At 40.1% G+C, this 72,089-nt stretch overlaps 1 protein-coding gene across 13 annotated transcripts; it reads left to right on the forward strand.

Moving 5' to 3' along the window:
- Window positions 1–7,701: 7,701 nt before the first annotated feature.
- Window positions 7,702–60,588, forward strand: LOC132086990 (uncharacterized). Of its 13 annotated transcripts, XM_059493004.1 has the most exons (8): window positions 7,702–7,792; window positions 11,142–11,226; window positions 11,820–11,863; window positions 47,082–47,163; window positions 50,209–50,302; window positions 56,930–57,010; window positions 58,061–58,148; window positions 58,544–60,588. In XM_059493004.1, exon 8 carries the CDS (start codon window positions 58,612–58,614, stop codon window positions 59,443–59,445), a length of 834 nt encoding a protein of 277 aa, XP_059348987.1. In that variant the 5' UTR covers window positions 7,702–7,792; window positions 11,142–11,226; window positions 11,820–11,863; window positions 47,082–47,163; window positions 50,209–50,302; window positions 56,930–57,010; window positions 58,061–58,148; window positions 58,544–58,611; the 3' UTR covers window positions 59,446–60,588. The 13 variants fall into 13 exon arrangements, with proteins under 13 accessions (XP_059348987.1, XP_059348984.1, XP_059348980.1 ...); XM_059493001.1 differs by lacking the exon at window positions 50,209–50,302 and having other exon boundaries at window positions 56,891–57,010; XM_059492997.1 differs by lacking the exon at window positions 50,209–50,302 and having other exon boundaries at window positions 56,910–57,010.
- The last annotated feature ends 11,501 nt before the right edge of the window (window positions 60,589–72,089 follow it).

Consider the following 72,089-nt stretch of genomic DNA (forward strand, 5'->3'; position numbering starts at 1 on the left):
ACTGACAACAGTGACAACAGCTTTCTGGCCCATGTTTGCTTCTGGATCTGCACCCAGATACCGTGGCAACTGATTTGGTGGTCTTTGCTTGTTCTCAACACCCTCTCCAGAATTTCCATCATTTCAGTTACAGAAACCTTTGCTTCCATGCCTGGCAGAAGCTGTGATCTTCTCTGCATCAAAGACAATAAGGATAAAAAAAAGTGGAATGTTAATATATGTAATTGGTCAGAATGACTCACATTTCCATACATTTTCTAGGTCCATTAAATCTTGTTCTTTGGGTAATATTTCAGAAGTGCATATTTCTACCCATCAGCTTTCCATCAGTACCTGGTGTGAAATGAATGTGATCTATTGCATTAGCTTTTCATTAAAATGCACTGCAAGAGATCAATTAATGGAGTATCAATATTTGCCCAAGGTAGTACATTTGGGCATGGGAAAATACCCAGACTTGGTGGAAGAACTGAAGCTGTAATCGACAAGGTAAATTTTCAATATTTGTGCATCCTACAACATTAATTGCTGTTTATTAGTGCAGGCTGTTCAGCACAGGGACTATTTTCTAAAGTTTGAGTTTCACTGAACTGCAGCTCCTGGTGGACTGCATTTCCATGCTTCCATCAACCCAAGATTCAGTGTCTCAACAGGATTCTTGGAGTATTTGATGAAAAGTCTATGCAGCATGAGTCAGCCCTACCTTTTCTGATAACTATACCTCTTCTCATTCTGATTGTCTGGTGTGTGTCTCGATCTTCTCCCTAAAGTCAGAGAGTGGCTTAATGGAAGCAATAACTTCCAAGGAGAGACAGAAAATTTGTTTTCCTTTTGATAGCCTTGACACTTATTGTCAGCATGCTGTACAAAAAAAGAAAAGGGGATTTTGTACCCTGATTTCTGCTCTTCTCTACCCAGACCCAAATTAATCTTGAGACTACCCTCTCTGTTGTAAGAAGTTTGAGATAAATTAAAACAGGCCTTATGGATGATTGATTCAGGCTAGCTTAACAGAATTTATATTGCCCAGTAGAGATAGGTATCAATTGCTGCATGTTTCTCCACAAACTTATGGGTAACAAGGAGAGGAGAGAAAGACTGTCTCCCATGATACTATTGTTCAAAGATACATAGAACTTGAAAAATGTTGCTGAAAGATAAAACTGATGCAGCAGATCACTGATATATTCACCCTTTTTAAATCAGGAATGTCCACTTCAAAAAAAATCCCTCCTGCTCAGTAGAGAACAAGGTGAAGTCAGGGTAGGGGTAGAGAAAAAGAGAAATGTTTCTAAACTTGTTGCCATTGGAAATTCACTTTATAAGCTATTTGTTTCTTTACCACAGAATCTTCAAAGTCATTGAAGGAGAGTGGAGTGAGCCAGTGAAGGCCCTCTCTGTGTTCCCATGTTGCCCTCTGCAAAGGAGCAGTACCTGCAAAATCTGTGGCAGAACACTTTGAGATAGATCTACAGCTTGTGTTGTTTCCAGAAGGAATCTGAATCTTGCAGCTGATAGGAAGAAATTATTGTGACACAAGCAAGGGGCTCTGCTGTTTGTAGTGTAAGGCACGATGGGGCCATGCCATGTAAGAATTTAGGAGAGAGACAGCCACATGCTTTCCAGATTATGCACAGGTTAGTGGGCCCAGGGCCGACTAGACCTTGCCTTTTTAGTCTCAATGTTGTCTGTTTTCCTAGTCCTTGCAGGACCCTTGTGATGCAGAGTCACAGATAATCTTAGAGAGTAGCCAATTTGACACAATAAACCTTTTTTCAAGATGAACTTTCACAACCACAGGTTCACAGTGTGCTTTAGACTAAATCTGAGAACACTGATGATCACAGGCTCGCAAGTAGTGCTGTTTATTGATTGCTATAACAGGACAGGATTCAGAAATTACTATTCATGAGCACACTGGTTACCACTGGAGTAAAGTTTACCTGTAGGCATCCTTGTGAGAAGAGACGGGTGCAGTCTGTCAGCTGTCTGAGTACAGAAGGGTGGCACACCTCCTCTCTGAAGTTACACTTAGTTCCTTTGAGGGTGAGGGAAAGGTAAAGTTGATGCCATTTCATGATCAGGGTTTGAGTGACTTCAGTCATATGTGCAAAGTACTTACAGATTTTACTTCATTAAAGTATGCAGAGCATGAAAAGCAATATGTATTTTTGAGTTAATGAAGCAAAGTTAAGCTTTTTTTCTTGGTTGGACCCTTCCTTGTCTTAGCTCCCTTTGGCTGCATTGCTTTAAACAGAGCATGGCCACAACACCTCCATGCCACTCCATCCTTTGTTTCCTGCCTCTCTCAGGGCAGCACACCAGGCTCCCTCAGTGTCCCTGCTCCTGGGGCTGCAGACTTCTTGTTTCTGGTGAATTATTGCCCCCACAGACACTTCTCCTTGCAGTGCTTTGTCTTTCAGTGTTTCTCCACAGACTGAAGTGGCACATATAATTTTTCTGCCCCAAATTGCCAGCACTTAACAACAGCTACCCTTGAAATGGAGGTTTTTGACAGTTCTGGTTAGAAGTATCCTTCTGCCAGCTGAAGATCACAGCTTCTTTACTGTATGTGGGGCACAATTATATTGGTCAAAATGGGATTTTTGTTCTTGACATATTTAAAAAACGAAAGGCTGAAGAAGAAAAAAGTGACAAGAACAATTGCCACTTCTATCTCTCCCAGTTATGGGGAAATACTGCACTTACAGCTATTACTGAATATGTCTCTTGCTATCTTAACTTTTACTGTTATTTATTGACTCTGGTACACTCACTATCTTCTAGTCATTCCTGAGATTCAATTCCTCTAAGACATTCTCATCCTGAGACAAAAACTTACAGTTTTAACTAAAGTATTTTGTAGCTGCTTTCTCATACTTGGACCTCCCGTGTTTTATTTTCCCAACCAGATCAGTTAAGAACTAAGAGGCTCTAAAATTTTCAGTTTGCACATACAGAAGTCTTTATGGCTCTGATATTACAGGTAGTGATGGGTCTTATATATCTTTACGACATAGCAGTCATAAAACTAAAAGTCATCACAGTATTCAAGATGAGCTTTTAATTGTGCTCATAACTCACTGAAAATTCCTCACTAGCTAGCCAGCATGTTGTTCAGGTCAAACATAAAATTTGTGTTTGCTAGCTGGGAGAACAGAGATAGCTTAGGACTAAAGTTGTGTTTTATTTTGTTTCTCCCAGCTAGATTTAAAAAAAAATAAATCTGAAAGGTTTTATTTACAAGTTTATGAATTTACCTGTACAGTTAACATGCCAGGGGATAATACTGAAGTCCTATAGATATCAGTAACTTCTCTGCTTCTCTGTTACTGCTAAGTAGCCCTTTTCATATTTCCTCTAGAACACAGCAGGGAGACCACACCATATTCTTGGCAGGTTAGGACAAGCTTATGTCTTCAACCTGAGAATATTGTTTTTCAAAGATTTTCAATTTTCAAATATTTTTTTTTAAACTCTAGCACTTACACCCTTCAGTGTGTTGCCCATCCTGGTTTAAATAGTCTCCTTCCAAGACCATTAATTTTTAAGCAGACCTAAGTTCCTACACCTCCCTAGAATACTTAGGTATTCATACAAATGTACACAAACCTATCCTTAACATAGTCAGGAGAGTTTCTAATTATCTAGGACCAAATTATCTTCCTTTTCTCTTAATAGCTCCTTAAAGAATGATTTTCTGAATAGTGAGAGACCTTCGTCTTTCTGAGAGGCCATTAAAGACAAACTACAGAAAAAGACAGATGTTTGCAAAGCCTAAATATTCCTTCTGCTGGACTGCAGAGGTCCTGCATTGTTTTGGGTTTTAAACTTTCCAGCACTATGGCTTAGCTTTTATAGCTCCTCATTTAGTGTGAAACTGAAGGACATTTCCAGGGTAACTGAGTCAAACGTTATGAATTTCTCAGAGGCATTCGTGTGGATGCCGTTAACAGATGGTGATTCAAGACTGAAGCACTTGAGTAACCCAGCTGATCTTCAGAAAATAGGAGGAGGAGGGAGGGTGGAATGGTTTCTGGCCATCCCCATCCCAGGTGTCATCCTGTCACCTGCATCAGCTGTACTTGTGGCCATGGCTAATAGGAATCACCTTGTGTTCAGTCTCCAAGCATCTTCACCATGAGAAAAGTCATTTGCCAGAAAGGTGGATGTGGGAAGTGGTCCCTGTGATCTGGGAGGTCCGTTTAGAAAGTGCCACTTTCCCAAAAGCACACACAAACTTCACAGAAACATGCACAAAAGCTATGGGGAACACTCATTAAGCAAGAATGCAACTGTTTTACTTCCAGGAAGTTATTGGGTTAAAATTTTTGCCAGCTCAGACTGAACATTTTTTGTCAATTTAAAAGAATTCTTTTCCTGTGGTAATTATTTAAATTCTTGTTGCACACAAGCCGAGCTGAAAACCAACAAACAAAAAGGTTATCACATCTTAGTATGCACAAACATACCTGAAACAGGACAGTGGGAAGGAACTTTGGCCACAATTATATACATTTACCACTACGAGAACTCACTATTTGTTCAAACACTTTATTTCCTTCTTCTATCCTTTTAGTCTTTTCCTGTACTCTTGACTTTCCTTCACATAGCCTACCCAGTGTAAAGCAGGTCTGCTCATCTCATGTCTCAGACTATTGGAGTCTTTACAGGGAATTGCAATCAGAACAGGCAGCACACATAAAAACTTCAGACAGTACCAGATGGTTTCAAAATACACTGTGTTTCACCACTGTTCTTCTCTCCTTCTGAAACAAGGGGATTTGTTCGTGAGCAGCTGCATCTATTTCAGAATCTCCTTCCCTTTCTGGTACATTCTTTCCTTTTCCTGTATCATAGAGTAATGGAGGTGGGAAGGCAGCACTGCAGATCATCTGCTCAACCCTACAAATCTGAGAGAGGAGAAGCAGATTCCCCAGAGTCATGTCTGGCTGGGTTTTGATCATCTCCAAGGATGGAAACTCTACAAACTCTGTTTGACTGTGTGTCCACTCTCCTTGTGATAAAAGTGTAGGGTTTTTTCCCCTTAAAATTTAAAAATTGAATTTTCTGTATTTCAGTTCACATCTATGGTGGAATAACACTGATGAAAGCAGAAATGGGTATATTCTAAATACAAGAATTAGAATCCCTTTTGTTAAATTATTTAAAAGAAAGACACAAAACCTTTTTTCACATAAGTTTGATTGTCTTGCAGTTATTTATGCACAACACTAGTTAGGAGACAGGCATTCCTCACTTATCAGGTAGTTAGAAGCATCTGGTAGAAAAAGCAAATACCCAGGTGGACTCTCAGGAATTTGAATTAAAACTATGATTTGTTCAGGGTGTAAGGACAAGCTTTTAGATAGAAAGATTTTTATTTTGTAATTTTTAAATTTTTTTATTGAACTTCTGTTATTCCCAAGTTTTTGGTTGTCCCCTTTTTTCCCAGTATAAGGAATAGTCTTTTTAAATTTTTATTTTATTTTATCATTATGGCTTTTTTTTTTCCTTTTCCATTTTCCTTCTTTTCCTCTTCTTCTCTCTTATGATTCTCTGGAAAAATTTGAACAGCATATATTTGAAAGGCAGCTTTCATCAGGTAACAAAATTCAAGAGTTTGAGCTGTTCCATGGGAAAAGTATGTTTTATTTTTCCCTTTCCACAGGATTAGGAAAGGAGTACCATGCTATTCTGCTTTGTCTAGAAAACAAGACCTGTCCTGCTGCATCTTCATGGGGAGCTGGAAACATCTGAGAGCAGATAGGGATTGTTTTCTGCAGCTGGTGTGCCTGCAGATAATCCATCCTTGACTTCCTCAGTCCTCCCTGTTTGTAGGAAAAGACGAGGATATGAGCTGCTTTAGGAGCAAACAGTGATGTTTTCTTCCTGAGGAGCAAGGCCACAGACGTGCACCTCTGTGAGGGCTCTGCAGTGTCCCACGGGGCTGTCTCCTCTGGTCCCCCCCTGCTCTCCTCATTAGAGGAGTCAGTCAGGTTCTCACTGCCCCTTGCACAACACTTGCAAATTGCAGCATTTTTGGGACCTATGTCTCTCTTTTTGGATGGGTTACAAGGGAGGCTGCAGAAAGGCAGTTGCACTTTCACACAGGAATCTTTCCTAGGACTAAGAATTACATTTGCATGCAGCTCACCTGCTTGAAAAGGATATAGGCTCTTGTTGTCATAACTATGTCTCTGCGTAGCCACAAGTCTTTCCTGCATAAGTATCTATTTTTTTCTGACTCCTCCTGTGCTGAGCTCACACAGGCACTGGGTGGGGTGCCAGTCTCCTCACAGGGCTCTGCAGAATGTCAAATGGATGTCAGGCCTCCCTGACACCACACAGGTACCAATTTCAGTTCCTAAAATCTCTTTTTGTGCCACATTTCATCCAGGAGCGTTTTTTTTTTTTTTCTTCTAACTGGGTATTCTTTTCTCACAGGAATTTAGTGATGAGAGTGGTGCAAAAGGTGCTTTCCTTCTTAAGTCTCAGCTGGGGATACTCTGCACCTCCTTCATTCATGTCCTGCATATTTCTAATCAAAGTCACATGTTTGAAAACCCTTTGCAAAAGAAAATTGGAAATGTGACTCTCTTTCCAGTCCGAGTATTTTGGATGTCTTGTGTTTTGACAATCTACCAAGACACTCTAGTTTGCATAGCTAGAAGGATGATAATCCTGTTTTTTATTGAATCCTAGAAAACACTGACTGCTACATATCAACACATTATCTCCCATTGATCTAAGCTGTCTGCCTTTTCTGAGGCATGAACAAAAATAAGTGTGCTTTAAAATCTGTTAGTTAAACATGTTCCTAAATTATTTTAGTAATATAAGTTTCATAACTTTCCTGTAGAACTGTTAATTTTTATTGCATTTTCAAGTCACTGCTTTCTTTTAATGCATGGAGACTCCTTTGATATCTTTAGTCTAAAACCATAAAATTTTTTATACTGTGCAAATTATACTTCCTTGGGGCAAATGTTGTATAAGTTTACCCCCACTTTGAGAAAGATTTTTTTGAAGGGTAAATATTTTTACGTAGGCTTGAATATAATCAAGTAATTAAGTAAAAAATTTACTTAATCAAGTAATCTGGAATGTCTGTGCTTCATAATAGCTGGCAGATTGTGGTAAATTTTCGGATTTGCCCCAGAGTTGCCTTAAGTTGGTGAAGAATTGATGAAGAATAACATGAGCTGGGCCCTGTGCTTATCTTGCACCTGGCTTAGGCCTGAAGACTGAAACATATCTGGAGTGAAGCGAGTCCTCTCAGCTGATGTTGTTTCAGTGAGGAGCAGGACAACATTTGCATCTCTGCACCAGCCACTGGCCTCACTCCCCCTTCCCTGTGGGAAACAAGCCTTGTTATAAATCTGGTTTGTTAAGGAGATAACGAAAAAAATCTCTGTTGAAGGTCAGAGAGCCTCTGCTGCTGCCTCAGAGGGTGGAGGAGGACCCAAGTGTTTATTTTACCTTTGGTATCAACTATAAATTCTGACCAAAACCAATCTAGGCTCTGATTTACATAATAGTTTTCACCCCCCTAAGAACGCAAATGAAGAAAAAAAGAAAACATGTCTTACACGTATGACAATGGTCACCAACATCCCAACCTATAACAGGCGACTGTTCCACCCCTTTGGGAAGGGCAAAAACTATAGTATAAAAGAAGGGCAGTGTTGGTGGCACAGTGGGGGGGGGGGGGGGGAGAAAGATCTCTGCTTGCTTTGGATGGGTCCGTAGGTTCTGCCTCTTCTCCTTTTTTCCTGACGGGCCACTTTGGGTAAGTTCTGCGCTTCGAGATGTGTTGGGGCAGATGTGGGAATATTTATATATCTGTGTCTCTAGATAGATTATATTTTATATACATGTATTTTTTAATATATGTATCTATCTATCTATCTATATATGTATATATATATATATTACATATATATACACAGACCGATAAATATATGCATGTATAAAATATGATACATATTTATCATATCATCTGTACACCTCTAACAGATCTCCATTACTGCACCCTGATACTCTGTAGCTAGTGAATCATCCCTCTGTTGTTCCAATGAACTGATCCATGAATTTTTTACGAAACTCAGGTGAATTCACATGCAAGTTTGTGATTCTGGGTTGTGCAGGTTGTTCATGAACTCGGCCATGGCCTCAGGAGAGGGTGAACTGCACCCTCCGTGAGTCTGCGATCACAAAGTTCCCACTGAACGTGACCAGGCTGATGGTGCCAAATTGGCTGAAAAGAGAAAGGGAGCCCAGCTGCTCCCAGCCCCTCTGATCTCTGAGAACCAGCTGGAACAGAGGGCTGTTGCATTCTTTCCCTGCCAAAGTTCCATTCCCTTATCGCAGCGCTGGTTTCAAAGAACAGGAGAAGCAAACATACCTTTTGGGTGATGCGGAGCGCAGAAGAAACCTTTCGTCCGCTTTACTCCCCTACCTCTAACAATAACTTTAGTTAGTCTCCTGCTTGGAGAATTTTCTTCTGTTACAGAACATTTCATATGCAGAGATTTTGCCTAATACAGGGAAATATTAGTTATTAAAATTACAGTTTTTGTTGCAAAAACTTTGACCGGACATCTTTTAGGCTCTGCTTAAATTTCCTTTGAAGCTGTGCAAGCCTGACCTACTTTGCATCATTTGAGCTTTACTGGAATCATGAAATTTGTCTGCGTACAGCCAGGAATTCTGTCTCTTGAAGACAGCTGGCTCTTTGACAGAATTCCACATCCATTTTGATGTGAAGTTTTCAATGTCCTTAAGTTGCACATAGTACTGAATTTTCAAGGGAGTAGAATACACAGTTCACACTAAAATTTGATGTCCCTCTGCTCACAGGCAAAACCTCTTGGATAAATCCTTGCCTAGTATGTAACATTTGCTGTCCAGTGACAACTAAGTTGCAGTTTCCTTAAAGAAACTGATTATTATCACATACACAAAAAATGAGAAGCTAATGAAAATAACTTTGTTCAGAGATTTGCAGAAAAGAGGACAAAAATGGGAGGAAAAAACCCCAAAATCTTCTTTCCCGTAAGAGGGGAGTGGTAATACTTTATTCCATGTTTGGGAGCTGCAGAATATTGGCAGTAGGGCTTAAAGTGTTCTTTGTCAGCTGGGAGGGCTCACAGACAAGAAATATTGCTCAAAATTTATGCGGAAGATTGGTAGAGAGGTGCACGAAATTCTCCCTGGCCCCTAAATATATGCTGTCTGAAGTGAAGAGCTATTATTCAAAGGAACCCTTGAAAAGAGAGGGTGTCAGTTAAAATTTGACTTTGAGGGCTTTTTATGATAGTGGGAAAATGGTTACACTTTGCCTAATTATGTAGAATTTTGTGATACCATGCTGTAAATTTCAGATGAGGGAATACCTACAATATCCAAAGATTACAAATACCTACATGTTATTAAAGAGAATATTTTTACATTCCAAGTACTCCTCTTACCTATTACAGAAGGATAAAATAATGCTGCTTAGAAGAATCTGATTTCTATTAAGCTATTTCCCAATACACTGTGAGTTGGCACCATGACATGAGACAAAATGTCAGATTTTACTGCAATGCTGTTTATAGTTTAATTACATTCCAATAAATAGGGTAACTAGCAGTCACTCTCAGAAGTTAATTTTATCTGTAAGACAGCTTATTCTGATTGAAGAAAACAATAATATTAATTTACGTATTTTAGCCAAGACTGTAGCCCCTGCATGCTATACCATGATGAAAATAACCAGGGCTAGATTTACTTACTGCACGGCAGGGATGGGGGGAAGTAAAAAAATCACAATAAATCACATTGCACTACAAAACTGTCAGAGTTTTCTGTACTGTCTGGTTCAGATGAGAGTATCAGTCTCCAGTCACAGAGAATACTGGTGTCAAACCAGCAAAGGGTCCTTACTGGAGCACACAAGTTAAATGATAAAAGTGTAGCAGTTCCCTTGTTCTCCTGTGACTCACAGGGGGTTTAAGATGAGGAAGGATTTCTCCCTAGGCATTAGCACAGGCACCCTTAGATGTCACTGTGCTGAAAGAACAGGCAGTGATGCCTAACGCAGGTATTTTCTGAGCACCTGGCTGGTCTCAAAGGAAAATGTTCTTTGCTTCTCACACTCATCTGCCTTTGTCCTTCTTCCTTGATTACTTCAGGGATCAGTTGTGTGGCTTTTTTTTCCTTGAGCTTAATTCCTAGGTTCTGCATGATGTTATAGACATGATCTGGTTTTGCTTTGCACTTTCTTTTTATTGCAAACAGGTGCTGTTTCTAAACTCCAGGCAGGCAGCTTCTTAAACTTCTGTCATGCCCATTCAAACAAGCACTCTTTTTTCCCCCCTGTAGATTTGCCGAGAAAAGAGGAGTGTCCAAAATTATCTTGTGAAGTGCCTTCAACTCCAGTAAACTGGCTGAATGAGAAGTGAAAATTGTCTGTGTGGAGCTGGCAGCACTCAGCAGATCAGCTGCGCAAAAGCAGGGCTGGCCTGTTTCAGTTCTGTGCGTGTGCATGCAAGAGAGCTGTGTTCTGAAAAACCCCCCAAACCAAAACAACAACAACAAAAACCAGACAACAAACAAACAAATAAAACTAAACTACCTCCCCCCCCAAAAAAAACAACCAAAAAACCCCCCAAACAAACAAAATTAAAAACAAAACAAAACAACCCTCCCCCCCAAAAAAACCCACAAAAAAACCCAACAAAAAAACCAAAAAAAAAAACCAAAAAACCCCCCCAAAAAACCCCCCACAAAAATGCTGGAACGTAGTGCAAGGAGAATCATTCTCATAAGGAGAATCTTATGAATTGTTATTTTCTTCCAGTAGCACTTAATTCAGAGGTTAGGGTGCCCAGCTGCAACTCAAAAGACACAGAACTGAAGTAACTGCTAATTTCTATTAATTTCTCCCTTTTATGGTTCTTTTCCCCCCATATAATTGTTTATTGCTTGATTCAGTGTAAACAATTTTCTTACCTTATGAAGGATTCCCAATCTTTTTATGCTTCTAGTATATTGCTGCAGAAATGGAAATGTTTTCTGCTGGTATTTACATCAGAAATTAACTGTGGAATTTTCATGTCACTGGAAATTAAAAAAAATATTTTCATTTCAAACAGGAATGAATTTGTTAGCCAGAAAAGAGAAAGCTCCTGTTGAAAGACATTTCTGAGATTTAGGAGTCCTCTCTCTTACAGAATTCAGGTGAGACAAAAGGTAAATGGAAAATATGTTAAATGATGATAAATTAAATCCTACTTTGGCTTAATGTTTTTTGGATGTGCAGAATATTAAAAACATATTTTATAGCAAATGCATTGCTATAGTATGCCACGGGCAGATAAGAAGATGATGATGTAATGACAACTTCTGGAAATGATATTAGAATTTTAATAATAACAAGAACTCTGTACCCTTTCCCTCCAGATGATTCTGTGCAGTACTTTAAAAACTTCTGATTAACTCATCCTCTGAATACTTTGGGACACTTGGTGTTTTGGACCATTAAAACATTTGGAAAAGACATGTGAAAAACAAAAGAAAAAACAAACCCCCCCCCTCCCCAAACCAAACCACCACCAAGAAACAATGACAATAATCTGTGACATTAAATACATAAAGTTCAGCTACAGCTTTGATGATTGTGCAACTTTAATATTATGGTGTCCTGAGTCACAAGAATACATTAACTTCATCATTTTCCCTAGGATTGTAATGGAGGGTCGCTCCAGAGAGAGCAAAGTAATCCATGACTGATGCTTTCTTTCTGTTTTTCTCTCCCATGGCAAAACATTCAGTAGGATAAGGTCTAAGAAGAAGAAGAAGAATCCTGTTACATAAGGTGTGTGCAAATAATCTCCCTCACAGAAAAATTGTGGCTCATTGCTGACAGTCTGTGCTTTCAGGTTTCAAAGTTTCTTCAGAAAGACACTGTATGTTTAGATGGAATGTGATATATATATATAGAATTTGGGTTGAGATGTTGTGTTCTCCCCCCCTTATTTTCACTTTTGCTAGGTAAACCTTCTTCTTCTGCAAGACAACTTGAAAAGTATAATTTATTTAATCACTTGTTGCTTGGATACTGTTAGTCTTCTTTGACCTAGAGCAGCACTCCTAAATCAAGCTTACACAAGTAGAATGAAACTCTAAAGTAGCTTTAGATTAAAAACAACCATAGCATTGCAAAGGCATATTTTTTTTTCTGAAGAATTACATAAATCTGTTTTTGTGATGGGATTTTGTTCTCTGTTCTTCTTGTGGTACAGTTAACAGTCCTACCAGCTAGAATACAATACAGATTATTTTGTTAGAAATAGTTTTCACTTTCTTTATAAATAACCATTCTAATAACTATTTATTTTCTTTTGTGCTCTTGGAGAACACCACAGAGACACAATACCTTAGGAGTACTGTACACACTTCCCCAAGATTAAAATTTGGAGAGCAAAGAAAAATTTCTATTTCATAACCAAGTAATCTGCAAACAGTTGAGAATCACTTGTTTTGCTAGAAATAATATTGAGCAGTTAAACCATATTTTGTTATATAAGAGTCTTTAAAAGACAGATTTCTCTTTGAGAGAAAAATACTAATTGTTGGGAAGCCTAATATATGCTTGTCTATATCATGTAGGTAATTTTAACATTGAGTATTAGATGTGCCTAATAGCAGGTCAAGTGGCATCAATGCTTTACATTCACCACTAACTGTGTCCTGTTGGACAGCTAGAAAATGAAAAGAAAATTAAAATCTAGAAATTAAAGAAGAGGGACTATACATGCATCATCTAATTAAACAACCTCATTATTTCCTGGGTTATTTATTCAGTTCAGGGTTAAAACCTCACAGACTTACCAGGTGGTTGATGATTGATCCAAAGAAATGGAAGAGGCTCCCTTACAGAAAAGGAAAAAAAATCCATCAAAACCTGCAGAATTTTTCCATGTCTTTCTTCCACTTTTGCCCCATTCAACAAGATTTTGAAAAACAACAGGAGAGGAAAAAGGCAATTATTTTCTTGGAAAACTGGGAGCTTTACTAACTAGGGCACATGAATGTATGTGATAATGTTACACCAGTAATTAAAAACCTCTCTCACATATAAAGGATGTATTTTACAGAAGAAGGGGAAGGTGTATGAAACAAACCATAAACTGGGATACAGGGTAGTTTTGCTGAAAATTACTCACAGACTTTCAGTGCAGAGGAGTTTGGTGAGTTGGGGCTTTGCCAAACTCCCCAGGTTGTTGTGTGGCCAGGTCACCTCTGCCCAGTGTCTGGGATAACCCTCTTACCCTCCCAGCCTCAGCAAGGCCTGGATTTAGGGCGTTCCTTGAAGGGACCTACACCAGCCCACTGAAAAATTACTGGGTGAATGAGCATGAAATTTGGGTTCCCTGAAGCATTAACAGCAAGCTACATTCAGGATAACATGCCTGGCAGAATTGCCACCTAAGCAACTGTGAAATAATTGCACAAAGATTGAATTTGAAGCCCAGGTACTAATTCTTTCCTTTCAGGGACCATTGCTGACTGGCATGCCATCAATACATTGTTGTAAGCAGTTTTAACACCTTTCAGATGCCCTTGCCTCTGTCTGCAATCCTTCACAGCATGACCTGGAAGAAAAAACCTTTTTAAAATAGGTTCTTCCCTGGATCACTGAATCAGCCATTTAGCTCTAGTTAAAACCAAATTCTGGCTTTGATAAGCATGACTCTAATCATCACAATAAAACAACTGGTGAGTGGTGAATCAAGATCACAGGAGATAAATGTGGAAGGAGATGAAGTAAATCGTTGCAGTCAACCACAGAAGGGTTTTTTACCCCACTTCTCTCTCTTTTTTTTTTTTTTTTTTAAATCTAACTGTATGCCTCCTCCCTTGAGAGCCCATGGCAAGAATTAGTGACTCAGATTTAAAGTCTTTTCACCTGTACTATGCAAAATGAAAATGATGAAAAAGGTATTACTTTCATCTCTCAAAAAATGTGACTACAGGAAGAATGCAGATCATCTTAACTTTGCATTTTAGAAATGTTCTTTCCAGTATCACAAGCAAAAGTATTCTTAGCTAAAAAGCTGGTGGAATAATTTTGAGTTTTTCAGTAATTCTAACTATAGATTTTTTCCCTCTCATTCAGAATCTATAATTTTTTTTTTCTGGAGAGGCCTTATGTTGTCTTCTCTTTTAAAGATTGACAGAAAAGCTGTCATGCCTTTGGCAGACTATCATTCATGAGATCAATATTAATCCAGTTTTTAGTAGAGCAATTAGAAAGTCAAATATCAGAGATAGTGTAGTTTATCTTAGCTTGAACTGAGCTGAATATAGAAGCCATGAAAATGAGGATCATTTTATTTTTAAATTTATTAGAATGACATAGCTGAACAAGTTCCTGCATTTGTGGCCCTCTGCATAAAGTATGTTCATAAATTACATGTTAACTCAAAAACCAGATAGTTTACAGAAAAAAAAGCAAATTGCTCTTGTTTGAATCTCTCATTGTGTCCTGACAATTTCAGACTAATGAATTTGCACCGTAAGTGACTTAAAGCAAATAAATAACATGGTATTTCTCACCTTTAGGGCATATTCTAAGGGAAGGTTTTAATTTTTCTGTCTGTTTTTTCTTGGCTATTTACAGCTTCTTTGGAGAAAATAAGGCAGCTTTTATCATGTTAGTGATAACAGGGACTTCTTGAAGGTGTCATTGCTCTTCTTCTTCCTCATCAGGAGCTGTTTCCCAGAGTAAGGAAGGTACAAGAGTTTTATGTGCCTCCTGCCATCCAGGAATTGCTTTATTATGACTTAGGTCAGCTTTATGCTGGCATCTGGGATGCCTCTTCCTACCCAGCTCCTCAGCACAAGCCTCTGCTCTAGTGATGGTTTCAGAACAGCCTTGAAAAGGAGAGATTTTTATGTGCAAGAGCCTGTAAAGTCTTCCCAGGACTACACCAGGCTGCAAAAATTTTGATCAATTGTGATCACGTGACAGGAAAGTTTTATAGATCTCTTATTAATGTTTTTACTGTGCTTTATTCAAAGCATTAAATCACTGTTGCCCATGCTTGGGAATACACATTATTGTTGTTTCAGGTCCCACTGACTACAATATGCACCGCTCAAACATGCTGGCTGTATCTCAGCTTTACCAAGCCAAGGGAAAAGGAACTGTTTGCTTAGAAACAGCACTGTGGTAGGATTTAGCTGAGGTGCAATTTTGGTTTTATAAGCTTTACAAATTAATTTGGATTAGGAGAAATTGAGAAAGCCTTAAAAATTTTCATTTGATGCCACAACTACTTAGCTCATTTTTATCTATCATGATGTATAGGGCATGACATCTTTTTATGCTGTTCTTTAACAATAAACAGTTCTGACATAGTCATTTGTTAAATATATGTACAGCTGAGACAGGATAAAGTCTGATGGGCTTGAAACAAAACAGGTAATGAAAATTGATATCCACTATTTTCTCTCCTTATCCACTGTTTGCTTTGATAGGTGTTTGAAATTACAGGTTCTGTATTTCTGATGCTGAACACAAGCACAAGATGAAGCTCGGTCTCACCAGGGGATTCTTCAGTTTGCATTACCAGAACAGGGACAATGGGGAGGGTCAGCAACTCAACAGCAGTACTGTTAAAATAAACAGTCACCACTTCCACAAAGGCTTGCAAAACTGGACACAAAATCCCTGGGAATAAATATGACACACAGTCAACAGTAATTGCCACTTTCCTGTATCTTTTGTTTACCTCAGTGTTGCCTCAGAGGTGAAAGTAGGAGGCCCTTGGGTGAAAAACTAGTAATTTGGGTGCTGAGGCTTTTTTTGTTTGTTTTTTGGGTTTTGTTTGTTTGTTTGGGTTGCGGGGTTTTTTTTGTTTTGTTTTGGTTTGTTTTTGTGTGTGTGTGTGTGTGTGTGTGTGTGTGTGTGTGTGTGTTTTTTTGACCATAGTGCTTGAAGGCAGAACAGAAGATTTTGTTGCTTTTCAATTCTGCAGAGTTCAGAAATTTTCTCAGAGTGCTTTGATGCTCAGTGTCCAAGTGGGAAGGGGAAAACTCCATGACTGGGAGTTTCCTTTCACCAGGAGAGGAGCCCTGCTTCCCATCCTATCTGAGTTAATGGTTTAGTTACCCACTTATCTGACTTCCTGATTTTAAATCTGCCTAAAGGCAGATTGTGTGAAGGCACTTTCTGCACCAGAGTTTTGCTCTGTTCAGACAAATTAGTGATTAGTTTCCCTGTGTACTGTTAAATGAGCTGCACAGTGTGCAGCAGCTGAATTTGACTTTTGGGTATAACTTTATGACAGCACTTATGGAAACAGCATTTGTGGAAATCAGCTTTTAGAGACTACAGTCCAGAAGGATCTTTATCACTATCACTTGCTATAAAAGATGTCCACATTTTGCTTTTTAAGTGAATTAGTTGGCTGAGAATACCTTTTGTCATTCCATTTTCCTCATAACTTTTATCTTGCTCTTGACATCCAGTACGATATTATTAGGATGCCTTGTCACTAGCAGGTTATTTGTTTAGTATTTTAAAATACAGGAAGAAAAAAAAGTGGCCAAGGATGAGACTGAGAGCAAGAAAAGGAAAATAGATTCAACAGATAAATGTTGAGAATTGGTTTTAATAGGACTACTGACAAAAACTTAGATATAAGACATTTTCTGGAGAAAACAGTATGCTCAATAGTGGAAAAAAAATATTTATGGCTTTAAGACAGCTTTTCAGAGCATGCATCCAAACAGAGACATGGCTCTGCACAGATGCTGGGAGCAGCAATGAGGGTTCGCTCTGCACTGAGATAAGCTGAGCTTTAAGTTTTAATACCAGGCTTACAAAACAGAGCACCCTGACAAATGGAGGAGCAAAGTAGCTCTTGTTTTGCAAAGTGTAATTGTTTATTTTCATTGCTGCTGGAGCACTGCAGCAAGGGGATGATTTACAGGCTATGACCAGCCTGGGCTTATTTTCCTCACTCATGCAAATGACTTCTGTGTCAATTGGTCTCTGAGTACATCGTCAGCTTCTACTTTCCCAACTTCTAATTAGGTAAACATCATTAACAAGGAGGGCAAGGCCATGAGACAAGATGCTTCTCATGTTCCAGGACAAAAGCTAATTATCTGAGTTCAAGAGAAAAAAAAATCAACATCATGATGCAGTTTAAGGTAATTGCTCACTCTATACAACTCTGGAGCAATTTCCTCATGTTTTAAGACTGTTATTCTGTTCTCTAGTCTAAGTGACCGTGATTTTTTTCAGTTTTTATCTAGTGAGTACCAGGGGTTTTATTTTTTCCTGAACTCCTTCAAGGAGTTCAAGATATAGTTTTCTCTGCTTTGGTGTGGCCAGTTTGATTTGTGTCATCCACTGTTTTACTTGCTTGTTTTGGAGCAGCAGAGCTTTGCTGATACATTCTCAGACAAATTAAGTCCCTTTTTAAAGAGCTATTGACTGGTCAATAATTCCTTAAATTAATTTATGGAGTTGATTATCTCTGCTCACGCAAAGAGGTTAATTGTATCACATTGGTGATTTACTTGCTCTTCCTTTCTGCTGCTCATTTATTATTTTCTTTGTGGAAAAGCTTGTGGATGTGTGGATTTAGAGTGTGTGTGTGTGTGTGTGTGTGTGTGTGTGTGTGTGTGTGTACTTTTGGGGAGAAGTCAGAGCAAGGGTTCTGTCTTGGGGTCAGGAAATCAAGTAATGAGAAATATTTTGGAACAACTCATCATCATGTGAGGTCTTTCTCCTTATTAGTTTTTTTAAAATTACATCTTAAAACTGCCAGAATGGAGGGGAGTTAGCGTGCATCCCATATCTAAATAATTTTAAGTGAAGCTTAACTGACCCAGTGTTTTAAATTGTAAAGAGCAAAAACACAAACCAGATTTTTCAAGAGGCCTAGTTCCTTAAAGGACACCTGGAGATGAGATCAGGGTCAAGGATAGGGTTGCCCTGAGAGGCTGTGGAGTCTCCCTCAGTGGGGATATTCCTGAAGCACCAGGACACAATCCTGTGCCCCGTGCTCTGGGAAGGCCCTGCTGGGGCAGGGAGGTGGGACCAGCTGACCACTGTGGTCCCTTCTGAAATAAACAAGGGCCAGGAGACTTCTTCTCCTGTTTAATGCCTTTATTAAAAGTGATCAGCTCAGGATTGGGTAGCTCGGCGGGGCTGCAGTCTCCCGTCGTCTCTCCCAGGGCGACTCAGAGGAGGAGGATATGCACAGCTCTGTCCACCAGGGGCACAGCTGGGGATCAGATCCTCTTGGGAGCCTTTAGGGCCTGCTGATCCCCTCAGATGGTGCCGCGGCCTGGCTCTCCAGAGGCCCCCAGTCCTGGCTCGGGGGATCTCGAGGACAGGGTGAGGAACGATGAAGGTTTCTCGCATCTCTGCAGGCTCAGCACTTGGTTCCTCACGTCTAGACATCACTCCAGTCTCTCAACTCTTAGGTGGCTCGTTGTTTTTGGGGTTTCTCCATGAGTTTGGAGATGGGGGTCCCACAAAGCATTCTGGTCTTGCGAGTCACTTTGCATAACCCCACCCACCTTCTCAGGTATCTTCTCTATTCTGAGAAAGGTAAAACTTAGCTTCGGGCAAGGTCCCCACCCAGGAGAAGGGCCATTACCTCGCCCCAGCCAGGGCTTTTACTAATACAAAAACAACCATTAACGACAACGACCCGTGATTACAATAACAAAACACACAGAACTTGGGCAGGGCCAGTGGTCTGGCTGCCTTTTTGAAACTTTTTCTCATAAAAAATATTAACCGAGTTCTTGTTCATAACACCTTCCAGCCTGGCCCACCCTGTGGCTCTGTCATACCTGATGCTAGGAAAATCTTATTTGGTTTGGTTTGTGCCAAGCAGCAATGGTTGTAATCTGAAAAGGGGAAGAATCTGATTCAAAAAAAGCTAGAAGGAACTACAGTGTAGTGGATCTGGCAGAGGGGCAGGGGCCCAAGGCAGCTGTGAGAAACAACTGGCAAAATTTTCCCTCCTGTCTCAGGAGGTTTTCAAGACACATCTGGATGTTGTGTGATCCTGAGCTGTCACTCTGAATTTATCTACCTGAGTAAAATGTGGATGAATTCAGTCAGCTGGTATTTTCCACCATGGCTGGCAATTTGCAAAAATGATCTTGAAAAATTTTTTGGTGTATTGTCTTTACCCTCAGTGATGCAATTCCATTTAAAATTTTCCAGCCGTGGTGTCTTGATTGTTGCCTGAACCAAGTGTATACACACCGTGCTACCAAAAGCAAATGGTAAAGGAAGGAAGCATAGACAAACATTCAAGCTGAAAAATGCTTTCCAGACCTTTCAAATACCAAACACTTCACAGGGGAGGAACGGACAAGTTTCCAAACTATTTGCTAAACAAAACAGAGGCTAAATTCTTTATGAATAGGATTAATAATTGAATAGTCAGTCAGCTTTCGTTCTAATTTTCTTTCCCTCTGCTGCATTCCTGTGCTTACTAAATGATTTCAGAACACAAGTTCCCAGGTGACCAACTTTTCTCACACCTGGCAAACCTCTAAAAGTCAGAGAGGGGACAGACACACCTCTTTGGAGGTCAGGTTCATGATTTAGTTTATTATAAACAACATTCCCTACTTTGCTCCTGGAGAGGAGGGAGTAAGATGGAGTGTAGAATAGTTGAACAAGGAAAGAGGGAAAAACAGGTGAGGGGAAGGTAAAATATGAAATTATGTTTGCGAACAAGAAATTCCTCTGTTTTCAGAATTAATTCAAACACAGGCACGACCAAAGCTTTTGATGTGAAGGAAAATAGGATGTGAAGAGAACAAAAAAAGATGCAGCAGTTAAGAGAAAAGAGATGGTTGGACTTTTGGATGTAAAAATAAAACAAAAAGAGAAAAAAGCTTTGTTTTTGACAAACAGAAAGGAACTGGGAAACTCTCCATTTCAAAATACAAATTAACATTGTGGCAGTTAGAATAAATCAATAGTTAGGTAATACAAATGTGCATTGGTATGTATTTTCAGGGGATCTTTGCATTCATAGAAAACTGCAAAAGAGAGCACCCCAACAGCTGCACAAAATACAAATCAGAATTTGCCAGTGACTGGGAATTGGAGGATCAGTGGCAGGAAAGGGAATGTTGCTGCTGCTGCCCTTGCAATTGGTGACAGAGATATTTTTCTTTGACATTATGCTAAGAATAGGTTGAAGGGACATGTAAGTATTTAAATGACAGAGAAATGTGCCCAATCTTTCCCATTTTGTATTTCTTTTCTTTCCTTTTAAAACAGGATTTTTTTAGCTTGTTAATCTGTCTGAATACCTGAATGTCACCCCAGCCATTCTGATTTAGTCTATCTAAGCCACTCAAATTATTCCTTTATCTGAACTCCTCAGTCATTCCCCCCCCCCTTTTCTTTTCTCTTGCACTATGGTATAAGAAAAATTTTACCTGATTTTATTGCCCCTGATTCCAGGATTTCTGGATTTTCCCATTATACATCTTTGCTCCTCTCCCTCCTGTTCCTCTCCACACTGCCAGTAGCTGCAGGAACACTCAGTGTGCTGAAATGGCAAAATGTTTCCAGCCACAAACTTTATTGGCCTGCTCTGGACTTGGGAGCTGAATTCAAACAAGAGTTTGGCCTTCAGTGCAACAAAATGTTGAGTCAAGGGGAAAATGTGATCTTTTGCTAGGGCTTGTTTCTTCTGCTTCCTGCAAGCCTTTGTTCCTTAGCAAGTGAGGTAAATTTAACATGTGAATGCTTTTCATACTACATAACAGTTTTGCAATTTTTTAGTAACTTTTACAAATTGCATGCTGCCACTTTGAGCCAGCTAGAAGAAGCCTTTTACTGCTCTGACTCTTTCCCTTTCATCCTCTTTGCAAAAAAAAAAAAACAAAAAGGGGTCCGACTGAGTTCTTATATCTGTTTTTTTTTTTTCCCCTGCAATGAGAGAAGATTGTTAAGGATGTAGGCCTACTTTTTGAGATAGATCCTAAATTATAGTTCAGATTCATTCCCTAGAAAGGGAAATTCCTGATGAGAGCATGTAGGAAGAAACAGGAGCACCCCAAGTCTTTGCCTCTTCCACAAACCAGGACTGTGTCACAGCAGTCACCAAGTTTCACTGAAGAAGTGCTCAGAAGACAACTGAGCAACTCTCTGGGCTGATAATGAAAAGTAAGCGGTGATGTGTTTCAAAATGCCACACTTTTGGTGTCAGCAGGGGTTGCCATCCACAGCACTGATTTTCCTGCTTACAGCAGTGACTTCTGCTCTGCTGTGTCCGAGGAGCTGGGTCCAGACTTGCTGGTGTGGATGTGGAAGTGCTACCCAAGTAACCTGCAGGGCTCCGACCGTGTGAGTGTCACCTCATGGCAGGGAAGGACATCAGGAGCAGCTGAGCTGAGAGGCTGGGTCACAAAAGAGAGGATGTGGCTGTAGGCCAGGAGCCTGTAGGAGTTCAGCAAAGGGTTAAGTGTCCAGCTGTAGGTGGCTACTTCTGAAATCATCCCAACAAAATTCTCCAGGGCGGATTTATTATGCCTTGGTATATTATAAATAGAAAAGGAGGTAAGAGGGAAGTCTTCATCACATGGACAAGATTCTTTTCCCCTGAAAAATCCCTCTTTGAACATTGTTTCTTGGTCACATTTCTTCCCACTCCCTGTGGATATGCAGATGTTCTGCATATTTGCCTTTATCTCATGTATATAAAAATAAGAGGGTTTGCAGTTGGTTTTGGTAACAATAAATACCATCAGCTCTCTTTTTACTTTATTTTTCCACTGAGAAACTTTGGTCATTCATGTGTTTGGATTATTTCTGAAACTGGAGAAAGTTTTGTTTTGGAAATACCTCTTCATTTTTACCTCCCCTTCATCTGATTTCCCCCCCTTTCTTAGTTCAGCTATGCTACATTTCCACCTTATTTCCACCTTATTTCCTCCTGTCAAAGCCCTTTCACACTGTTGCAGTTTAATATACCAATTATGTCTCTTACAGCAGCCCATGGACTCAATTATCCCAAAGATATTTTCCAACTTTAGTGATTATGTGATTCTATAACAATTCAAATTCCTAAATTTTCATGAGTCTCTTGAGAGGGTCCATGTCCTTTATGGGATGTCCTGGGCAGTGTGTTAAGATGCCACATTCCTACGTGTGACTCCAATTTCCTCCAAACACCATTGGGCTCACCAGGTTCCTCCCTGTGGGCTTGAGGAATTCTGGCTTGCTATGATGGGAGTGTTTAGAAGACTGAAAATCAGGCCACTTTTAAGCTTTATTCAATTAATTTGTTAACAATGCCCTTGTTGCTGGTGGCCAGTTCTCACACCACGTTAATCAGCACTTGTTAAACGCTCAACCATTAATTAAACAATTGCATTCTAAATTAGCTGTGGCTTTTACAGCTGATGCCAAACAGGTAGTCCAGAGGGTTGTAGTCCCAAATTGGTGCTTGCCCTGAAATGAAGGTGAGTGCGGGTGAGAGAGCCTCAGGGAGAAAAGTCAGAGCTAAGCTCAATTTGATTTCCTCCTTCTCAGGTCCTCCCTCCTCATGACTGTATTTATCCTGTCCACAGGTGGAGGGTTTCTCTTCTGCTCACTGTTCCATTTATTTGGATTTTTTCTTCACACTCATCCTTCTTGTGTAAATTTCCCCACTTTTATTGCCTTTTGGCATGATCACACCAGTCACATCCTTATCCAAAACTGTGCCTGGCTTCCAGGATTACAGAAACCTTGCATCCTGTTGTTATTCCACTTTGGTACACCTATATCCAAGTCCAAGCCAAAATGACATTAATTTTATGCAGATTGGTACTTCTGTGATTTGTAGGTGAGCCTCTGCTCTGGCTGGAGTGCTGACACACCTGTGAATATCCACCCTTTCCTCACAGAGCTGGAGGAGTGCAGAGAGGGCAGCAGATTTTCTTCAGAATCCAGAGGTTCATTCCTGAGTAATTTAAGGAGAGGGAGCAGGTGGGAAGTCAATTTTTTTTACCAGGGTCTGTTTCAGACAATTCCATCTGTGCCAAGGAGCTACAGCCAAGCCTGGCTGAGCCCTTCAGCCGCAGCTGAGGCTGAATGGAAGTGGGAATCTCTGGGTGAGTAAAGGAGTGAGAAAAGCAAGCACAGGGCAGAGGGGGGAAGAGCACATAGGGGCAGGTGCTGCCAGGCAGCCTGGAGCTGCACAGGACAGGTCAGAGGGTGGCCTGTCCTGGCAGGCCTCCAGGTGAGAGGACTGGGGTGACATCAGGCTCTGGGGAAAGGTGCTGGAGTGTGTTTTGTCTTTGTTAAAACCTGCATGGGTTTTAACCAGTACAAATTAAACTTCTCTCCACCAAGTCGAGCTGGACTTGCCTGCAGCAACAGCTGGCAGGCAAAATCCCTGCAGCCCTCTGGGCCCACAGAGCTTCCCATCCCACTTCCCTTCATTGTGCTGAGGGTGACTGGCAGGGATGGATGGATGGATGGATGGATGGATGGATGGATGGATGGATGGATGGATGGATGGATGGATGGATGTTCTCTCACCCTCCACAGCTTTAAAGCTGAAAGAAGCTGATGCTGGAGGCTTGTTCTTAGAACGTGCCCTGTGAGATGTTCTGCCCTGCTGCCTCTGATTGGGAAGAACTGGAATTGGAGGCCCAAGTGGGTGCCTTCACTCCTATCTTCTCAGAGACTGGGGGCATGGCAGTGTGTGAATACCTTGGGAGATGGTCTCTTCATGGCATATCATTGCACATTATTGCTTTTCTAGTTAGCCTTGGCACCCCTCAGATTTAAGAGAGGGTCAGTATATAATTCGTATTTTCCGCCAGAAAAGATGAAATAGCAGACTGCAAACCCTGCAGCTGAATCTGTGGAGAGGGGCTGATGGCAGCAGTATCTCCTACAGAATTGCTGTTGTTGTTAACCCATTTAGGAAGTTGGATTTTATATCAGTCATAAATTAAAGCATTTCCAGTAAGTAATGCTTGATACTTCATAAATACTTCATCAATTAAATGCTCCTTCTGATGCCTGCAAGCTCAGATGTTACACTTCACATCATTAAAATCCTCATTTATGACCTTTGCAGCAGATAAGTCATATCCTCCTTCAGCTGATGGATTTTATTATTAAATCATTATATGTAAAATTACTGTGGGAAGATATTTGCCTTACGTAGTTCAAAGACATGCAGAATCACAGACCAAGAGCTCCCATGAGCTCTGACAAGAAGGAACTTCAGTGTCTCCTTTATTTTCAGGAGTTGAGTGCAGCGTGTGCATGGGACTGGCTTTATGCGTAGAGCTGCCACATGGCTAAAAAAAAAGAAGGAATGAAATAATGTTTAAATATTCTGTGTGTTTGCATCAGCGTGCTAAGAACAGGTCAGGTTTTGTTTCCAGCACAATAAAAGGCTCAGTGGCTATGAGAAAACAGAGAGTTGTGTAGCTCAAATCTATTCAGAGTGGCAGCAGACCAGGACTTCTTGTGAAATCATTAGGGATAAAAGGGTGGGAGAGAAGTCTTTCTTACTGAAAGCAAAGGGTCAAAATAGTTTTGAGAATATCAGGAGTTGCTTTGACTTTAAGCAAAAGAACACTGTGTTACAATTCCTGTGCACTGTACAGAGCTTCCTAGTTTTTACTTTACATCTTAAGAGAAGATGTTATGAAATGTTATTTGCATTTAACAATGCTCCAATTTATCATTCAATGCGGACTGAAGTCAGGTTACCATGAAACTACTTTACAACAGGTTCCTTTTATGAACACTTCATGGACATGAATAGCACTAAAGGCACCATCAAGTGTCACAAAAATTATGTAACAATGCACCTCTGAATGCAATTTTTATGTGTCACCATGTGCTGCTCACACACGATGAAGTGAGGTTTCTGACACATCACAGCGTGGTGTGAGGGATGACTTTTGGAGGAGTTTCTTCTGAAAGAACTCTTCTAAACCTGTGGACACAAGGGCACAAGAAAATCCTGTTTTCTTTCCCATGTGTCTTCTACCTAAGTAGTCTTTGCGCTTTTTGTGAGGATCTTCCTTTAATGTTTTTCAGATCTGATTTTAGAATAGCACATGTTTTTTTCCTGAGTCATTCCTTTAAAAAATGCTACTCCCCGTGCAGTGACCTGAACAGCTGAGTTTGTGTTTGTATCCATCAAATGAGGAACGCACTACAGAGACTCCTACAGCTGATGAGGCACAGCCCACTGTAGGCCTGTCTTCTTCAAATTCACATTAGCAGCTGGCTGTGAGCTGGCACTGTTCCATGGACTTAATAGTTTCATAGATTTTAGGGACAGAAGGAGCCATTATTGCAATCAGTGTGCCTCTCTTCCCATGTAAAATGAACATCAGAATTTCAGCAGATTATTCCTATGTCAAGTCTGATGACCTTTACTGGAGCTGGAGCACATTACAGAAAAATAACTGTTTTATTCAAAGGATCAGGAAATGGGGTAATCTTCACTGCCATTCCTCCTAGCTTGTGTTCTAGGGGTTGATAACACTTTTCTAATAAAAGATGTGTGTGATAAGCAGCTTAAATTTTCAACATCTGAAGCCACTGTTTTCCATGTTCTTTCGTCAACCAGATAATTATTCAAGGTTTTCTTACATAGCCAGCTCAGGGTCTAGTCCCTGCTGGCATTGCACACATTTCATAACAGCTAAGAAGCTGGCCTGTTGTGTCTTAAGAAATGCTAAATATACATTAAGAGAAGTAAAAAACACATTAAAAGAAGTAAAACTTATGCCTGTTAAGAAGGCAAGCCCCAAACCACACACCATTAACTGTGTGGGTGGAAATGAGACCTGACATGTGGATTGTGTGGACTGATTTCAGCAGTGAGTTTATCTGAGAGCCTCATGAGCTCCACACTTCCCTGACAGCTCATGTACCTTGGTACTGACCCACGGCAGAGATACATGCCAGTCAAGAGCACAGCTCTTCACAAGCTGGTCTGACTGACAAGCCAAGCTCCAGCTGGTTTAATTTCAAACTGTCTTCACTCTGAAAGGGCAATATTACAAAAAATGCTGTTGCATTTCATGCTCTCTCTCTTTCTGTTTTGTAAATGTCTGCAAAAAACATCTTGGAGGACTTGGATTCAGGACCAGAGTCATGGAGTTAAAAGAGTGCTGAGGGGGAAAAGGCTTATGGCAAGAGGGCAGGTTTGTTCCCCAAGGTAGCTTTGTAAGCAACAAATTTACTTGCTCGAGGAGGAGGAAGCCTTGGGGACTGGATGTCTTGACACAAACTAGAGGAGAGTGAATTCATCAAGAAACTTGGGGATTTCCTCAGGCAGCTGACTGGTGGCTCCCAAGGACTCCCGAGACAGAAGAAGCTCTTTGTATAAAAAATTAGAGGGTAACAAATCCCAGAAAGGAAAGGAATGGAGGATGGGAGCTATGAAATGGAGAAGAGCTTGGAGATGGAGCAGCACAGTCCAGTGTCTGGAGATATGTTAGATTTTAATTTACTGTTTGATTTAAGCAAACTTAAAAATGGGAGCTGTTCCCAGCCACAGACAGGGAACACACAGCTGTGGTTGCATTTCTGAAGGCTGCCCTTAGCTGTAACCTAAAGATTCTGGTTAAATGGTTCTTTATAATTAAAGCTGTTAAAGTTTTCATTCTCATCTGGGTGGTTTTTGAGTTGTATTTTGTTTTGAATTTGAATTTGCCAAGAAGTCAAAGGTGCCCATGGTAAAATTCCGCTCCTGTTGCCCATGGATAAATCCAGAGTAAAGTGGGTGATTCAAACTGAGTTAGTCAGTACTCATAGAAAAACAAAAATGAAGCCATAATTATATTTTTGGAGAAGTTTTTCTCTCTCATGGCCTGTGCACTTGTGGAGCTGTCTGAACAGAGCACCCACCACGTGTCTCACAGGTAACCCAAGAGAGCTCACAGGGCTGTGGGAGGAGATGCTCCCTGCAGGGGCAGCCTGATGATCTGTGTGGCAAAGGGGGACAGAAACACGCTTTTCTGACTTTTCTCCTTTTTCTGTGCCACATCTCACACTAACAGCTATTGACCCTGCACCGGGAGATGAACAAATCTGATATTCTGTCAAGGAGAGAAATAGTGGTTTGTTAGTAGCAGTGTTAGAAGCACAAGTCTGCCCTTAAAGACTTTTCTAACTGCGGACATCATCAAGGCTTCTAAAAATGGTCTTGTGTTTTTCCTCAGGGAGTTTTCTGTTGGTAAATTTGTAGCACTTAATGTTCTACATTTGCTTGAAACTTTACCTTGAAGAAAAACTCAGTGTAAATAGCATAAACTTTCCATGTATTTTGCTGCATAGAGATTCTCATTAGTCCCTTGTAGTGATGCATTAAAGGCTTATAAACACCCATCCTTTTTATAAACTAAAATTTTTTTAAGTTGTGTTTCTGAAAACAATGTATTCCCTCTAATTACTCCTATTTATATTTTTTTGTTAATTTGGATGATATTTATTCACAAAAAAAGAACAATTTTCATCTTTTGCCAGATACATTGTCTTTGCACTGCCCTAACACTTTCAAATACAGACATAATGTTGACTATTTCACAGCACTTTATCACAACATGCTAACAGGTTTCCTTTACTTGTTATCTTTGACAGATCTTGGTTCTCTGCAGCTCCACATCCCACTAAAAGCAGAAAACATATTGTGCGGTCGTTGTGCACTAGTGGCACCCTTAAGAGCTTTGTTTTGGTAACCATGTGGGTTACAGCAAGGAGCTCAGTGAAAGCAGTAGAATGTTTTGCCATAAAATCTCTAGACCATTTTTGGCAAAAAACTGCTTTTCTTACTAATTTGTTTTATTCTCATTAGCACATGGATTGGATTGCTCTTCATCTTGTAATTATCAGGCACCTCAGGGCAAGGCAAAATTCTTCTGCAATTTTGATTCTGTTTATCAAAACCAAACATTGGTGGGGGACAGGGAACCTAGAATTCCAAATTCTAAGTGAGTGTTGAGAACCTGCTTTAGTTACTGGGATGTGTAAACTGCCTCTTTTATTACTTTAGTCATATTCTAAAAATACCCACATTTAAGCTTAAACTTGTGATTGTATCAACAGTGAAAACCTTGCAGCTGTGCCAGCCTGTTTCTGATTAATTTTAGATAAAATCAAAACCTCTGGATTTTATTCAAGAATGAAAAAAACCTAACTTCTGAAACATGAAATATCTTTGGATATGGGGTACCTCCTAGCCATACCCAGACAGCCTCACTTGGTCTCATCCTAGTGAATCCAGTTTTGTACTCTTTAATTTACCTGGACAGTTAGAATGTAACTGGGTTTTTTTTTGTCCGATTTTTGGGTAAGGAGAAAATCCAGGTCCAACATGTATTTGCAGGAGGAAAAGTCTTGCATATAAGTAAAATTATGTACCTGTATGAAAAAAGTCTCCATGGATTGATTGCAGCTCTCAAAATTAGTGAAGCAGAAGATCTCTCTTGTAGGTAGTACAAGCTTTAAGTAGATGTCTGCAGTCTTTTTCCTCATGAATAATCACTGAGCAGCTGAGAAAATTATTACAATATTATTATTATCAATCCCCTGCTAAATCCTGCAGATTTTTTAATATTCTGGCATTAGCCTTTTAGGTTTAATCAACAATTTTTACTCCTCAAAGCTATGACATCAAGAAGTATGTCAGTGCTCTGCTTTTTAAACATTTTAATAATCACTTTACTTCAATGATTGGGAAAGCATTTTTAAAATGAAGTTAGGAAATCTGGTAGAAGGATTTTAGATTATTTTAAAAAGCTTAAACCTTGCAGGTGATATTGCTCCATTACTATTTTAGCAGAATGTTAGCTGTAGTATTTCCATGGCTTCTTTCAGTATTAACTCATATGTTAACCAAAGATCTGAACTATTAAATTTTCAGTGTTAGATGCTCAAGTTGGACTGAATGGTCTTAAAAGACTTTTCCAATCTCATTTGATTCTATGAGTTATTCTCTGTTTTGGCTTTGAATAAACTAAACACATATGACTCAACATTATGCTTCCAACTTCCCTTTGCAGACAAGATTAGTATCCACTGTAATGTTTTGTAGATTATCAAAGGACAATAATTAATTTTAGCCATGGGTGAGCTCAGTGTATTAAACACCATGAAACAATGCACTAGAAAATAGCTGTCCAGTTTTAAAATAATTAGCTCAACAGCAACCTTTACCCCTGCATGAAAACTTGTACTTTTCTCCTGCAATGATAAATTTTAATGTTTTCCCCAAGGAGCTTTTTAAAATATAAATAATTTTTTTCTCCTCTTTGGGCACATATAGGATAATTTGCATTTATATTATCAAATGAAAATACAATAAAAATCAACAAACTATTTCTGATCAAAAGCAGACCTGCAATGTGCATGAGTCAGATAAATCTATAGAAGAAAAAGAAGATTCTGGTCTTCTTGTAGAGTCCCTGTCAATGGAGAAAATTACAGTAAAAAAGAAGTTCTATCCCATTCAAGAGAACCTATTAAGTTGACCTGGTTTCACTAAAGATATTAAAGAGAACCCACCCCATAAACTACCCATCAATGCTTCCAATTTCACGTTACCTGAGCATTTGCCATCCATGAAATAGGAAGCTTTATTTTAGAAACAGCAGCATGAGGTCTTGCTGGAGCAAATCCTAATTTGTGAGGTGGAATGTTACAAACTTCCACCCTGGAGATTAAAGATGTGCCCAGTCCCAGCCTGCTCAGTCCAGTGAGGGAAAAGGGAAGAAAGGCCAGAAAGGGAAGGATCTACATCAACCAGGTTTCTTAGGAGGACAAATTAAGAAGCTGCATTCCCACTCAGAGTTAGCAGAGACACTGAATTCCCCCAGGGCATTTCAGAGATGGACTCAGGTGCTGGTGTTTCCTGATCCTGCACATGGGAGGGTTGACTCAGTCCATGGACAGCTGATGGAGAATTTGGGATGAGTAAACTGGGTTAAAGGGCAGTCACAGCACCAAATCCTCCTGCAGGACGGGTTTGGATCTGCTAGTCTCCTCTGAAAGAACAAAGTGATTCACCCACCTGGCATGCAGGTGTGAAAATTCAATATGTTGTTAAGCATCCAGGCTTTTAAAATTATTTTTACTGCCTTGGAATTTGTTTCTCAGATTCTGTTTAACGATTTTTCAGATTTCATGAGCCAGGAGGGAGAGAGAGAGGAAGTAAGGGAAAAGGAGGAAGGGAGGGAAGGGTAAGGTAGTGGTGAGAGGGGAGGGGAAAGGAAGATGAGTAGGAAAAGGGAGAGGGAAGAAAAGGGAGTGTAAAACAGAGGAAATCAGTATAAAGTACAAAATCACCAGCTTTGAGCAGCTTATTATTGATGTCCTGAAACATTATTGTTTTGTCAGAACCGGTGTTATGACAGAGCTGCTGTAACAGCAGCAGTGGTTTAGAGAAAACTGTGGCCAAGCTAAAACTGTTCTACTAATTCATTTTACAGCTACCCTCTAAATTACTCCTACTTTGCTGGTAGAGTAGTCACTGAGGTTTAATTAAGCACGCAGGATATAAGTGAAAACATTTAGTAGTACAAGAGGTGCATTAGATGCAGATAAAAAAGAACTGTGAACTCAAAGCTTATTGATTATTTTGAGCAAAAAGAGACCTGATGTTGCCAATCTCTTGCAAAAATGGATTTTGAATGTTGTTTGCTGCAATGTTTTAGTAAACCTGCAACCCCTTTCTGATTCTAAATAGTAATTTTAGTAGTAGTAGTAGTAGTAGTAGTAGTAGTAATAATAATAATAATAATAATAATAATAATAATAATAATAATTCTAAATACTTATTGCCTTATCGGCCAGTTGTACAGTCAGTGGCAAACCTGCCATATAGAAAGTTCTCTTCCTTAAAGCACTGAGATAATACGCATGCTGTGGAGAAATGCTACATATGTAAGCACCTTATTTAATGAATTGCTGTCCTCTTCTTTGATTAGAAAACCAGTTTTGAGTAAAAAAGCAGACAGGCATAAGCAGCTTCTGCACTCTGTAAGAGTCCAAAGCACAAGCAAGCTGGAAGAGCCTTAGGGAGTGGAAGTTTAAAATTCAATGATTTCAAGGGTAAATAAACACGTAATGGCCTTACCCAAGCATTGTTTGGAATGTCTGGCTCATAACTGCTGTCAGAGGAGTCAGAATGAAATGCTTTGTTGTGATTCAAAGTGGGCTCAATATGCTGACAACATCTTATCAAAGTGAGGCAGTTCACAGGAAACAGCAAGATTCTCAGGAAACTGAATTTTCTGATACAGCAAGTCCTGTGAAGTTTCTTTAGTAAGTCCTGACAAGAAGGACGTGATGACAGTTTGCACTCCTCCTTTCTGCTGAACTCCTCTCTGTGTCCCTTGTTCCTGTGAGCATCAAGGTGTCATGCTGACTATGAGTCTGCAAAACATACTTCATGTCAGAAAGGGTTCTGTAATATTTATCTGTAGCTTCTACCTGTGATTTTAAACAGAAGATGAGAGTAAAATAGAAGTTAAAAGTAATTTCATATCTGTAAGTTCTGTTTTCACCTAAGTTCCTCTTTTTCAAGGGTATTTAAGCACTTGGAGAGAAGAACAGATTTTGAATGCCTGAGATGAGAAGCCTCTTTGAAAACACATCCTTCTGGATCACAGTAGTGCTTCTGAACAAAGTGCATATTCAGAGCTGTGAAGCTGCCAGCAGACAGGTGCTGCTCTCTTCTGTGCTGTTCAGAAGATTCACCCTTCTGAAATTGCTTACCTGCCTCCACTAACTGCCCAGAGAGCTGAATTTCCATTCCTTGGGCTGCCTGCCAGACTGACAAGTTTTAGAAGCAGCCATTTCATAACAAAATCTATTTGTCGAAAAATTTACTTATTACTGTTGTTAGGAAAATTAATCCACAAACACCAGAGGTTTATGTCCAAAAATGAGACAGAGGAGTCCTTTTTGGGTTTATTCGAATAAAGGGAGAGGCCATGGGGCATTCCCCTGGGATCTCTTGAATTTTTGGAGGATGCAGCCTCCTTTTTATCCCAATTTCCTGGCCGCATTTCCCTTCTTTCTTTCTTTCCCCATTGGCTGAGGTACTTGAGAGCTACAGACTTCCTGATATGCCTGATACCAAAGGTTTCCCTCTGATGTATAACCCTCCCTTTTAATTTTTAATTCTTATGGAATTTAGGGGTTTTTCTTCCCATTGTTTCTTTCAATATCTAATTTCATTTATCAGCAAACCTAAAGTTTATTTGTAAAAGCAAATCTCTTTTTCCATTCATCAATGAGTGGAATCCTTCCCATTGTTTCTTTTATCTCTCAGTGCTAGTTTTATCTACCAGCAGACCCACAGCTTTTTCGTAAAGACAAATCCACTATTCCTCTCACTGTCATCTTATGATGAGTTGGAAACACCTCTTCAAACAGAGCCTCTCTTGATTCCAAGCCTTCTGCATCATTTGTGTTTCACTTTAGGGTGTTTGAATTGATGTGTGGAAGAGGACACTTACCTTTTTTTGCTTTTCTAAATTACTGTCACTAAACCCCTGGGGTTTTTATGAAATCTGACCTCTTCTGCAGAGCTGCTAGTATTCTAAAAGACTGAGATTGTGTATTCTAGTAATTGACAGTGGGAATACAGAGCATTAGAATCACTTTTTTTTTTTTGTTATTGCTCCATCTGTTTGGACTCAAGGACTGAGCAAGAAACAAATGAGAAGAAAATATGCACTAATACATAAGTCATAGCTTGAAAGTTTTATTGCCAATAAAAAACCACTTAGATGAATAACCAGTTTAGGGGTTCTCAATGACTCTGAGTTGGTAATGGAGTGGAAAACTGCATTGCTCAGGACCTGTTTGGCTTCCATTAGGTAACTGTTAAGTCATCTTGTTCAAGTCCAACACAGCAGTGGGTTCAGGATATTTTTCTGATGTGTATTCCTAGTATACTGTAATGTTAATTTTTAAATTAACTTGAAACTTAATAGAGGCTTCACAGGACTGGCACATATTAATGGCATGTGGGGGTACCACGTAGCAATAGTCATACTTGAGTCTCAGCTGCTCAGTTATTGTTGCTGTTAAATCTGAATATCAGAGTTTTGTGTCTAGGGTTTCACAAGCAAAACCAACTTTTCTGGGGGTGTGTACAGACATTTACTGATGTGTATTACTTCCTGCTTATTCTTCCAGCAATAGTTAAGTTTAGAGCTCCCAGTTATGAAATTGAGAGGGGCACATCAAAGTAGGTAGTGGGTATTTGGTAACTGTATTTCATAGGCAAGAGGTTTGTCAATGTTAAGAGGAACTTATGTAGCATTAAGAAATACAACATTTTCTATTGATAGTAAATTAAATTACTTCCTTCTTTTCAGTTAGTGAAAGTAAATTAGATTCATTTATCAAGGAGGAGATGGAAGGATGGAACAAGGTAAGCAAGAATTGTTGCCTCTTACTGAAGTACATAGTTTTTCTGGAGACTTCCTCCTCTCACAACAGGTTTTGTAAGAAAAACATACTCCCTGAACATACAGATTTTATTAAAAAGACATTGAATCTTATTCGCACAGGTTACATGCCCAGTACACTATATATTGTTCTAAGCCAAGGCTTTGCTTTAAAGCAAATATATATTCACTTGTATACTCACACAGCAAGGCTGTGTCAGAATGGGCATTGCTTGCCAAAAAACAAAGGCTGAACGCTGAGTGAAATTCAATAGAATTTCTTGGTTGGAAGTGAGTGGAATAGGAACTTTCTGTAGTTGATAGCTTGACCTTGTGATCAAGGTGAAGCTGTGCCATTTTCTCACCATTCTGCTGGTGAGGAACAGCCAGGGGTCGGCCCCCAGGTCAGAAGTGGCTGCAGGCTAAGCTGCTGGGAAAGAGGAAAAACAACCCAAGGCCCCAGAGGTTTTCCTGTGAAATCATGGGGAGATCCAGGTGGGTTAGCTTCCTGTACAGTCAGAGACTTCTGGAAAAAATGGTTCTTTCTAATGGCATATTAGGTGAGAAAATGCAGGGTTACTCCTTGATTTCTGAAATGGGACATACTGAAATTGTTATCTAACAGCTTCACTAACTGCACCTTGTCATGGCCAACAGGACCAAATCCTAAAGTTCAGTAAACCAGCCTGCCAACCTCAGAGTCTCTGGACCTTGTTATTTCACATAAGTGAGAAGTCCTGAGGGAAAACTGTTGTCACCATTTTTTTCTGAGAGATGGTCATGCTTGGATGGTAGCCTGTACATCTATTTACAGACTGGAATAGAAAAGACTTCAGAAGATCCATGAGTGAATTACATGTCCTGAAAAAAACCCATGGCAATAAATCCACATACAGCAAAACATTTGCTCTAATTATATTTGAAAAATGACCAAACCCAATTCAGAGCAGATTTTATTTTACACCTTTGTTTAAAATATTGTTCAAGCTTCATTAGGATCTGTTTATTGTGAGTAGAAGTGTTGAGGTCTACCTCTTGAAATGTCGGTTCCTGAACATTATTTCTTTTCTTTTCAAGCCCTGTTGCTAGAAGTTATTTGAGGATTAGATTTCTTTTTCTCCTTGTGTCTAGAAACCTGAACAAATGAAAGGAAATATGCAAGTGAGATTACTGTAGAAAGTTTGACATGATCTGTCTTTACACAATCACTTGCAGTCTTAACTCTCTCTAGGATGCCAAATTATTAGATGAGGAATGTATCTGGAAGCTGCAACCTTTTGCCCAGTTTTAACTAGCTCAAGTGTTCTTGAGAGATCTCTGTCTGTTTTCTTTGTTTTCACAGACAATTTTAAATCAACAGTATGGTATAATAGTGTGTAACAATTAGAAGGATCACTTTCCACGCATTTAGACAAGAGAGAAATCCAACCCTTATTCCAGATCAAGATCTATTGGTAGAAGAATATCACTGGGTCTTCTCTCATAAGAGATTTATCAGAAAAACAGCTTTACATTAGGCAGATGGAATGCAAGACTTTTCATACTGGTTCCTTTTTTTCTTTGGGAGATCCTGTGTGCACTCTAAAACACCTATATCTATGTACAGTGTTGCAACAAAATATATGTGTACATTATCTATCTATCTATCTATCTATCTATCTATCTATCTATCTATCTATCTATCTATCTATCTATCTATCTATCTATCTATCTACCTACCTACCTACCTACCTACCTACCTACCTACCTATCAACATATCTATCGCAGGGAATTTGGGATTGCTATGATGGGAGTGTTTAGAAGACTGAAAATCAGGCCACTTTTAAGCTTTATTCAATTAATTCGTTAACAATGCCCTTGTTGCTGGTGGCCAGTTCTCACACCACGTTAATCAGCACTTGTTAAACGCTCAACCATTAATTAAACAATTGCATTCTAAATTAGCTGTGGCTTTTACAGCTGATGCCAAACAGGTAGTCCAGAGGGCTGTAGTCCCAAATTGGTGCTTGCCCTGAAATGAAGGTGAGTGCGGGTGAGAGAGCCTCAGGGAGAAAAGTCAGAGCTAAGCTCAATTTGATTTCCTCCTTCTCAGGTCCTCCCTCCTCATGACTGTATTTATCCTGTCCACAGGTGGAGGGTTTCTCTTCTGCTCACTGTTCCATTTATTTGGATTTTTTCTTCACACTCATCCTTCTTGTGTAAATTTCCCCACTTTTATTGCCTTTTGGCATGATCACACCAGTCACATCCTTATCCAAAACTGTGCCTGGCTTCCAGGATTACAGAAACCTTGCATCCTGTTGTTATTCCACTTTGGTACACCTATATCCAAGTCCAAGCCAAAATGACATTAATTTTATGCAGATTGGTACTTCTGTGATTTGTAGGTGAGCCTCTGCTCTGGCTGGAGTGCTGACACACCTGTGAATATCCACCCTTTCCTCACAGAGCTGGAGGAGTGCAGAGAGGGCAGCAGATTTTCTTCAGAATCCAGAGGTTCATTCCTGAGTAATTTAAGGAGAGGGAGCAGTTGGGAAATTATGTTTTTGCAGTCTGAAGGAAAAATAATTACTCTAGTGAAACCCTTAGGAGAGTTCTGTAACTGTTTAGCTGTCTTGAGGCAAAGTGGAAAATATTAGTTTATTAAGCTGTATTAAATTGCTATTGCCATTTTTATGCATACAATTAATCAAATTGGATGAATTAATTATCTACAAGTACATCTTAAAATTGATATTTCATCATAGCTTGTTAAAATTTGCTCAAGAATTTGTTCAAGAGTAACTCTGCTATATCTCCAAATTTTTTCTCCCATTTTTATGTCTGACCATCAGACTGAAAATTATTTTCATGGACTGGCAAAGTGTAAGCCAATACATGCCAACTGATCTGCTCCTTTAGCAAACAATTTCTACTACATTATACATGACCAACAGTGTGTTTAATGAAGTGCTTATGACAATAAGTGCAGTGTCAGCTCATGTTTTATGTAATAGAGGATTAAATATTTGCATGAGTTGAGCATAAACTTTCTGGAGTCAAAGATTAATTTTTTTATTGCATTTATAGGGATATTTTTGTAAAAGGAAAAGCCAGCCTGTGCAACCAAAGTGTAACCCAAAATATGTGCACTACACTGAGCTCTGCAATAAGGGATGACCCTTTGCGTCCTCTGCTATTTCCTAAAGATGGCAGCATTTTGAATGGGAGAATCAAGTCAATGAGTTAATTAGTTTGCCATCTATTTCTGCCTTCTGCAACCAAAAATATTCATGACGACTGAAAGGCGAGATGGGAGTTGCACTGTAGAGATTGACAGGTTTTCTTTGTGTGTTTGTGGGCTATAAATATGCTTGTACTACTTCAACTTCTCACCAGGGAATAAAGTTTCATCATTTTGTTCAAGCAAATGAACATTGCACAAAGTGATGACTACATACTATGACATGGTGACTTATTTGTCTTTCCTTCAGCAGTATTTTTTGTCACTCTGGTATTTTAGGATCATGTTTACTTGAAGTTGTGTAGGAGGACACAGTATGGGTAATGTAGAATGTAATCTTATCCCCCAACGAGTTGCAGCTGGACCTATTACTAAAGATTAGGAGCAGGCTGGATGATAACAGGCAACACCTGTAACTGAAAAGAACAAGAGGAGTCAGATGATAGCTACTGCAAGGACCAAGAAGAGTCAGGGCTTAGATGAGCTGTCTGCGAGAAATATTGAGGAGGCATGAAACTCTGAGGATATGGAATCCTTGCACCGTAATGATTGTAGAACTGTTGTAATACGTAAGACAACAAAGCTGAAACTGCCATAAGACATAGAAGGTTCTGCAGTGTCCTCTCCCCCCTCCAAATGATCTCCATGGTGCAATAAAAGGATGCCAGACTGTCATTTTGAATTGGCTCTTTGTCTGTTATGACTTAATAGTAATCAAGAGACTGGGCATTGTTGAGAAGCCTTTCCTGCACTGGATTTGGCAAATCCAATGAAAAATGGCCATTTGGGAGTCTGTGTGTCAGAGAGGACATGGCCAGTCTGGAAAAACCTGATTTTAAGTCCCAGCAATAACTGGGATAACATTTTCTGTGGTAGGTCTGTCATTGCCTGACTTTTTGATTAATGTTTCTCATAATTTCTCTGACACATGCTCCCTGTCACCACCAGCATACCTGACAGGACACTGCTCGGCAGCCCCTGAAAGTCCAGCCAGAGAAAAATCACGAGTAGTTCCCTACAAGGATGATGTGATATAAATCAAAAAATAGGAGGAGAAGATGAGGCAAAGTCAGGTTGTCTTTGAGAACACACACCTCCCTTGGCTGCATGTGGACTGAGCCTGCTCTTGTGATTTGTACAGGTGAAGTTTCAGCCTTGACTGGGTAAAAAGGGAGAGAGACATCAATGTGATTGCCAGCATTTCATTAATGAGCTGTGAGAAACATTCATAAACTGCTCTGTACTGTTTTGCAGAAACACACAACTCCATGATGGCATGCTTCTGGTGCCTGTGCCATCCACTGGCTGTAGTAAGATTCACGTGAAGAAGAATTATTTTCCATTTCTCACAGTCCTGATCAGGATCTTTTCCCTCAGCCCTCAGTGAGGGAAGCTGAAGCCAGAGCTCAGGGAGGGAGGTAATGCCCTTTTCAGTGTTACAGGATGGTTTTCATGCACAATTGACTGTCTCCATCTGAAGTCTGTTGTATCATCATCAGATAATATTTTTCTGGGCTAGAGAGAAGAGCTGGGTATTTTAACAGCTTTCACACTCCCTGAACATTACTTATCAAGCTTGCTGAGGAATTTGGAAACTTAATTAGTCCTCACTGGAAATAAGTTGGAAGTTTCAACTGACTTGTTGGAAAATCAGAAATTTAATTAGTACTTACACTGGGACCAGCTGTAGGATCTATGTTTCATGAAACCAGCATTTAAGGACATGAAACCCTGCAGCCAGTCTGAGCCACTGGTCATTTTCAGAAGAACCAGGGCTGTGCTGTTCATGCCCATTGCTCCAGGTTTTCTGAGCACCCTGATGCACCGGGAATCTTTCACTTGCTCTGCTCCTCTGCCAGTGCAAACATCTGTGAGTCTAGTAAATCAAAAGTGACAATAGCAAGCAAAGCATTGTGATGTCCCCTACAGTATTTACAACCTGTATCCCAGTGCCCCATAAAGATTTTTAATTTGTAAATGAAACTCTACAGGAAACATTGGGTAGGGAAAGCATCCCTGTGTTACCAGCACTGTTTTTAGCACAAATCCTAAGCATGCCCCATATTAGTTACTGTGAAGAAAATTCACTCCATCCTACCTAAAATCAGCACAGGAATGATTTGAAAGCCTATAAAGGCAGTGTATTTCCCTTTGGTTTTGACTACTAAATACCTGCAAAGCATCTTTACTGATGCTGTGCTTTTTTCCCCCTTTATATGAAAGGATGCTGATACTCCCTGTGAGAGTCTGCCCTTGTTCCTCAGACTGGCTGCCCTCTGTCCCTGTTAGTCTGCCTGTCTGGCTTGTGCATCCATTAATGCAGGTGTTATACAGCTGTGCTTCCACATGTGTACCCACTGGGAATGCATCCTCAGCCTCACCACCCATTGCACTTGGGTCACAACGTTGTGAAAACCAATCCTGTCGTTAGCACCACCTAACAATTACCTTTTCCACTTTCAATTTGCACACATGTCTCTCTCTTGACTCTTTTGTCAGTTGTTCAAATTTCAGGCATTTTCACATTTGGGAAAAGAAAACTTTCAGAGCCTGACCTCTGTATTTGTAGATTTTGGCTCTGAGGAATGACTCTGCTGCCTTCACTGCAGCGCTTTGTTCTGAAAATCGTACTTTGTGTCCCCTTCGCATTTTGTAGTGTGCAAATCTTTGATTACGTTTTGTTCCTTAACATGATTTGAACCCTTAACAAGTGCATTCTACTGCTTAAGAAATGGTCCTGTGTAGTTGCTTGTGGGCTCAATGTGAATTATTGAAGGTCCAAGTTGCATCTGAGGTGAGACCTTCCTTACTGTGAACAAACATATGGGGGGAGGTTTTTTGGCTCAAATCAAGTGCTCAGAAGAGAAAACCCTGTTGTGATGCCACTGACTCTTCCAATAGTTTTGGTAGTAGCAGAGTTTAGCATGCCTCTGCTAATAAAGCTTCTGGGGGTGTACAGGTCAGGGCTTTTAAAAACAGCTCCTCCAGTCATTTCAGAAGAAATGGCTCTAGTTACTGGTTTGTCATCATGTCCTCAGAATCATTTGCTTGGTCTTTTTGCTCTCAGTTTGATAACCTTCCCCAAGGTTTCTCTGACCTGGTTTCAGTTACCCTAAAACTGTTCAATTTTACTGGCTGATATTATTTTTTTTTACTTTAATATCTTTCACGCTTTCTTAAAACTGTACTAGTAAAAATCATTTAGTTTACAAAACCCCCAATCAAAAAAAAAAAAAAACACCAAAAAAGAAGCCCCAGAAAAACAAACACCCCCACCCCCAACAAAAAGATTAGGAAAAGAGCTCATTAGTAAAAACCAATTTGTAATAATCACATTTGAATTAGGTTTTTTTTTCTCTCTTTTATCTGCTTTGGTATTCTCCTAATATCTTGACGTGATTGCAGCTTTTTCCTTGACTTCACCAATGTTTCTTGACTTCAGCACAGGTGATCTCTGACTTCTCCAGCTTTTCTTTATTGAAAAATTTTGACTGACACTGCATGTTACTGACTATGAGTGAAATGCCTGATGTTGCTACATGAATGCTTTTTAACTCACCCTTAGAACTGGCAAACAATCAGATGGTTTGTGGCAAATCTTTTCATAAAGAACTTGCAGTAGGTTGATGTTTTCTGCAGGCTGATCACTGAGGCTGCATTTTACAAGCAGATAAAAGAGAGAAAAAAAATACTGGCCAAAAAAGAGAAAAAAAAAAAAAAGAGAGAGAAAAAAAGAGAGAGAAAAAAATTGGCCAGTGTCTCCTGGCCAATTTGCTAAGTGTCATGGTCTGAGGTCACGGTCAGTTTAAAAACTTTCATTCTTTTTTGGGTGCCTCACAGGAAAACCTTTTCAGCTGTGTGACATACCTTGTAGATTAGTTTGTAGGGTGGGACAGTCCTTTATGTCTGTAGAACCACCCCTGGTTTTGACTGAATGACTTTGTTGCAGCTGCATCAATCAGTAACTGTCTATGAAGTTACAATCTCAAGTGGGCAGAACAGCCCTTTGAAAAGTGTGTTGTGGATAAAATATTAAAATTAATTAAAACATATCCCTCTTCCTCTCTCCAGTCACTTTGGTCAATCAGACCCTTGCTTTGTGCTGGTATAAACCTGAAAATGTGTGAAAAGAAATTCAAGGATCAGCTACAAAGATCACTGAAAGTAATGGAAAAAGTTCTCATGATTTGAAATGTACAACCTTTGGAGTAGGCACTGCAATTTTATTCAGGTTTGAATGGAGCTGAGCGTGAGGAATCAATGGTGGCCTCAATTCCTTGATGCACTGCCACAGGGCACACAAGTAATTGGCAGCTGATGCTACCGGTGTAAATGCTTCAGCTCAAGTAATATAAGAGAAATTATTATGGGGGGGAGACATTTAAGTTCACAGTGAAATTTGTAAATGTCTTTGATGAGGATTATTTTTCTTAGGCAATGTGAGGTGCAAACATAAAAACTGGAGAGCCACGGTAAGATTGGTGCGCTGAATGATCAAAATCTTCAGTTCCTACAGCTTCAACTTATTGCACTTACATCTTATTGACTCAGTAACCTTTTAATATTTTCCTTGATATTTGATTTAGTGATAAATAATCACTCTTAAAGACCTACTTGGAGTCAACAGCCTGATTTCAATGACATTGTTTATCTTTATGCCTTTCTCTTCCAAGGATTTTGGCACTCATAAGCTAGAGATTTAGGATTTATTGATAAATCAAATTCAGGCAATATGATAGTCTGTATTCAACCAAGACAGTGATGAGGGTCCACTGTGGAAGAAATTTTTTCCTTAATTCTGGTGTCTTTTTGATGGCCTCTAACTGGATGACAAAAAGAAAATAGTCACATGTCCTGTGAGGAGCAAGAAAGACAGACCAACTTAGTAATAAAGGTTTTAACTCACAGGGGAAAGTTAAATGCATTTTGTTTGGGCCATAAAAGACTACCTAAAATACATATATTGATAGAGAGGGAAAGCAAGTGTCAATTTGTTCTGACTATATAGTATCAGATCCCTCAGAATGCCTGACAAATTTAACTGACAGCAGGCACTGGAAGTTCACTAGGATTTTAAATTTTGTTTGAATTAAAGAAAGTTCCCCTCTTCTGGGATGTCTCCAGAAGATTTTGTGTACATGTTTGTCATAAACAAACATGGAACAATCCTTAACAAAGCGCAGTAGAAATTGCTGCCTTTCCACGGTCCTCTAAAGGGCATTACTAAAGATCACTCAAACTGCAGCAGCAATTGTCTCTGCTGAGATGAGACACCCATTCCTCCAGGGCTGGAACTGCCCAAGACAATGGAGCAGGTCTTTCTCTTGCTGTGATCATTTATGATTTTTGTTTTAATGATGTCTAGGAGCCACCAAGAACAACAGATCTTCCTCCAGTCATGCTAGCTTCTCTCATTTTTTTATCACCTGTTTCTTCTCATGCTCCTTCATGACTTTTTTCACAGTTTGTCAGCTGCTTAGCTGATCTAGAGACCTTCCCAGGGCATTCCTGCTCTAGGATACCTGGTTTTATGATTTGTTTTGCAAAAGTGCTCCTCTCTCTTTGCATTGACTGATCAGGTTTTGTGTGCATCAGGAAGAAGTCTTTGTCAGATGTGACTCAGAGCATGCAACTCCAGGTCATTTTAAAAAAGGCTTTGAACAATGCATCTGAAGAGCTTTTCTGCACATTATTAACAATATCCTTGTGCTGTCTCAGTCTCCAGGCAGCCCTGAGTCCGGTGATGAGGTACTGCATACACACATTGCAGGAATGCTGCCTGGAGAGGAGGTCTGACAGCTTGGACACGCTGAACACAGATAATGGGTTGGGTGGGGAGCAGAGACAGAGAATTCAACCAGTTCCATTTACATCAGGAATTAGTTGCTGCAAGATCAAGATTTCATCTCTTTCCCCTTTTCAGAATTTAATTTCTGCACTTGTTAGGACTACAAGGAGGAAAAAAAATAGTCTCTTTTCCAGTTCTTCAGTGGGACATTTAGAACCTTGCCATTGTCACAGCTTACTAAGAGCATGTATACTGCTTTCAGAATTAAGTGAAAGGCATTTAACTCCTCCATTTTGCAAGATATTCGTCCTCTTCTGGGCCTGTTTTAGAAACAGTTCTTAAGATCGTGGGGTTCTGGCTTGTGTGAACACTTGTTTTTCTCTGGGCTTAAACCTAAGATGTAAAACTGGCTGGAAATTCTGAACATAAAGCTCTTCTTTTCTGTATTTTTATTGTTTCTTATGAGACTTTTATGAAGGATGGGTAATTGAGAGGGATCCACCTTTTCTTTTGAAGCTCTCAGTCAATGGAAGCATCCCATACATATAAAAAACTCTTTACTTTTAATTGTTCTTTGGAGTTTTGCCAAGGATTTGCCTGTTGCCATGGAAACTTCTGAGCATGCAGAGATTAAGCAGTCCCTGTCCAGAAGCCATTTGTCAAATAGTAACCATATTTTTTTTTAACGAATGATAAATAATTCAAAGGTGACAAACACAGCCTGCAGCTAGTGATCCATGTTGGGTTAATTAGGAACATAGGAGAAAGGAGTTTCTTCATCCTCCTGTGGTAATTCCCCAGTTTTCCTCCTTCTTTCTCCAGGTTATTCTGACTTCATGAATGGAACATGTAGATACCATAACTGACTCCCCTGCAGTGATATATTCTACTTTCAGCTTTCATACAGAAACAAGATAATTTCTGTTTTGCTCTGTCTAGTGTTCTCTGGCTACCAGGACATAAAATGTCAAAGAAACAGCCAAAGTTTCAGGTAGCTGTGCTCTGCTAATATGTCTCTGTTTCCAAAATGTTAGTATAGGTGAAAAATCCTGGATGCCTTCCTGAAATTTGGGCTTCATCAATCATAAGCTACATCTGGGATCTTGCCAGACTGGGCTAGAAGCCGCTGAGCACAGAGCAATTGAGAATGCAGCCGTGGTGTCTGAACACCTCTTTGATTCACAAGCCAAAAAGTCTCTTCCCCAAGGAGCTCCACAGCTTCTTGGACCGTCCAGGCAGCAGGAGGGATGGAGAGGCAGGTCACTTTGTCAGGAGTCAGTCCTTACTAGTTTATCCACAGATACTTAGGACATTGATGCCTCTGTTTGAAAACAAAACCCCTGTAGTGCAGTGCTGAAAGTCCCAGCTTTGATCTGGGCTACATGGAAAATTTTGATCTTTAAAAAGTGCTGACTTGACAGGTTGTCACTGACCCTCAGACACTGATTGTTTGCTGAATTGTTTGGAAAAAAACTGAGAAGACCTGCAGGTTGTCAACTTAGCATTAATAATGTATAATATGCTAATACAAAAATATAATTATCTTTTTCTTCTTGACCAAAGGAATGGGTTAGCTCAGAGCTCATACAGCCATAGAGAAAAGATGCTCTTTCAAAGAGCAATAAACCAGATTTTTATGAGTCCTACAATCAAGAAAATAAAAAAATGGAGAACATTTAATTCCTCTTTTTAAAAGCTGTTAATAACTAGTAGTGGTAGTGTGAAAGTAAAGAGCACAGAAAACACTAAAGACAATTCTGAAGTACACATTGCATTTGTCTGCAGAGTGGAAGTAAATCCAAATGTGAAATGTATCACACATAAAGGCTCAACAGGGAGAATGTAAACCCCATCCTTAAGTTATTGAAGTTTAATCAGCTATATCCATAAAAGACAAACTGAAATAGCAGAGCAAGGGGGGAAAGTCTATTTTGTAATAAACTGAAACAGTATAATATAAAAAAAAAAGTGCATGCTTGCAGTGTATAATTTACACTTATTTAAAATAAATGTTTCAGTTGAACCTGTTCAGAACACTCAGAATTCAGTGAATAAGTCCATTAAAACTAAAGTCATAAATTCAAGATTTGAAGGAGAATTAGAGTAAACCCATTTAGAAATGCTTAGTAGATTAAGGAATTCTTATAAAGGTAGCTCATTTGTGGGTGCAACAAAACCTTTTGGTATCATACTTCCTTTTCCTAATGCAATTACCCATTGTCAGTTGATTCTGTGCAATCATTGTTTTGGATTGTTAAATTCACTGCAGTTCTAAGTTGTGGCTGTGAGGTTTAAGATCTGGGCAAAAAGAACACTTGAATACCTGGGGGCACGAATTCAGACAGCAGGGTATATAACCAAAGTTTGCATTTGAAAATGAGTATTTTACAATCTACTGAGCTAATACAGATGGGGTAGTTTTTAAAGAGAAAGCATAAAATCACATTTTTCCTCCATTCTAGCTCCTTTGAGTTCTGTGTTGTCAGTGAATGTCATTGTCTTCATTTGAATGAGGAAACTGACCTTTGGAAAATGAAGTCTGAAAGAAGTATAACAATATATGCCTCATCACTGTCCTAATAAAACCAGTAGATACCAGGATCTTCTCAGGTCTGGGTACCTGGAGGAATTAGATTCAGAAGTCAAAAGTCAGCAGCGATAGGACTTCAGATTAGAGACAATTGTGAGCCAGATCTTTCTAGAACTGACCCAAAAGTCCTGGATGAGGTGTGACTTCCAATTTGCTTAGTGAAAAAAAGGAAGAGTCTTTAGTCATGAAATCAGCATAAAACTGAGAGCAATTTCTATCTCAGTTTCCCACTCTGTCTTTGGAAGAGTCTCAAATTCAGGAGAGGGAGCTGCAGTAAACCTTTAGCAGCTCACAGTAGTTCAAGGGAGATGGATTTCTCTTCTTTAATGAAGCCTGACTGTATGTTTGTGGTTTCCTGACACAGTGTTCTGCTTTATTTATCTGACCAGCAGATTCCCAGAGTGGTGACTCCCTTTTTCTATTATGTCACTGCCATGTTTTGCAGTGTGGTGCTTTTGTCCTGGTTGGGCTGTGCTGTTACCTGAGAGAAGGAAAAAACATATTCCCTTTGTAAAGGGTTCTGCTTTGCCCTGCCTCCAGAAAGAGGCAGAGCCCACACTGAAAACATGCAGATTGTACATACACCTTCTGTCTCACGTGGAAAGGAAAGCTGAAGCATTTGGGAAGCCAAAAAGCCACTGCCTAGGGAAACTACAGAGCAGAGTTGAAGCAGACACAGTGGGCCCAGAGGCAGCAAGATCTTCCCCTTCTTAGCTGTATATAATCTGTCTGTCCAAACACCTGAAAGAACTTAATCATACACTTCCACAGAAAATATTTTTAAAGTATGAAATTTGGCAGAACATACCCCATCTACCCTGTGCTCCAGCTGGGCCTCAGAGATCAGAGGGGCTGGTTGTGGCTGGATTCCATTTCTGATTAGAACCAAATCAGTGCTGTAAGTCTGGTCATGGTAAATATGGTGCTTCATGAACAATGTGATTTATTGATTGCTGTGGCAGAATATGGGTCAGAAATTGCCATGGTATCAGAAAGGTAAGTCAGTGATATCACCAGAGAATGGAGCTTATTCCATAGGCCTCCTTATGGGGGAGGAGATGGGCAGAGATGGGCACAGCCCTTCAACAGCCCCAGAACAGAAAGGTGGAGTCTCCTCTGACCTCCTGTCCCTCTTAAATCACATGTCTACTGTTTACTTTGAGAGTGGGAAAGAGGTAAAGTTCTAACTGATGTAATTTTATGACCAGGTGAAATCTGAGGGACTATATTCATACTTGCCATGCATATGCAGCTTTTATTTTGTTGGCATATAAGGGAGTGTTAAAAGCAATATGTATTTTTGAGTTAATGAAGCGAAGTTCAACTTTTGGTCACTGTTTGGACCCTTCCTTGTCTTAGCTCCCTTTGGCTGCATTGCTTTAAACAGAGCATGGCCACACCTCCATGCCACTCCATCCTTTGTTTCCTGCCTCTCTCAGGGCAGCACACCAGGCTCCCTCAGTGTCCCTGCTCCTGGGGCTGCAGACTTTTAGTTTCTGGTGAATTATTGCCCCCACAGACACTTCTCCTTGCAGCACTTTGTGTTTCAGTATTTCCTTCAGTATGCTCTCAACAACATTCCTGCTGTGAATTTCAGCAAAAAGGACCAGAGTCCTTAGATTTGGCACAAAACCCCTGCCTTACTTGCTGAAGAATTGTTTTTCAAGCTTTCCCCTGTTCATTTCTGAGCTCATAAGATTCACTTGCCTGTTGCCTTTAGAAACCACTGGGATCTCTTTGTATTATGTGTCCATGCCCTCACTGGAACTCAGTGTACCAGGTTGTCTTCAGAAGAATGTCATCAGAAGTATGTACAGTCATGCCGAACACAGCACTTATTCCTTTTTCTGTATGTTGAGTAAGCAAAGCACAGCCTGGGGACTGTAACTTACGTGGGTTGTAAGGGCATGAAAACCATTTTAACATCAGCTTTGCAGTTTGCTCCTTCCTTTGCAAACCAGTTGCACAGTGTTTAAGCCATCCCTCTATTCCCTGATTTTAGGCACCAAGATAAGATCATCTGCGCATGAAAATCTTGGGACCCAAATAGCTGCAGTGTTGGAGTCCATCACGTTGGAAAACAGGTACTTAGCAAAATTCCCCCCAGCCCCAGCTTCTGCATAAAGACTCTTCAGGTGCTTGATTCAAATGTGCTCTGTAAAAACCTTCATCCTTTATCTTTCCATCCCTCCATCAGTGTGACTTCTGCTGTGTTGCCCTCCTTTGTACAACACCATTTTGCTGTAGTTCTGGGCCCTCCATAGGAACCATCTAGAACTCCTATGAATTTTTGCTCTTTTTGGTCATGTTTTCAAAGGTGAAAATCCCCTTTTGTTATCTTTGCATGTTCTGTGCATCCTTCTGTCTAATTCTGCTATTCTATTATTTCTTTAGGATGTTTTGGTAAAATGGATATGAAATATGTGAAATCTAGTAATTCTGAATTAAAAGTTTTTGGTTTTGTTCTTGTTCTGTTCTTTTTTTTTTTTCTCCTTTTTTTTTTTTTTTTTTCCCCTCGAAGGAAAGCTCTGAATAACTGAAGTAAAAAGCTTGTTCTAGAAGAGGAGGAACTGCGGAATTTTGGAAGCTTTCAAAATTAATGATGGATTATATGCCCTAGAACATTTCCTTTTCCAGACAGTGTTTTTTGTGACAAGCATGAAAAAATTGTGAGATAAAGCACTGCTAGGCTTGTAAAACACTTTTGGATGCAGATATGTGTCTTTTTGTTACAGTGTTATACAAGTTAATTTAAAAGTGAAGTTGAAACTGGTCATGCTGTACCTGATGACACTTTTGCTTCACATTTTGTTGAGGTTTGATGAAATTCCTGTTAATCTATAATAAGCACAGTTCTATTGTTATGTCTGAGTAAAGTTGCATACAAATAGATTGATTAAAGGCATAATGAAAAAAACAATCACACTACAAAAATTCATCTAGAATTCACAGGCTGGGAATTTTTGTGCTTCATCCAAATCTCTAATTTAAGTTTTTTAATGACCTATACCAATACTTGCAGCAGCACATGGTAGGTCAAGATGTGCTGAGCAGCAGCTGTGAGAATAAAAAGATCTTTGCTCTTATCAGGGACATAGGGAGTGGGAGAGGAAAGTGCTGAGGAAAAAGACAGCAATTTGCTAAAACTTGATTGCTGAGGTTCCCCCCCCACCCCCAATTATTCTTCTGAATGGGACAATCAATGCGGACACAGGTGCTCAGGTATGTTAAACTAAAAACAACCTAGAGCAAATAATTCTTGCAGATCTTTTTTAACAAAGAAAATAAGATCAAGTTCTCAATGAAATATCATTCAAACGTTTTTCCTCCCAAAATGTTTTGAAAATACCTATCAGCTTTGATTGGGAAATTTAGAATTATTAAGCATCTTTAGATGCTTTTTATCTTTAGAATTATTAAGCATTCTTTCCTAACTTAATAATTGTCATCTAATAATTTCTACCTAAATTCTCCTACCAGGCAATTCTAAGCAGTGCCACCCTGTCCCCTCACAGTAGTTACCTCCGTGTTTGTTGTCTGAAAATGCCATTTTTGCCACGGAGCAATTCTCTGTGTTTTAACATGCATGTGCACCAGTAGAACCCACCATACTTGCACTTTTATTATCCATTCTGCAAGACTCGCAGCTGCTGCCTGTTCCAATGAGCAGCAGCAAGAGAGGGACAGGACTACTCTGAAATGGAAATGTTCCTAATTACTCCAAAATAGCTCGGCCAGGTAAGTCAGAGCTGGCAAAGTGTCCTGTCAAGAGAATTAACTTTCCCTAATGGCTGAACAGGCAGTGAGTAGATCTGCTCACTGTTCACTTCTCTTAACCTCCTGGTCACAAACTCTGTATTATTCCAATTTTTAAAACTTACTTTTAGCACAGAACTTCCCTTTTGTGATTGTAAGCTCTTATGAGTTAGCCAGCCAGCACATTGGTACAGAGTTGACCAAGCTGGTTGGTAGCAGAAGTTATAGCACATTGATTTTTAATGCCTTTGTGCTCCTTACTCAACTCTTGTTTTGGTGAGTTGCTTTTTCTTCCTCTTAAAGTGCTGGTGCTTAATAGTCTCTGGACTATTAATATCTCTGGAGTTTGTCCTAAGGGCATGCTGGACTATTTCAGATCATCTCTTCAGTGACCCTCTGTTTCCTCCTAGCTACCCAGTGCACTGTGAAGTCTATTAATTACCCCAACCATGAATGTCCTCACAGACTTATGAATCTCTTATGAAGATTCATAAGAGGTTTAGCAGCAAAGACACTTCCTAAGTAAAGATCTAGGAGATACTTATTAAAAGAAGAGATTTTAATTTGTTAGGTGAGAGTTAATTAACCAAACACAGAAACTGATTACTTGGGTTCAAAAAACTCATTTCCCTGAAGGAAGTGAAACTATTTCAGCACAGAGGAAAAGACAGATAATTTCATGAACATGACAGAATGGCAAAGGTAAAGAAGGATTCAGTCTGTTTCAGCCTTAGGTCTTCAGAAGGCCAGGTTGTACAAACCAGAATGTGCCATAAGAAACAGACTTTTACTCATTAAAATGAGTAAGAGGAGATTCTCTAGCAAAGTGTTAGGAAAAGTGATAAGTCAGTCTGCCAGTGGGGGAGCAATACCACTTCTGATTGAATTTAGGCATAAGTAGTTTAAAAGTGCTTTTTTGTTCATTCTTCATCTAAGTCTCTGTGGCTGCCTCTATACGGAAATCAATGAATGACTTTACTTGCATTTTACTGTGATGTGGCCTGAGCTAAGAATGATTTCACAGTAAACTGAATAGCACAAGATTCTTCACACAGCAGCACAGTGAACTTAATCAGCCAGGATGGTGGGACCCTGCCTGCCTCCCTCCACATTGCACAGAGCATCCCAGGGTACCAAGATATGTCCCAAGAGGAGTGATTCAGCAACTACAGCAGTGGCCTGAATGCTGTGAGGGTAAACTTCTTCTAATGACTGAGGGTAGCCAGGAAAGTTTGTTGGTACTTAGAAAATCACGTGGTAGCACTAGCTTCTGTGAAGATTTTTCCACAGTGACATCAAAATCTAATATAACAAGAACCAGAGAAGGGGAGTCTTATGTTGCCTCTTGTGGCTTTAGCTCTTTTTTCTTACAGGAGCTCAGATGCTGCATAGTGCAGTCCTGCCTTGAGGAGACAGAGAGTTGGTGTTGTACAAAGGAAAGGCTGGTACAATTAACACAGTTCTCTGGTAAGGTCAGGGAGCTGATGTGCTTCCAGGGCCTGGGTTTCCTTTGGAGCTTAATATTTTTTTTCTGTGTTGAAATATTTAGAGAGATTAGATAAAAGATGCTTAGGCTTATAACTTTTCTAGCAATAAATAGAGTTTATAGTCTGTGATCTACAGTCAATTGATGGCTGCTGTTACAGCTGGACATAAAAATTACATCCACAGTAGTTCAACAGGTGTCTGCCTTGCAAACATTCTGGGTAGAGGGGAAAGCCTCAAGCATTGACATATGTGCTCTCACACAGTTGGGAGGACAAATTTAATGGCAGATGCCATGCTAGTGGAGAGAAATCTGATGGAAAATCCAAGTGTAAACAGAACTTTGAAACCTAATTATGATTCAGCAAATATTCATACTGGTTACAGTAGCATACAAGTCTTTAAATTTAATCAGCAGACCTTAATTCAAAGCCTATTTCTTCTATAACTTGGAAGGCATGAACAGCAGAGCAAGGACAGTCCCTTTCTTGATTACAGAACTCCAGTCAAAATGACATCAAGATGTTTGTGAGAGATGAGTACAATTTACTTTGGAGCACAAATGAACGAAGTATTACGAAGTGGTAACAATGTGGTAAAGTAGTGATGAAGTATTTAAAGAAATTGCATTTTTTTCCATGTTTGATGGATGCTTACACGGCAGTCTTGGAGGACAGCCGTACCAGAAAGAGCTGAATGATCAAGGAGGCTTGTGGTGTATGAGACAGTGAGCCTGACTTACTGACACATGTTCCATGCTCACTTCTCTCCCTGCCTACAGAAACAGAGAACATCTCACCTCTGGATTGTCACTAAATCATTAATTTGACTGTGCATATTAGCCTCAAAATAGTCAGCTTTCAATTTCTCTGCACAAGGAGACTTGAAATGGAATCCTTACTGTTCTTTCTTTACCATAGACACACTGTGTGTGTCAGGTCAGTAATCTGCAGCACAGATCTTCTAAACAGGTTAAAACTTTCTCATTTTTTGTTCAAGTTGTATAAGATTTTGGGTTTGCTTTCTGCAGAAAGAAAATTATTCATGTCATGTTGACATCATGACTATAATGAAAATATGTTACTATAATGAAAATACTGTTACAGTTGGATTATAGGTGCTTCCCCTGCAGGTATTTTTTAGGTTCACTACAGCTGGTTTGATTTTCTGAAGATGTCCACTAAAAGAGTTCTCAACTCCCTTATTACTGGTGTCTGTTTGGAGTCCAAAGTTTACCTTAACCAGTGAATGTTGCTCTCTTAAGTCAAAATGAAGGCTTAGATTTAGATCCCCTTTCTCAGTGATACACTACCTCCATCCAGCTTCATATTCCTCCTGGATCACTGACTCTTTAAAACACAGACAAGAATATAAGCATCACAGACTAATGCAACAGAACAAAATTCTACTACAATAACAGAATCTCTTTAAATCACTGTTTTATTCAGTGAAAGGAATCTGTGACTGGTACCATTAGATGGTACCATCTGATGATACCTAAAGGAGAACACTTCAAAGGAGTCTTCAGTGCATTAATACTGTTTCAGTGCTAGTATGCAGTGGAAAAAAAAAAAGGAAAAATATTTCATCCTTTTAGGAAAAAACCCAAACAAACTTCCCCCAAAAACTCAACAAAATATTTTCCCATCCTGATACCTTTACTGTTAACAAAAGATGTACACTTCCAGGTGAAAGAAAATTGTTTCACCCTCGGTTATGATCATTGTTTCTCCTAGATCTGATTTATTTGCATTACAGATAAAAAATGTTTTAAATTCAAATGCTTGTGATTCATGATTTAAAAAACAGACTTTGATTTTCAGACTTTTATTTTCAGGTTCTTGAATACCTGAGAAATACAACTTTGTAGTCTTTTAACACTGTGGAACAATGAATTTTAGCATAAAGACTGACTTATTTTACATTCAAACAGCCAGCATACTAATGAGAGAAGAATTTATCCTGCAGCTGTCCTGGTTTTGTACATAGAATAAGTGTTAGAGGTGTTGCTTATGAACCTACTTATTGTTTTTAATGGTAATGTTTTCATTTTGAAAGGGACCTATACATTTCAAATATATTTGAACACTATGCTGCAGATTTATACTGCTATTAAACAATCCTGTGAATAGAGTACAATCATAATGTTAGACTTCATCAAAACAGTTCTCTTTCACCAAAGAAAGGCTGGCAGTATTCAAGCATCTGGTCCTCAGCCTTAAAGCAGCGACTGTTTTGTTTTTGTTTTGTTTTGTTTTGTTTTGTTTTGTTTCTTTGATTTTTGTTATTTTTTGGATGCAAGAAAGCAAAAGAATATCTCAATCTACTCTAGCAGTAACAAAGGAAGACAAGTAATGTGATTCAATCATGTGGCTCAGGGCGATTGTTGGGCAAAGAGAAAGGCTCTGGGGTGAAGGACAGATTCCCTGTGACTTCCATGGACTCTTACTGGGCCTGTACAAAGAAAGACTCACTATCCTTCCTCCTGGTCATTCCTGGTATTTTAATTTTGAAATGCCTACAGAAACTTGTAGTTAGCCACTGATTTCCTTCAGCTGCAAAAACTGAAAGATTGTGTTTCATTTCTTGTTCTGAGTCTTTAGTTGGGAGATTTCTTTGATGTTTATCATTAAATCTTTTAGCCCCCCCCTACGTAAACTTATCTCACAGGCTTTCTAATGTATTTCTCAGTCTGGCTTCTATGCATACAACAAGGGTATTAAATCAGCAAAATCTGAAAAGCACAACTAATTTCCCAATGTAATTATTTATACCATGCCTGGTCTTTGTGGAAGTATCTGCAATGCAGTTGCAGCAGAAAAGGTGGAGAGAGGCAACATGATGTCCAGGAAGGGGTGGCAAAGAGAGCAGGATGTGTCTGCCTTCTGGAGAAAAACCACCTTTGTTAAGTAGTTTTATTTATTTCTCAAAAATGATTGCCTGAGGTGAAAGTGGGGCCATCCCTCCTACAGTGACTTTTGTAGGGAATTGTATGCAGTTCCAGCAATCTTGAGGTCACTGATCTGCTCTGTAACTACCACAGAAGCACACACACAAGAAATAATCAAAAAAGGGAGTGGAGAAGCATGATTCTAGACACAGTTAATTTATTACTCTTCCATCATCTGCTCTTTATTTAATTGCTACCTGAGGAGGCTGGACATGGAGTTTATAGGGTCAACAGGTTACCTGGTCAGCTTGGATGGGTTTAAGAAAGGTAAAAGGGGTAACTTACACCCAGAATTCACTAGCACATATTAATTCCCACTTTCACTTATAAGGCCCTTTATTACCTGTTTTCAATTAAATGTCAACACAAAAAAAATAAAAACTCCAAGTGAGAATTTTAAACAGGAGTGAGGTAGAGGAGTTAGTGTTATGCTGATCATCTTCCTGGCAGAGAGGCATAAAACAGTGGAGGGAGAGTACATAGACAGGACACCTGGCTGGTGGAGGACTACACAGTAGGTAGGAGGTCTGTTCCCTGCTTGACTTGGGAAAACATTCCTACTGATTCCATCTTCCTTCCATACACCTTTCATGACCCCATGCTGAGCAAGGTCAGAGAAATCCTCAGGCATAAAAATGAACTCTATTTAAAAAAAGAAAAAAGCATTAAAATAAATTTAAAATTAAAAAAAAAAAATTAAAAAACCCACCTTGTTCTAGCAGATCAGCAGTACAAGTGTTGGTGCAGGGAAGAGAAAAGGAAGAGATGTGGAAAAATTCTTTTCAGAAACAGTTTGAATCTATGTAGCCTTCAGTTGAGTGCTCTCAATCTAATGTAGTTTATTGCACATCATGTTCAAGCCTGAGAAGATATTTCCATGCTCTGATTTTGGATTTGTGAGTAGGACTTAGCCTGGGGCATTAGTGAGTGGTCATGCTGAGGACTCAGGTTTAACACCAGCAGCAGGAGAGCTTTAGGCAGAAAAGCCTCAGGCCACTTACTCATGCAGTTTAAGAATGCACCTTCAGCAAATGTTTTTTTGGTTTTGCCAGCAGCTGAGCAAGAGCTCAGGCATTTTACTAAGGAAATCTTGTTTCTGAAAGCTGTTACTGTATACTACAGAACCTGCACTTACACTCTAATAAGACAGAGTAATAATGTTTGTCTGAAATCTCTCATAGAATCAAAAAACCCTTGAGGCTGAATGGCACCACTGGAGCTCTCCTAACCTGGTCAAAGAAGGACCAGCTCCAAAGATAATTACACTGGTCCCTTTTCAGTTACTTGATATTTACCTCTTACCATTACGGCATCTTCTTACAAGTCTACTTCTACTTGAAAGAATCACAGAATTTTCTGAGTTGGAAAGGACCCACAAAGGTCATTGAGTCCAACTCTTGAGCAAACAGCCCATAGAAATGAAATTGAAGTTCAGCTTTCAGTCCCCATAATGTCACACACTTTTTTTCAAGGACTATACACAGCAGGACAAGCGTCCATTGTGGAAGTGTCTAGTGAGCTGAGTGACAAACATATTACAAAAATAACGAGAGGGATCCCCCTGATAGCTGAGTTCTCCTGTAGAGATGAAAGACTTATAAAAAAAGGCTGAGAGAGAGTTTGGAGGGGTCCTCTTTGAATTATATCTTCAGCAGTCCTGCTTTCCTTTCTGCTGTAGTACTGCAGGCTGAAGCCCTGCAGGGCACAGCAATTTACCAGCCTGTTATTAAAGCTGACTTGAGGGTAAAATTTGCTGGGAGTCCTCAGAAACACTTATGAAAAATGGCCTTTTGGTCTGTTTTTTTGGTATTTTTCTTAACTTTTTTTTTTGTATTTTTCTTCTTATAAAACATTCCTTGTTTTATAAGAGGTTTCAATGAGATTTTATTTGGGAAGGGCTTCTTCTCAGCCTCAGGCTTATCCTAGGTGGAGACTGCAGGCAACACTCCCCTGCCTCTTCCCTGAAACAAACCAGCATGATGCCTGTCCCCACCTTCACACTCTGTTGACTTGAATGATTTTGGAAGGGGGAGGACTGGAACCTAGATCTTTCCTGTCCTGCTGGGACATTGTGTTTGATAAAAGAATAAAACTCAAATCTGGTCAGTCTAAATGAGCTTTGAATTTCTTTATTATTTGGGATATTAGAAGCAAAGGTGTAGTGATTTTGTTTTTGCAGACTTACTGGCATTTTTATTCTAGAAATAGTTGCTATTGCTTTTTAAATGAAAAACTTTTAAGATCACATATTTATTCTCATTAATACCTTGTTACTTTTCAGTTCCATGGGAAAATGTTGAATTTCCCTTAACCTCAGTTTGTGAGTATAGCATAAATTTTGCATATAGTGTTTAGACTCTTTTTTCCTTCAATCCTTGCCAACATCTGTATTTCCTGTTAACATTTGTATTTCAGAGGATTTCAACAGATTCTAATTTTCAAAACCTTTTTTTCATTGACTGTGCTTTGTCTGTACATTTTACACTTATCACCTCTCTCACAATGCAGGGAATTTTCAGAGTTGTCTTGGTCTGTATATTAACACATCCCTTCAAAAGACTATCTAGTGACAAATCAATTCTTGTGTCAAGCAGTTCTCTGTTGGCTTCTATAGGGACTGTGTAAGTATATAGGATTGATTTGTAGGATAGAATTTATTCTCTTGAATCCCGTTACAAAGATATCAGTAAGTTTCTATTGACAATCTGACATTACAGTGTATCAAAAAGCCCTCAAGGGAAATCATGTAGAAAATGTTAAATAAGAAGTATTTTACTCACAGTCTGTCTCCAACAGGGATGTCTTAATTACCTTATTTTCTGCAGAACAGCAGGTCTTGGCACTGGTGCTATGAGAACTGTAGCGCACCTTGGTGAATTTGTGTCATGATCACAGGGACTGAGGAAGCTGGTCCCTGACACAATCTTTAATGCCAAGCAGCTATTCTATGGGCTTGTTGCTGGTTCTGCAGGACAGCTCATGAATAACAAAGCTTTTGTGGAAGTTTCTGAGTTTAGAACTATTTCTAGTCTTTTCAGTTTCCTTAAATGCCTTTGCTGCCTTAGGGCAATAAGATACCACTTACATTTCAGTGTCTGGCAGAAATGATCATGACACATGGGAAGAGAAAGGATATGGACTGGTGCAAAAATAATATTTCAATTGTGGTGGGTGTGCCTACTGCTGTGTGCAGTACAATACCATGTGGAATGACAAAATGCTGCTCACTGGTGAAAACCTGCAGTGGGTTGACCATGGCTGGATCAGAGATGCCCACCAGAGCCACTCTATCAAGTTCCCTCTTCAGCTGGTCTGGAGAAAGAAAATATCAGAAGAGGCTTGTGGGTCAAGATTAGGGCAAGGCGAAATCACTCACCAATTATCTCATGGGCAAAACAGAACTCAGCTTGGGGAATTTGCTTATTTATTGCCAATCAAATCAGAGCACGATAATAAGAATTAGAAGAAATGTTAAAAGGTTCTCCCACCACTTCCTGCCTTCTTCCCAGGCTTAATTTTATACCCAATTTCTCTACCTTCATCAGCAGTCCCTCAGCAGTCACAGGGGGATGGGGAAAGGGGGTTCATTATATGTTGTTTCTGCAATTGAGGCTGTGTAGTTTTTTTCTTTTTTCTTAGGTGCTTCTTTCCCCTTACAGGCTGGTCATCACACCAACACACCCACCCAGAATAAATCAACTGTGCCTCTGAGTGTACTGGACTTGTACTTCTACTTTCATGTAAGTCTGTTTGAGTCTGCCAATGTTTGATTTGTTTTTAAACAGAACATGGAAAGTTACTCTTGTAATAGGTAGCAGCCCTTCATGAAAGACACAGCTTTGACATCTATTACTTATTACGATAATGATAAGTTAGTCTGAGATCTGTCAGGGGTGTGACAACAATTCCACTAGTCCAATGACTGTAGGAGCAGAAGGTCCTGGTCTTTCTCTGGGAAACGTGTCCCACTGCTGAAAGCCAGCAACAGAAGAATTGTACACTAAATTCAAAATCCTAATTCAACACTGAGTTCTTGATTCTAGTTGAGCAGAGCTGAATATGAATTCAAGAATGTCATTGCCATGGCTTGTTTACTGCCTTTCTTAAGAGGAATAAAATTATATCCTGTGTTTCATAGGGCTTACAGAAGTAATGTGCAAATATGTCTCTGAGATACAGAACCAGGACTGAAGTTAAATTGGTATTTTCTCAGGGCTTGCACACAGAGGGTTTGGGTCTATTCCAGGTAATCTGATTACCTCAGAAGGTTAAAACAGGAGTTTTCAGGGCAGAGCTATGGACACTTGATTTAAGACTTCTAAGCATAAAATACTTATGGCAGTTTCTCAAGAGAAAACTGTTGCCGAAACCAAACTTTGGACACGCTCTGATTGGCAGTTTGACACTTGATTTAATGCTGGTGAAATGGCTTCCCTGATCCCAGTAGAATCTTCACTGTGCCTCAAGCATATCCTTACATTGTAACTCATATTTACATGTTATTAGGGCTAATTAATGTACTAGAAATCATAGAATTATCAGCTTGGTAACAAAAGTAAGAAGGAAAGAACTTGCCTTGATAAGTACTTCTGCTTAGGAAGCAAAGTTAGTGTAGAATTAGCTAATTCTGGCAATTATTTACTCAAGCACAAATTCAACATCTAGATATATGTTATAGATATATGCATTTTAAACCACTATGCACAAAATGCTACCTGTCCCTGAGGCTCTTGTCTCAAAGGCACACCCCCACAGCAAAATGAGTAAAATATAATTGTTTCACGTTGCAGGCCTGTGGTTTACCCCGAAACTTTTAAATTATTGCTGTTTTGAAGAGCGGACTTGCCATTAGTTCCAGTGTTCTGCAAAAGCTTTTCGGTATGTTTCAGTACACTGCCAAATCAAAATCCACTAATCTCGACCTCTCACCACGCGAGACACATATCCTTCCCCCTGGTAAAATATCATCCTCACTCTTCCCCCACCCTCAAGCTGGTTATTTGGAGTTAAAATGGAGGGAAAAGGGACTGAAGGTGAGGCTTCCTCCGGTGCTGGGTGGTTGCCATTGGAAGCTCCCATTGCCAGTCCCGGGGCACCACTCCTGTTTCCCCACCCTGCTTTGGCACAGGCAATTGAGGCGAGCTATGTCCCCCGGGTCCCTCTGGGTGGGTGGCGGGACTCAGCGAGCCGGGAGGATGCCATCTCCAGGGGCCGGGCCATTCCTTCCTCCTCTCCTTGGGACAGCAATGACCACAGCCTCTCCCTCTCGACAGCGTGCGACACCAGCGAGGGCGAGCAGCTCGCGTTCCTGAGCTGTCCCCAGCCTGCCACCGCCACCAGCATGGCCACGGGGGCAGAGTGGAGCTGCCCCATCTGCCGCGAAGCCTCGGACAACATCGCCTACGTGCGCTCCTGCCGGCACCAATTCTGCCGGCACTGCATCGTGCGATGGGCGAGGAAAAACCCGTCGTGCCCGCTATGCCGGCAGACGGTGCACGCCATCATCTGCCCGGCGCCGCACGACCAGGGCTTCACGGAGATGGTTGTGTCGGAGCCCTCGGTGTCCAGGAGCGCCGGCCCGGAGGAGTCGAACGTCGCGGAGCCGCAGCCCCGGTCTCTCGTGGCGGGGCTCCCTCCCGAGACCTGGGCATTTTTGTTTAGCAACTACACCGAGATCCTGTGGCCGCTGGAGATGTGGCTGAACGAGGTGGTGTGCGGGATCTCCTCGTGGGTCGTGGCCTACGCGAAGGGCAGGATCGTGGCCAGCCTGTGCCAGTGCGGGCTGCACGAGGAGGGCCTGGTGCGGGAGCTGCAGCCCTTGCTGCGGGAGCAGACGATCGCCTTCGTCAGGCAGCTCATCCTCGCGGCCGCCGAGCTGTGCGGCGAGGTGGCGCGGCTCCGCATGGACACTGGCCCCCAGCAGCCGGTCCCCCAGCAGCCGGTCCCCCAGCAGCCGGTCCCCCAGCAGGCCGACCCCGACGCTGTCGCCTTGCCGGGCACCAGCGAGGCGCAGGAGGAGCGCCGTGAGGGGCCGGGGCAGGCCGGGGCCGCGACCTCGGGCGCCGGGCCGAGCGGTGGCAGCGGGCCCGGGAGCTCTCGGCAGGCCGGGCGGCGCAGAGGCGGCGGCGCGCAGGAGAGCGGGGACCGCCAGAAGTCTTACCGCCGGCAGAACTAGAGTGCTGTGGCAACCCCGGGAGAAACGGGGTCGGGACAGCAGCGGGGATCTTTCTTTAGTTCAGAGTAAAGTAATTTTGTAAAGAAGCCAAACCAAAGCAAAACAAAATCACCAACCCCAAGAACAATTTTAAAACCGCGTGAAAAGCCTTAGTCTCTCACTAAAAGCCCTTTATGTGGCATTGCCCGCGCTGTCACCCACATGCCTTCTCCTTCTGCCGGTGCTGTGCACACTTTCCCCCCAGTGTGTGGTCTGCAACTCCCACACCCTGCCGTAGTTTGAAGCCCCAATTCCTCTCTTAGAGTGTATTTGTCACAGTTTCTTCAAGAGATTGCATTATTACGGCCTCAAGATTTACTTCCAGTGTGTCTCAGTTTATTAGCAAATTGATGGAATTCCAGACAAACAGAATTCTCCATTGTACTGCTATTCCAGTTTAACTTAGTTATGTTTGATGATATTTTATATGATCATGATCAAGACATTGAAATTTGTATTAACATTTAAGTTTGTTTCCTTTTAAATATTTACAGGAATTCTTTGTGTAGACATCCTGTGAGTGTGAAGACTCAATTCTTTCTATCAAGAGATTGACATATTGCTAATATTCCGGCAAGAGGTCTTTACTGTTTTTCTTACCTAAAGTAGAAGTCTCTGTGACACATGCTTGAAATTGAGATTTATTCAATAAAACAGCAATAATTCTGAAAAAAAACAAAAAAAAGTTGTGAGCCTTGATCATGATCAAGACATTGAAATTTGTATTAACATTTAAGTTTGTTTCCTTTTAAAGATTTTACAGGAATTCTTTGTGTAGACATCCTGTGAGTGTGAAGACTCAATTCTTTCTATCAAGAGATTGACATATTGCTAATATTCCGGCAAGAGGTCTTTACTGTTTTTCTTACCTAAAGTAGAAGTCTCTGTGACACATGCTTGAAATTGAGATTTATTCAATAAAACAGCAATAATTCTGAAAAAAAACAAAAAAAAGTTGTGAGCCTTGATCATGATCAAGACATTGAAATTTGTATTAACATTTAAGTTTGTTTCCTTTTAAAGATTTTACAGGAATTCTTTGTGTAGACATCCTGTGAGTGTGAAGACTCAATTCTTTCTATCAAGAGATTGACATATTGCTAATATTCCGGCAAGAGGTCTTTACTGTTTTTCTTACCTAAAGTAGAAGTCTCTGTGACACATGCTTGAAATTGAGATTTATTCAATAAAACAGCAATAATTCTGAAAAAAACAAAAAAAAAGTTGTGAGCCTTGATCATGATCAAGACATTGAAATTTGTATTAACATTTAAGTTTGTTTCCTTTTAAAGATTTTACAGGAATTCTTTGTGTAGACATCCTGTGAGTGTGAAGACTCAATTCTTTCTATCAAGAGATTGACATATTGCTAATATTCCGGCAAGAGGTCTTTACTGTTTTTCTTACCTAAAGTAGAAGTCTCTGTGACACATGCTTGAAATTGAGATTTATTCAATAAAACAGCAATAATTCTGAAAAAAAAAGTTGTGAGCCTTGATTTGCCTGAAAGTGAAAAGATCAAAGCAAATCTGTTCCTCTCTGTCTTTTTTCCCCGAAGCACTGCACTTCTGTGCTGCTCCCAGCTTTCAGCAGCTGTAACTTGTATGTGCAAGCCTCAGTCTGCTCAAATCAGAGACAAAATTTCCAATTCCTCAGCACTGGAGGACTGCACCCACAGTTAATGAAATCATTCTCTTGAACAAAACTAAGAAGTCACAGAAGTTTTCACAGGTCCCCAGCATTAAATTAAAAAATCCCCATACAGAATTTCAGTAGTAATTTTTGTTTCATTTCTGGTCTTCATCTTTTCCTACAAGTTCATATGCTTGTATACTATCTTTTTTGTTTTATTTTTTTAAATTTTTGTACGTTAAAGCTGCATCATCATTCACAGTTGTGTTGCTTGCACTACTGAGAGTTACTTAAACCATTTTCTTAATTAGGTCTTTCTTTAATAAATACATTTTGCATTAGCACACTTAAATGGTAGCAATAACAGAGAACTTGTAATAAAACTGCATTTCTGTATAAATTCCCGTTTTCCCTTCTAGATACTTTGAACATCTGTTTGTGGTTTTATTACTTTGGTTTCCATTCTCTGTCGTCCTGTTAAGGAATATAGTATTTAGCAGATTTACTTGTCTCTGAAAAGTGAAAGACTCTGTGATCTCATTGACTGAATAACAGTGGAAGGCACTGGCTTCTCCTCCCTCATTGCTTTTCAGTGGAATTTGCCAGGCTTTGAGAACTACTGTAGAGAATAATCCAGCTATTCCCCTTGAAGATGATGATACTTGGAGTGCTTACGTGAGTGAGGTTCACTTTGTACTGCAAGTGTTCTCTGTAATTTTAAGGTTCTTTAAATGGTGCATTCATTATATAAATAATTTTATGAAATTCCAAGACAGTACAGGAATCATGCTTAAAGGTATTAGATCTACATTCCCCACACCATACTCCTGCTCTCTCCCTGCCTTAATCACATCAACTAGTTACACAACTCGCAAGCAATTACATTTCTGCTGCTTCTCCTGAGGAGCTTCTTCTTCTGCTGCTAGGAGTTGTGTGAAAGTCTTGATCACAAATGTGAGGCTGTTTCAAAGAGATTAATCAGAATAAAGTAAGTTTCAGGAACAGAACACTTCCAGAGAGGACATGCCTGCTATGAGGAGTGTGATGTTGGAAATGGATACAGCAAATGATAACATATTGAGGTTCATGAGATGAAATGAGTGATGAAATTAATAAATTTCCTCTATTAGCCTAATTAGGAAGGACACATCTAAGTAAAAAATAATCTTCCAAGCCACAATAATGCAAAAATGTAAATGCCTGTGCCAGGGATGTTTGTCACCTTATGCCAAATTAGACGCATGAGCAATAAGTACGGCAGGGGCAGATTAACAGAACAGGCAGAGAAAGCAGGTCTGGCTTTCATTTTCTGATGTGTTAAAAAAAAATCAAATTGGAAGGCACATACTGCATGTGGTAGCAAGTGAAAATTACAATACAACCACATGCACACTGCAAAAGAGAAATATACCCACAAATAATTAAGTCACCTAATTACGTTTTAAAAACTTTATTTTGGTGACACTACTTTGAAGAATTTTGACCTTGCAAGAAAGAAGAAATAGCGTAGAGTTGAACAGCAGAGTGGATTCTGATCTTCTGACAAGGGGGCTTTCCAAAGATCATAGCAGCTCCCCAAGCACCTTTTTGATGATGGCAGTGGTGGGTGATACCTGCCTGCGACTTATCTGTGGTGAACAGAAGTTTGAGTGGGAATTGTTTAGGAATGTTCTAATTAAGAACAGTAATGTGCTGTGAAGGAGAAAATTTTTCGAAGAAAATTGCCCATTAAAGAGAGAACTGGAAGAAACATAAAGCAATGGGAAATATGAGGAACAGGCCGTACGCAGTTACATTCTGCCCTCAGGTCTGTGCTAGTATAAGAACTGCAGTGCTCTTTTTCTTATTTGCAAGAATGTGTGGAGGAAGTAAAAGGATTTGCTTGGCTGTAGGTTGGGAAATTTTCTTTTAGTGAAGGTAATTAGTATTTTACCCCTTACTGGTTAAATGAGTAAAAGAAAGTCGTGTGGCAAGGCTACAGCCATAAGGCAGAGGGGCTTTTGTCCTCTCCTTAGACCTGGTCAGACAAGTTTCTTCAGCATTCACCACTTCCTTTGCCTCATTTTTGAGCTGCACAAAGGGTGTGAAGGCATGGCTGCTGATAGCCCAGGAACAGGTATTCTCTTTATGTGCTTCTCCCAGGGTGGTCTGAGGAAGGAGTTTCCATCAAGCCAAGTTTGTTAAAGTTTAGAGAGCATGCAGAAGTCTTTGAAATGGAAGAAGTTCTAACAGTCAGGCAAATGAGTGTTGTTACTCTGCACTGCTGTTGGCTGAGACTTCATAATAAGCCAGAAATTGTTGTGGTCCTCCTTTGGGAAGGAAGAGTGCGCAGGGAAAACAGGGTTGCACAGTGATGTGCTGTTTTCAGTCATTTAATGAAGAGGAGGACTACCACATCAGGTTTCTAACAGAGGATCATAAATCCTTTAATTTCTGCCTTCCAGTGGCCTTCAAATGAGAAAGAGGAGAAAGGGACAGAGCTTCTTGGTTAGCAGGTGTGGTTTTTACTAGCACATTACCTGAAGTTCCCTGGGACAAAGCTTGTGGAAATTATTCCATTACTGAAAGCTAATGACAGCCCTTCATTCTGTGCTGGACTCTGCCGCCATCAATGAAGGAGTCAGGGCTGCCTGTCCACAGCTGCAATGTGGCGATTCCTCAGGGGTGATGGTGCTGATGCAGCCCCTTCCTAAAAACAGAGGGGTGCTGTGGGCTGTGTGTCTGTAGGGTGCATATACAGGTCCTGCGTGAGGTTTCCATGGTCAAACGTGGCAGAAGATTCCATATGCTTTGCTCAGAAGCTTCCTGACATCCAGCTCAGCATCTGCACTGAACTCCTGACTTGATGAACTGGGTCTAATGACCTGTCATTTAATTTTACTGCAGATTAAATACTGACAACCCAGAAGTGTTGCTCTCTGTTGACACCTTGATGAATGTTTATGGCTTGATGTGTGGAATGTGAGAGCAGCTGTCTTCCTTAATGTTACTTTGGAAACAGAAAATAAAGTCTTGCAAAGATGATTGTGCTGAACAGGATATCAGTGTGGATGTTGCCACATTGTGCTAATTAGATGGTAAAGTTGCTGTGGTTTTTGTGGTACATATCCTGTCATTAATTTGTATGCTTTTCAAAGATTTTGCGGAACAGATATGCTATGGAGGTTAAACCATTAACACAAAATGCAGAACAAAATACCTTGCTCTGTTTTTCATTTCACAGTATTGAAAGCTAATTAGGCACCTTTGCATAGCATTGGGAAAAAATAAATCTCAGATGCATTTTGCTGGATTAAATGGCAAATCCAGCCCTTGGTGTGAACTCATGGTATCAGTCATCATCCTGGAAATTGCAGTGATGTGATGTAGATGGTTATATTGATATCAAATGCAGCCAAAGGTTCAGGGATCAAAATCCCACAAGAGGAATGATGACAAGGAAATGAAACAATCCTGGAATAAAATAGCTTGTCTTGAGAGCTATTCCCCAGCCTGCAGAAGGGGGAGAAAGATAATTTGATTTGGGTAATCAGTTTTTTGCATATTCTTGGGAGTGTTGGAAAAAGTGTGTGATTTCTGCTTTGAAGACAGGCTGTGGAGAAGTTACAGGAGGGGAACATTTATGCTCTGCTGAAAGGCAGCTACTTTGATCTGACACCAACTGTTACCTTTAAGACCAGACCTTGTGCTTCAGTGATAGCTGCAATAAAGATGTCATTCTGAAAAGCATGAATATCTTAAAATAAAATTTGCAGTTTAAAATTTGGTTGAGTTACATACAGAATATTTCACAATATTTTACTCTGAGTGTGTGTGTGTTTTTACCAGCTGTGTGTTAGGGTTTCTCTTTGCTTTTTCCTTATCCCTGAAATTAGCCACTTCTGTTTTGTGACCTGCAGCATTGGCTTAGTTCATGGTGCCAGAAGTGTCTTTCAAAAATCCAGACATTTAAGCATTAGGTTATATGCAGTTCTTCAGAAATTTTTTTGTTTGCTCCATAACATAGTATCATTTCCATGTGACATCTTTTTCACTGACAGCTCTTACTCAGATGCAATGTAAATATCTCCAGGATAGTGTGTATCTTCCCACCATTGCCCTCAGATGCTCATCAGCATCCCTGCTTGTTCTTAACCGTGCGTGGATCATGTACTTGATTCACACCATATGTTCAATTACGTCACCTTTGGTGGTTTTTTTTGTTTTTTTTTTTGTAAGTTGTTTCACAGAGATAATACTTTTCTTATGTTTTTCTTAGGCAGCAGTCACTGTACACCTAAGAGGTAGCTTTGCAAAACCTTCAGTCTGTCACCTTCACTGAAACACCCGGAGTTCACTGAGATGTGATGGCAATCCAGACTTTGACAAGCAGCTTTGCATTTCTCAGAACTGATTTTTTAAATTTTTTTTTTTTTAATTTTTGTAATTTCTGCAACTCTGTCCAACTTGCCACATCCATGGCTACAAACAGCTGAGACTTTTAACAAAACTTAAGCCAATTAATGACAACATGGCCAAATAAAAATTGTCTGTTTCATCACACCTCCAATTTACAGCGGATACTTCAATGGACATGTTAGGGTACTTTGGTGTGATCCAAACCATTGCTTTTTTGGGATGAATTGGGCAGCTGCACTATCCAGGCTGCACAGCATTCCACCTCCGGGTAGCTGCTGCTGTGGAAGCTGGAGGCACAAGCTCCTGCACCAAGGCAGAGTGCATTAGAAAGTGCATTAGGAACAAGGCACCTTGACAAGGAGACTTGCCTTCTTTTCCCAGCCAAGAAGCAGTTTTTCATTGCAACAACTGATATTTTTCCTGGTTTTATGAAACAAATACGCGTAATCTAATCCTGATCTGTGTGGTCACTAATTGTGGTGGTGTTGCGGGTCCCCAGGTCGAGGTGAGAGGTGAGAATTGACTCCCAAGTTCTCAGAAGGCTGATTTATTATTTTATGATACTATGTTATATTAAAAGAAAATTATATATTAAAACTATACTAAAGAAAGAGAAAGAAGACATCAGAAGGCTAGACAGGAAGAATAATAAAAACTCATGAGTCACCAGAGAGTCTGACACAGCTGGACTGGGATTGATAATTAAGTATAAACAATTCACATGGAACCAATCAAAGATGCACCTGTTGGTAAGCAACCTCCAGACAACATTCCAAGCAATCAGATAATTATTGTTTACATTTCTTTTCTGAGGCTTCTCATCTTCCTGGGAGAAAAATCCTGGTGAAGGGATTTTTCAGAAAATATCATGGTGACCGATCTGCATGTGGAGACAGTCTCAGCTGATGGTTGCAACATGGTGGTGGCTAAGAGCTTTCTTAGTTCAAGGGCTGTCCTTTTTTAGGTCAGTAGGTTTTGGCCTGTGCATCTGAAACTTCTTCCCGAGCAGAGGACGTGTAGGGTGAGAATTGGTTGCATCTTTTGCATCCCTGCATCTTTTCCACTGGAGATGTTCTATCAACAGTGGCTGTTGTCACTGCTGGTATATCTGTTAATGAGTAGCATCTGACAGTGCTTCATTCCTGTCTGCAGTGTGGGAAAGAGCAGAGGAAGTGGTATGCTGTGGTGCTGTATGGCTGTGTTTGATAAAAAGGAACAAGATCGCTTTGTACCAGACCCTGAGATCCCAGAGGAGAGTCCTCTTGCTTGGCACACTGAAACAGAACAAAGGGGAAAAACACAGGAGAGTTCTGATGGGTTTTTTGCCTATGGTAGGCAGGGATTTTCTTCAGGAAAGTGGTCTCAGTCTCATCTAATTTTCCTCAAAAACTGCTAGTTTGGAGACAGAACCACTTCTGCTTCTTCCAAATAAGGCTGGTGCTCAGGGCTCTTCATCATTTTTACACCAAATACTCCAGTGAGGCTCCACCTCAGGAAGGAAAAGTCACCTTTGGTGTGCGCACGAGGAGCCAGGACAGAACAGAGAGTGCTGGGGCAGGAGCTGGGGGTGCTGCAGTTTTCCTTCAACTTCATTGTTTTTCAGAGCTGCTGAGCTCCACTTCCACTGGTGCCTCATTCTCCCCATCAGAAAACTGTGGAGAGTAATGTGTCCTCGAGGATTTGCCATTTCCAGGGAAAAATACAGTGAAAGAGATAGTTATTTCAGTGCTTGTGATGTTAAATGCCACCTGCTCAAAATATGCTGCTGGAAACTCCACGGTTTCAAAAAGCTGCATTTCTTAAGTGTTACATTTTTAATGCTGTTTAAGTGGGGACAGTGGGAAGGCCAAGGATAACAGGAAACAAAGTGAAGAATAATATCATTTTGGGCTTGCAAGGTCCAGTTAACATCAGTGTTACTTGGTGAACATCGTCACGGGGGATGAGTACTGACCTGGTCCTGCTTTTCTGCCTGTGCACAGTGAGCAGGAGGGGTGGAGCAGGGTCAGTGTAATTCACTTATGACCTATTCATGTGGAGAGCAAATAGAGCATTTAATCCACTGAGATTTTCCATTTTTTGCTTTGCGAAGGAGGACGTAGGGTTGCAAAGCTAATACAGCTTTAAGAGATAAATAGCTCACAATAAAAGATTATCTTTCTAAAGATTCAATGCTGATGGCTAGAAAAAAAGCAAGGTTGCATGCCCAGTTAGCCTGCTGTTAGTCTGGCAGAAAAAGAAAAGCACAATCTATTTATTTATTTATCTTTGAAGTAATTTGGTCTAATAAAAAGTAAAACTTTTGCTCAGTGGCATTTTGCAACAACAAAAAACACACATACAGCCAAAATGTTTGGACCAGCTCCACTTGAATCTATCTTTTTACCATTATTGGGCTTTTGAACTTAGAGTGTAATTTCTGATGTCTTATTTCAGAGTTATCAGCTGAAAATAGCTTTTGCTGAACTGATTTCCTGACATGAGATGTTATGAAGGAATTACTTCTAACTGATGTTTCTAAGCTACAAAATACAGTGTTTACTGAAATGTCATCATAGTTTTATGTTTTGAGAACAGTAACCTTTTTTTGAACTGCCAGTTTCACTCTATTTGTAGTTTGTGCTCATTTCAAAACATTTGGAGAGAAAAAAAAGGAGAAAGGCATATATGCACCAAAGAACAGATCTGATAAGATTGCACAGGAGGTTTCTGCTTAAAAGTAATGTTTTTATAGCATGACAAATGTCTCGGGTGTATGATGACAGGCACAAATGGACACGTTATTTGTGATTTCTGAACAAAGTGAATAACCTAGTCAAGGTCAGTGACAATGATGGATGGATCTGCTCAAGACTGTCATAGATTCATTGCAATTCTGCCGTCTCTGTCTCTTAAGAGGGCCTTCAATCAATAAATGAACAGCAGTAAAATGCACTAGAATTGGGAACAGGAGAAGTTAACAGAAATTCATGCTCTTTCTATTGGGGCAGAAAGTTAACCGTGCAGCTAAATGACTCTTTTTTGTTCCCTCCTATCAATATTTTGATAACACACACTCTACTTCCATGATTTCTATATGATTTGTTTGGGGTATATGATAAAGGTTGCACAATGAGAGCAGTGCTGTGGTTTCTGAAGAGCTTTCCCTGAAGTGACTCACCCTGGACAAATGTTTCATTTATATAAAGTCAATGGTGCTGTTTCATCCAGAGTTTGTACCAGGAGAAAAAGGGTCATAAAATAAACCAAGAGTGTATCTATCAAAACAGCTACACAGCTTAGGTTGCAGGGTATTTAAATTAATTTGTTTTCAAATGCTTCTGTAATTTAGCTCTGGACTGAACACACTCATGGCTATGGGACAGGATGCTGGGGTTTATCCTTCATCAAAGATGCATTCTGTAGATGTGAGAGCATCTGAACCAGAGAATGCCTGAGCTTTTATCAACTTCTGTGAGACTGAGGGGAGACCTTATAGTCTACAACTTCTTCATGAGGGACAGCACTGATCTTTTCTCTGTGGTGACCAGTGACAAGAATGGGAATGGCTGGAGCTGTGCTAGGAGAGATTTAGGCTGGATATAAGGAAAAGGTTCTCCCCCATAAAGTGGTGGGCACTGAAGAGGCTCCCCAGGGAATGGTCACAGCCCCAAGGCTAACAGAGCTCCAGCAGCATTCAGACACCACTCCCAGTCACAGGCTGGGATTGTTGGGGTGTCCTGTGCAGGGCCAGGAGTTGGACTGGATGATCCATGTGGATCCCTTCTGACTCAGGACATTACTGTGTGATTCTTCCAGATGTCTGTCTCCATGCAAAAGAAATCCAGGCACAAAGCCCAGACTGGCATGTTGGTGGGCATACACTCTTAGACAGATTTAGAAACAGGCTATAAATTTAGGTTTGCAGGCTTACCAGACTTGTGTTTTCTTCGGGCTCCATATTTTCTTTCCTCTTGGGCGAGTATTGAGGCAAAGCTCTAAATTTACAGATTCTTTTTTCTCAGCAGAGAAATGCCATGTTGACAGCGTGCTGACTTCTCACGGGAGGGACCTGTTTCATGTAGATCTCTAAGCTGCTCTGGAGTTTACAGGATGAGGAAGCAGCAGTGTTACTTTGTCAGGCTCTCCCAGAAGGTGATGTTTTGCCTCCTTGGCCAGAATACAATGCAGGGATTTGAAATCACTCACTTGGTCACTCACTTTACCTGTATCCCATCCCAGATTTATTTCCATCTGTGTGGAAAGAGAGGAGGACCAGGCCCCAAAGGTGAGAAGCACTTTTCTGAGGAGCAGAGTATGTGATCTCCAGAAATCTCTTTTAATACTTCCAGTCATCGCTCTTCTTCTCTGAACTTTTGGGTCTTTAGTTGTGTGAAACAGATGAAGCAACACTGGGCCCAGTGCTAGAGACTGGAATGTCTACAGGCTTGTCTATTTGCTAACTCTTCTTTGGCCTGCAGTGAAGTGGTGAGGTGGGACTGAAATTTTACCTCTTTTGTTGATAAGCAAAACGATCAAGTTTTTGCAGAAAAAAACAACTGCTGAAACAGCTGCCTACTGAGCCTTATGGAAGACTATGTAACTAGTTATTTCCCTGATTCTAGAGAAATAATAGCACCTTCACAAACTGCAATTCTGACAGAGAAGGCTGGAGGGTATTTAAGACGTCATAAAGCGAGGCTCCTCACTTTCCTCTGGAAACAGCAATCCCACAGACTCTCTGAGTAAGTACACCTTACATTTCTCCTTAATTTCTCTTCTAGACCTTCCTTAATCCAGTCTTAGTTCCTGATTTCTTTGCCAATACTCTTTAAGGAAGTTTGTTACTTTCTCATGAGAAAGTACCTCCTGTGCATTGGAAGACTTGTATTCTCTCTCTGCACAAAACTACTGCTGCTCCATCATCCCTCCATCAGAAGCTGCATTTTGCTGAGCAATCTGTGTTCCGTATTTCCATCAGGTGTTTCACCATCACCAGTTAAAATTGTGTCAAACTGAAATTTAACAGTACTGGGTAGAAAAGGAGCTTCAGGTATCTCCCAAGGTCTCCTTCCACCCAGCGCAGTTACAAACTGGATCAGTGACCTCAGGACCCTGCCTTGCTGACTCTTTTCACATTTTATTATTCTGTTTGCCAATATAGAAAAAAAAAGAGTCTCATTTAACATGTAGGGTGATTAAAATCATAAAGAACTATCATACCAGATAGGAAAAGTATTTGGTATATCACTTGTAAGAGCTCTGCTATCCTTTTAACACACAGACTGCAAAATGGCTGCAGTCTTCCTGGCATTATAATCTTTAACTAGAATTAGGAATTCTTCTCTTCCCAGTTTTTTTTTAAGCATGGTGGGCTCCACCTGCAAAATGAGTGTGTGAAAAAACATCAGCCACAGAAGAGGAGATTTGGATAAAAAAAGAAATGCATTTGGATCTGCAGCATCATTCTGTGTGGGTCAGTTTGCACTATGTTCAGTACACCAGGTAGTTGTAAACTTACAGGTCATTTTAGAGAAATTTTTTGAACAGCCACAGTTCTGCTGAATTTAAAATTAATTTAAAATCTATTATCTTGCAAAAAATAAAAAGTTCCCCCCCTCCATTTTCTTCTCCATAGTATTTTCTTTGTTTTTCAAAGAAATTGGAGGAAAACTTTTATTTCAAGATGTCACACTAAAGAAATACGCAGCTCTTACTAAAAAACAACAACAAAACAAAACCAAAACCCTGGGGCCTACAAGAATGAACAATACGTGATATAATTTTCTCCATTAGAAAAGATGAAAATATGGGAAGCAGTCCTGCATTTTGTGCAGTGTTACAGGCATGGATCAATACCAAGCACAGTACAAAGCCAGCAAGTAGGTGCATTGTTGTGGTAATATTCCCTCGGAGTTGCCTGTATGAATGGCAGGTTTTCACTAGCACTGCCAGAGCCAAAATGTGCTCTGTGCTTGTGTGTGCACACTACAAAGGAAGAATTGGAGTAGCTGGTATCCCTGTAGTCTCTTCATGAAGTGTGAATCCTCTTTAAATTCTCAACACTTGAAGCTCAAGGCCTGAAAACCTGAAGTAAGTTTACAGGAATGTCACAGAATCTTTCCATGATCCAGCCCTTCTGCCCCTTCATCCTGCACAGGCATCAATTATACTGCCTGGCATCATCTAGAGTTCATTTTTCTGCACAGAATTAAACAACAAAAAACATCTCTGAAAAGTTAATGAAAAGAATCATAAAAGTGCATAAAAGTAGAAGTGCTCCAGTAATATTTGGCATATGGGTTGGGAGGCATGAAGGATGTGGCCACTTCAGCTTTGGTTGTTTTCACCTTGCTGAGAAGGCACTACAGCTTCTCCTTCTCCTGTCCTCCCTTCCCTCTCTTTTTTTCTTTGTTTCTTCTTTCTTTCTGTTGTGCTGCTCCTGAATTTTCATAAGACACTTTGTAAGGTGCAATTCAGTTAATTCCATTGAAGTGGGAATGACTATTACCAGGGTGAGGAATATCTTAGTACCTGTTATATCTGTATGTGAGTATATAGGTTGTATATATCTGCTATTGTGAGTGTCTGTTATT

This window comes from Ammospiza nelsoni, chromosome Z (assembly GCF_027579445.1).
Source record: "Ammospiza nelsoni isolate bAmmNel1 chromosome Z, bAmmNel1.pri, whole genome shotgun sequence".
Taxonomy (NCBI): domain Eukaryota; kingdom Metazoa; phylum Chordata; class Aves; order Passeriformes; family Passerellidae; genus Ammospiza; species Ammospiza nelsoni.

What these genes read in the sequence shown, in the direction of transcription:
- LOC132086990 (XM_059493004.1), top strand. Translation starts at nt 58,612, where the DNA reads ATGGCCACGGGGGCAGAGTGGAGCTGCCCCATCTGCCGCGAAGCCTCG.